The 72089-nt window shown below is 41.0% G+C and overlaps 4 protein-coding genes across 35 annotated transcripts in view; all 4 read right to left on the bottom strand.

The window, feature by feature from the left end:
* The window catches only part of LOC124134637, a 5420-nt gene extending 685 nt beyond the window's left edge, over positions 1 to 4735 (bottom strand). The window contains exons 1-3 of the mRNA XM_046499580.2: positions 4588 to 4735; positions 3755 to 3857; positions 1 to 69 (exon numbers count right to left, since the gene is read on the bottom strand). The exon at positions 1 to 69 is cut by the window's left edge and continues 685 nt beyond it. Coding sequence (XP_046355536.2) covers positions 1 to 69; positions 3755 to 3857; positions 4588 to 4627 — 212 coding nt within the window. The 5' untranslated portion in view covers positions 4628 to 4735. The remainder of the gene's footprint in view (positions 70 to 3754; positions 3858 to 4587) is intronic.
* Positions 4736 to 7661: 2926 nt separating this feature from the next.
* Positions 7662 to 14562, bottom strand: LOC124134518. Its single transcript, XM_046499364.2, has 4 exons — positions 14333 to 14562; positions 13081 to 13114; positions 11809 to 11887; positions 7662 to 10569 (listed from the first exon to the last, which is right to left on the bottom strand). Exons 2-4 carry the CDS (start codon positions 13100 to 13102, stop codon positions 8607 to 8609), a joined length of 2064 nt encoding a protein of 687 aa, XP_046355320.2. The 5' UTR covers positions 13103 to 13114; positions 14333 to 14562; the 3' UTR covers positions 7662 to 8606.
* A 1566-nt stretch (positions 14563 to 16128) lies between these two features.
* On the bottom strand, positions 16129 to 22804 carry LOC124134517. Of its 2 annotated transcripts, none has more exons than XM_046499362.2 (3): positions 22210 to 22804; positions 19425 to 19519; positions 16129 to 18506 (listed from the first exon to the last, which is right to left on the bottom strand). In XM_046499362.2, exons 1-3 carry the CDS (start codon positions 22246 to 22248, stop codon positions 16727 to 16729), a joined length of 1914 nt encoding a protein of 637 aa, XP_046355318.2. In that variant the 5' UTR covers positions 22249 to 22804; the 3' UTR covers positions 16129 to 16726. The 2 variants fall into 2 exon arrangements, with proteins under 2 accessions (XP_046355318.2, XP_046355319.2); XM_046499363.2 differs by having other exon boundaries at positions 22615 to 22804.
* Positions 22805 to 25271: 2467 nt separating this feature from the next.
* LOC124134516 (multiple epidermal growth factor-like domains protein 6) lies at positions 25272 to 64270 on the bottom strand. Of its 31 annotated transcripts, none has more exons than XM_048400348.1 (47): positions 64115 to 64270; positions 56408 to 56587; positions 55823 to 56017; positions 54899 to 54961; positions 53907 to 54053; positions 52935 to 53066; positions 52543 to 52671; positions 52274 to 52402; positions 52005 to 52133; positions 51737 to 51865; positions 51468 to 51596; positions 51199 to 51327; positions 50930 to 51058; positions 50577 to 50705; positions 50097 to 50225; positions 49828 to 49956; positions 49559 to 49687; positions 49290 to 49418; positions 49021 to 49149; positions 48668 to 48796; positions 48188 to 48316; positions 47919 to 48047; positions 47481 to 47609; positions 47146 to 47277; positions 46830 to 46964; positions 46572 to 46703; positions 44298 to 44426; positions 42029 to 42143; positions 41667 to 41698; positions 40417 to 40643; positions 39794 to 39848; positions 39350 to 39492; positions 38580 to 38667; positions 38287 to 38357; positions 38126 to 38162; positions 37567 to 37664; positions 37176 to 37295; positions 36107 to 36258; positions 34850 to 34985; positions 34261 to 34404; positions 33895 to 33988; positions 33181 to 33254; positions 32083 to 32217; positions 31337 to 31462; positions 30529 to 30677; positions 27838 to 27973; positions 25272 to 26990 (listed from the first exon to the last, which is right to left on the bottom strand). In XM_048400348.1, exons 1-47 carry the CDS (start codon positions 64179 to 64181, stop codon positions 26925 to 26927), a joined length of 5703 nt encoding a protein of 1900 aa, XP_048256305.1. In that variant the 5' UTR covers positions 64182 to 64270; the 3' UTR covers positions 25272 to 26924. The 31 variants fall into 31 exon arrangements, with proteins under 31 accessions (XP_048256305.1, XP_048256306.1, XP_048256310.1 ...); XM_048400349.1 differs by having other exon boundaries at positions 39350 to 39489; XM_048400353.1 differs by lacking the exon at positions 47919 to 48047.
* Positions 64271 to 72089: the final 7819 nt, after the last annotated feature.

Here is a 72089-nt window from a genome sequence, read left to right as displayed (position 1 = left end):
GAAATACAGTCATCTTCACTCATGACCGGAGCCCTTCTAGGGATACCGAGCGTGCGGCGTCGACGATACCTGGAATTACAGAAACGTCATTTGGTGGATAAAATACAAATGAGTTTTTATTATGTCGAATGACATTGTCAGTTATGACAAAAATCTGTGGCGTTTTCAGTTAAGACATATGTCAACAAGAGATTTAACAAACAAATGGCTGTCAGATAGCTGGAATATAGCTGAGTTTGGCGTTAAACAATACACACAAAAAAAGAAGTACATACTAATGTAAAAATGCTAAACACGACACGAATACATGAATTTCCATGTGTGCCCTTATATTCGGGAATTCGTGTGGGGGTAGGACGTGCACGTGCAATGCCAAAAAATATTATGTCAAGTCTATAACGAAAGAATGGCGACATAGCTATCTGTTAAATGTTCTTGCATACTGCACCCATTTCTATTTAAAGTAGTTAGTAATAATTGTACAAACCTTATTATGTTAAAATGTTGTTAAGAATTGATCACCAACACCCCCTGATTGTCGTAAGGAGCCGATTAATTTGCGTTTCGGGTAGTTACTATTGTTTGCACAACTGTATATACCTGGTCATCATATTTCCATTGTAAAATGTTCAAGTCATCAATCGTTAGGGGGCACGGTAATGTCTGAGACCTGCATCACTTGGGGCTTTACTCCCAAGTCAAGCTGACACGCTGTGATACAACTGGCCATGGAATGCTCCCAACTCACTAACTCATCAATCACTATTTATTCATTCTTTTGCTAAACGGTGTTTTTGTCAGATTCGGGTTGTCAGCATTGTGCTATTTTGTAAAACCTATAACAAAGATATTCATATACTGTCTTTTTTAACAATGGATCAGAAAGAAATCTATTTAAGAAATGGAAATACGATAAGCGCACATGCTACCAGTGTGGCAATATATTTCCTCATCATGTATATATAAATGACGAGGTGTGAGGATGTGAGTGTGTGTGTGTGTGAGTGTGTGTGTGTGTGTGTGTGTGTGTGTGTGAGAGAGAGAGAGAGAGAGAGAGAGAGAGAGAGAGAGAGAGAGAGAGAGAGAGAGAGAGAGTGTGTGTGTGTGTGTGTGTGTGTGTTTATAACATATAAATGACTATATGTTTATAACAAATCAATCTTATATCTTAAATCTTATTATTACATTGCTAGCTGGCTGATTACTCTGACCCCCGCGGTGTTGAGGACTACACTTATTACTACTGCTGGTATACCTCACCTACTTACAGGCATCCCTGATATACACGTATATAATATACATATAAAATATGGCTCGTCTTCACGGCGGCGTATTGACTTCGACTTCGATTTATATGAGTTTTTGTTTTATTTAAAAAATTTACATTTTACATTTGTACCATTACTCTCAGGTTACATTTATATGCATAAATATGAATGGCTAAAATTTTGAATTAAAAAAGGCTAATATTCTTAATTACCATCAAAAACCTGTATTCGGTGAAAACGCTTAACCTCTAACCAAAGGAGAAACATTGTGTGTTACACTTCAAATTATATTAGCCGCACCCGTTTCCTGACGTACAAAATATAACAAAAGTTCCTGTGACATTGAATAAGATTTAATGCAAAGTAATGTTTTTTACAAAATCTGAAACAATTTTGGTTTGAAATAGATAAAAGACTCCTCAGTGTTCAAATGGTTTAATTTGCTATACTGACTTCAGAAAATGCGTGATTTCATAAAAAAAAAAGATGAACATACCAAAATGTCAATTTACAAATCAATAGCGTGTGTGTCCACCTCTGGTTGCGATGCAAGTATCACATCTTCGTCTCATGGAATGGACCACGCATCGCACAAAGTCCTGTGGGATATCTGTCCATATCTGCTGGAACATGTTTCGAAGTTCCTGGAGTGTCTGTGGAAAACGTGGTTGACGTCGAAGGCGCCGATCCATCTCATCCCACATGTGCTCGATTGGTGAGAGATCAGGGGAGCGAGCCGGCCAGGGGATGACATTCACGTTGTTTTGTTGAGGAGAACAAGTCGAGCAATATGTGGCCAGGCGTTGGCATGTTGAAAGGTAATGCCATGGCCATGACGACGCAAAAACGATACAACAGGGCCGATGATCTCGTCGCGGTAGCGCTGTCCATTGAGGTTTCCCTCTACCACTATCAAACGGGTCTTCCGTCTTGCTGTAATCCCACCCGATACCATAACGCTGCCGCCCCCGAACCGATCTTCTTTATGACACAATGATTGACGTAACGTTCACCTCGACGTCGGTACAGTCGAATCCTTCCATCGCTGTGGCTGAGGTGAAAACGAGACTCTTCAGTTAATAGAACTTGTCCCCACTACATGGCCGTCCAGCGTAGACGCTGTCTGCACCACTGTAGACGTGCTTGACGGTGGTTTCCTGTCAAAATGGGACGTCTGGCGGGTCTTCTGGCGACAATCCCTGCACATCTGAGTCGGCGACGTACGGTTTGTGGAGATATTCGTCGAAGGCCAGGGATGCTTCTTGCAGTCACTGTTACTGGCTGGAATCGATTTCGTAGGTGTGTTGTTCGAATCCAGTTGTCTTGTCGATTATTGGTGACTCGTGGCCTGCCACTCCGAGGATGGTCTCTGACTGCATTCGTCTGTTGCCAACGTTGCCATAAACACAAAATGGTGTTTCTGTGGAGGTTAAATTGTCTTGCAACATCACGTTGACTAGATCCTGCTTTAAGCATACCAAAGGCTCGCAGACGCTCATTTTCGGAAAGGCGTGGCATTTCGTAATGTTGAATAATTGCGTAATTTTGTTGTTTCTCTGAGTGGCTGTTGTCAGCACGATGCTAAACAATGCATATGGAATCCTGTTAACGCTCATGTTTTTATACCCATACTCTATGGGGCTTGCATAAAAGTTAACTTTTGCATGGAATGCATGCTTTTCTGTAGCAGTTGCGTATTTGTGACTTGATTCCATACATGTACTACAATATTGAAAACCAAACTTTACTTGTTTGAAAAATACACTAAAATATTGGTGTCACAGGAACTTTTGTTGTTGAGTATATATTCTTGTTATTATTTTTAGAATTATAATAACGGAGCTGCTGCTGGCATAGAGCTTTTTTTTTGCCTTTTTTTAATTATTCCACTTTTTTTATCGTACAGCATTTCATACATATTAATGTTCATACAGCGAATCTTAAAACAACAACAGAATCATACATCATGGGGGCATATGAACTCAGATAATTCAGTATTTGAGTTGATATAGTTACAAAAATAGTTTGTTGCAACTGGACCAAAACTTCACAAACTTGTTGTAGTTACAGTTAGAGTAAGCTATCGCTTTAGTTATAAAGTAGTAATTTGCCAACTCTCCCTGGATCAACTCGAAAGACATTTTTTTCTTTTTAAGATAAAATTTGAATATAGTATCCTTAATGACAAGGCATATAGCATTTAATGGATCATTTCCTTTAAATGGAAAGCCCAGTAAAACGTTTTCTTTGGTGAAATTGATATAAATTTCCGCCTTATTATTTATCCATCTTTCAAGTTCGGCCCAGAGAGAGTTAGCATTTTCACAATTCCATAGTACATGAGACTGCTGGCATAGGGCTGGTAACGCGTTAAAGATGGCTAAACACAAAATTAATGTATTTTTTGTGTAAATACGACACTTCTTCAGGACAAAGAAGCGCGCAAAGTGTGATTGTTGTTGTTTCCGAAGAGTAGTGTAACGCACCTTTTGCTGATGATAAACTGCAGGACAAGAAGACCAATGTAGCTGAGAAACAGTGCCATGACTGTGACCATCAGATACGTCAGATACCAAAGGTGTTGTATGTCTGAAATATAATAGTTTGGGTTTAGGTAGTTTAAGCAGTAATCAAAAGGCGATTCGGCCGTGCCGTATATTATATTATACAGAACGCATCATCAAGCACTTTTAAATCTTGTAATATCGTTATTCATATTCATATGATCAAAAATGGATATTTTTAGTTTGTGCTCTTTGTATCCGGGGTAGAATAGGTCTTTAGCAACCAATGCATGCTGTAAAAGGCGACTATGCTTGTCGTAAGGGGCGACTAACGGGATCGGTTGGTCAGGCTCCCTGACTTGGTTGATGCATGTCGTCGTATCCAAATTTCGTGGAACGAGGCTCATGATGTCAATCACTGGATTGTCTGGTCCAGACTCGTTTATTTACAGACCGCCGTCATATAGCTGGAATACTGCTGAGTGCGCCGTTAAACAAAAAAACCAAATAAAAACCAAAAAAATGAAATGTCAAATTTGTATCTTATGTTTATGTATAGCTCCTTTCAACGACAGAAACGAGCCGAAGGATTTGAACCAGTTATACGCTGTATCGATACCAAATACTCTGTTTCACAAAGAGTAAGTCGAAGTATGTGAGTTGACACTAAGCACTAAATTCTCTTTGTGAAACGGGGCCCTGGCCACTGTGACAGATATATCGCACATGCGGAATGTCACTTATGGCATAGTATTAGTATTGACATTACTGTTGTATGATACACAGACAACATCATGAAATGCATATACACATACCTTCTCCTTTTCCAAACCTAAAGAAGTCCTGATCTCCCATTTCATGGATGTATCCTCACGCACTGTCTGACTCAATGTTGTTCACATTCCATTTCAATTTGTCAAAAGAGGAAAATGAAACATGAATTATTGGTGACGCGAGAAATGTTTTAAACATCACCCTTGTTCGGAAAGAGTTGGTTAACAGGCGGTAATACAGGCGAATAGGACACTTTATACAGTATAAAGCCAGTTTTGAAAAGTGGATTAATAGCGTAAAAACGGGTTGAACAAAAGAAGCCGTGATTGCTACCGAACACAATGGGTTACTATATATATACCCTTTGTCATGTGGGAGTCTGACATTAAGGAGAAACGTGTGGCGATACAGTTTAAATAAACTAAATAATGACTCTTTATCGACAAACTTCTTTTAGTACCAAAACTGATTTTCTTTAACAAAATCTCCTTTTCTTCGATGACTAATAGAAAATACTGTTTCAATCAATATAGTGATTGTTTCTAGTATCTAGTTTCCAGTATATCATGGCGGTTTTGTTTGTTTGTTTATTTTTTTTTTGCTTGACGCCGCACTCAGCAATATTCCGGCTACATGACGGCGGTCTGTAAATAATCGAGTCTGGACCAGACAATCCAGTGACTGACTTGATACGCATCGATCCATCCCATTGGGAAGCGATGACATGCATCAACCAAGTCAGCGAGCCTGACCACCTGATCCTGTTAGTCGCCTCTTACGACAAGCATGGGTTCCTGAAGACCTATTCTAGCCCGGATCTTCACAGGTTATACGGCGGTATTTGATAGGGTAAGTGTATATATAAGAGGGAGTAACTGAGTTCACCAAGATAACTGTAATAATCCGATTGTGCACAGTTTTGTTCAAAGGTTTTTGGATCCATGTTACAACATGCTAGGTCAAAGTAAAACTTTCAAAATGGTTTTATGTCAGACATGTGGAGAACACTTCCAAATGTGACGCATCGGTGACAACAATGGTATCTGATACAATTCCATTTTTTTACCGTATTATTTCAGGTAAACAATTGACTTGCCTTTTTATGTGTTTGTGACGGATGGGGGGGAGTATACGTTCACATTTTAGCGAACACCTGTTATAATCATTATTTGAGACTGATGAATAAAAACGATAAAAACCCGTTCCACAGTAATAAGAAATATCGGCAAAAACAGTCCATTGTACGATTTCGACTATATCATAAGCATGTGTTTATAAATCATTATCAAACCAGTTGTTCGCGAAAAGGTGAGCGTATCCTGCCCCGCCGGTGCCACCCGTCACAAACACATGCAAAGGCAAGACAACTCTTCACGGTAGCATATGGTACAAGTTAAAATAAGGAATTGTATCGGACATTAACACACGTTAAGGATATACCAGGAGTCGTACAATGAACTCTTTTGGTCGATGTTTGTTGTGATTGTGGAAATGTTTTTTACGCTTTGATTGAAAGCGAAGTGTGCAAACAATGTAATTTTATATTCATTATGTCTATATGACGTCACGTGAAACTTAGCTGTGTCGGCGGCATTACTATACACTTTATATATATGAAGCCCATTTCTGGTGTCCCCCGCCGTGATATTGTTGGAATATTGCGAAAAGCGTCGTAAAACCCAACTCACTCACTCACTTTATATTTGAGCCGCTATGTACGTATGTCAGAGATGTTGCTGAAGAATCTATTGTAATTCGTTGATCCACGATGTCGCTAGTGCCCCTCCACATAAGTGTGTGAGTGAGGGAGTGTGGTTTTACGCCGGTTTTAGCAATATTCCAGCAATATCACGGCGGGGGACACCAGAAATGGGCTTCACACATTGTACCCCTGTCGGGAATCGAACCCGGGTCTTCGGCGTGACGCTTTAACCACTAGGCTACCCGATGGATGTCCGTTTTCACTTTGGTCGTTCACGGTGCAAACTCAGATGTTGGAGCTACAACTCGCGGTACACGTTTTTTCTTTTCAATTCTAGTATTAGCTGAACCATGGAGAAGTATCATACGAAAGTATTATAATGACAAGTACGGTAAACTTCTCTTATAACGAACACGCTTATAACGAACTCACCCATATAACGAACTTATTTTTTAGACCCGGCCATTTGTTGCATATATGCTGTATGTATGCTTATAACGAACTACGGTTATTACGAACTAAAATTAGTGGTCCCTTTGAGTTCGTTATAATCGTAGTTTACTGTACTACATTTGACACCATGAATATTTTGCATCCCTCCACGATCCGAAAGTCGAGTTTCACAACCTCACGTATTATTTTAGCCTTAAATATTTCCTTGTTTTTGTTAGAGTTATTGATTCAGTTGCTGTCACATCAGTTGCGAATGTGATTCTTGTGTGTGGATATTTCAGCACAAATACACCAGCCTAATGTTTTCTGGAGGAGGAACATGTCAGCCAAATACAGCCAGCATTAACATTGCTCGGTCACCCATGCATCATCCATTAATTGTAACTTTATATGGTCACAGAGGCCTTAATCTCCATATGGTCTGAAGTATTGACTTTTATGCCATTAATTAATCTCAAACGAAAATCAATAGTACAGTATTACATTAGCACAATATCTCATACCAGAAGAATTTGACGATTCGAAATGGAACTACGGCGCGTGTAGACCAGTCGTCGAAGGTACCGCTATTTGTTGTGAGAGAGTTGCGTCCCTTAGGCACGCCAGAAACCTATTTTCGTAGGTTACCGGTGCTTGTGGGTTTCCCCAAAGTGGTAGACACCTTAGACCTGCATCACTTCGGGCTTTTCTCCCACATTAAGCTGACACGCCGTGAAGTAACTGAAATACTGTTCAGACTAGTGTTGAACCCACTTACTCACTCATTATAAAACTAGATGGTCACATATCAGAGATAGTACTTTAATGCATGCCTTTTCCTCGACGTTATATTTCTTTGTTCCGGTTTCAAATAACAACGCCTCTTTAAACATTATGAAACTGGATGTTCCTTTTTAGAGGCTGCTACAATAGTGGGTGAATACCAATTACCCTGCATACTGTAAATTACAAACAGCACTGTGAAGTAAATATATTTTATTAAAATCTTAGAAACAATAGAATTTCAAGACATTTGACTAACGTTAACGTTACAAATGTACATGACCAAAACATCAATACTGCATTACATGAAGACATATTGTCCCCACGGATATAATGTCCCAATCTAAGTCGTTTCCCGGGCAATAAACTGCCCAAACACATGTTATAACTATACCCGAATGCAGCCTTTCCACGGGTATATTTTTCATTATATGATGCATCCATCTGTCCAGACACTACGCTGACATATGCAGCACTAGTGCATATACTGAATATACACCGACCTGGCCATTACACGTACAAATAGTGCATATCACGGATATACATGTATAGCGATGCAGTCATTACATGGACAGATATTGCATATACAATCAGTATAGACCGATCAAGTCATTCTGAGGGCATATTTTGCACTAGTGCATATAATAAATATCCACCTTTCCAGTCATTGCATGGACATATATTGCACGAGTGCATATCATGTATACCCATCGATTCAGTCATTATCCGGGCATATATTGCACTAGTGCATATCATGTGTATCCATCGATCCATTCATTATCCGGGCATATATTGCACTAGTGCATGTCATGTGTATCCATCGACCAAGTCATTATCCGGGCATATATTGCACTAGTGCATATCATGTGTATCCATCGATCAAGTCATTATCCGGGCATATATTGCACTAGTGCATATCATGTGTATCCATCGATCCAGTCATTATCCGGGCATATATTGCACTAGTGCATATCATGTGTATCCATCGATTCTGTCATCATCCGGGCATATATTGCACTAGTGCATATCATGTGTATCCATCGATTCAGTCATTATCCGGCATATATTGCACTAGTGCATATCATGTGTATCCATCGATTCAGTCATTATCCGGTACATGTCTACGTTGCCCTTTAGTTGCAGCTACAATTGACAAAGATCACCTAACTTGTAACTGCCTCCCCTACTAACGGACAAAAGCTTCGCCTTGGGCTTCACATCCTTTGACTTATCATTTTTTCCTTCGCAGTTCGCACGTCTCAGATTTGGTTGCATCTGTTTCTTAATCGTGTCTGATTCTGTCGCGTTTATCTCTTCTCTTGCCAATGGTGCTTTGATATCGGACGATTTCACTGAAACTGTGTCCCCAGCTGTTGATTTTAGTACCTCGGGCACTGGTATTTTTGTTTCTAGGATGTCCTTGGACACGACTTTTAATTCGGGTTCCTTTTCAAGTGCAACAGCAGACAAACTATCTTTGGGTGTGGCTTTGCTTGGAACACCAAGGCTAGGTGTATCACTGGCTATGCCTTGCAACATATCACTTTTCTTTGACATTTCTTTATCTGAGTTTTGAATATTGAGAACAAGTTTAGCAACATCCACTTCAGGTTGTTCCATAGATGGGACTTTAGCAATAGGTGGTCCTATTTGGAGTACATCTTGGGTTAAGAGCTCTACGGTCGCATCTTCTCCTATTTTGTCATTTGGTTTCATCAGATTGATTGCTTTAGGCTGTTCTTCAGTTAATGCAGACCGTGACAGATCTGCTGCCAGTTCATTTGAGGGTAGCGTTATGTCTTCAGAGAAATACGCAAACAAGTTTGCATTCTGATGAGACCTTCCTTCAACCGTCAAAGAACGTGGACTCAGTCGTTTCAAAGAAGACTGATTAGAACCTGACGGTGTTGGCTGCGTGATGTTTTTTTCAGTGTTGTTGGTCGTTGACAAATTTGACGAGCAGGGTGCAAAGGCAGAAGAGGCTTTAAGAATATTGCTTCTCTGGTAACCTACTTGTTGATTTTTAGGTGCATCAGTATGCTTGTCTGTAATATATTTTAATGCATATGCCTGTTGTGGGGATTCGATACCACTGCTGCTACAATCTTGACCGAGTTTGAGAATCTTTGGTGAATCCTCCTTTGCCACGTGTGGTTTGTTTATGTTACCATCCATTTTATTTCCGCTGGTGACTGGCTTCTTCGCTTTTTGTTTCTTGTGATGTTTTTTCTTCTTTGCAGATGGTGATCCTTTAGGCCGTGCAGGATTGCCAAGAGATTCATTAGCGCTGGCCACTAACTCTTCTGGACGATCAGGTATCGCGCATTTCAACCTCTTTTCACCTATCTCCTGATGTTGACTGTTATTATCTGATTTGACAGCTGGTTTCATTCCAGCCATTTGGATTGGTGGTAGTGGACGCCCTGCCATCTGAGATAACTTCGCCATTGGAAGAGTATTTTTCTTGTAATCTTTACCGGGGTTATAGGTTTCCTTCGTTTTAGATAGATTCTTTGGTACACGCTCAGCGGAGTTTGATTGATGATGATTTGCTGCACTTATTGCTAAGTTCGATACGGGACAGTGTGTTAGTGACTGTGTTTGCATTCTTCTCAGCGCGTTTTCAGGAAGAGATGCCCTTTCTGCTTCTGTTAATTTCAATTGTGAAGGATGAATTGGTGGAAGAGGCCTTGATTTATTGGGATCACGTTTAGGATTCTTCAGATATATTGCTTCGTAGTCGCTTCTGCGACCTCTGTTAGGCTTGGAATAGTTGGCAATGTCATCATCTGTGCCAGTTTCGGGGTTAAAGTCTCGTAATGTAGCATGGAATGTTGACTTACTTTTCTGACGACAACCACCCATGTTCACCGCCGGTTGCTGATTTACAAAACACGATTTACTCCCGCTCCTCATAGAGTTGCCCGATGCTGCTGATTCGCGTTTGTTTGCGCATGGAGCAGGTTTCGCAGATGCGCCAGATGCGCATAACGAAGGGTCTGGCTCGTTGGATCGTATTTCAGGGTTGTCTTCGGCATCTGCTGTGATCTGTCCAAAGACTGTGGCAATGTCCATGCTTCCAAGAAACGTATACCTTCTCTTCTTTCTGTGTATAAAACAAGCAAAAAGCAATTATTTAGATAATATGGCTACCTAGAAGATGCAGAAAGTGGTATTTAGGAAATAACATGACATAGCAATTTTCATTGATATGATGATTTCTATTTAATTGTATTTAAGTAAATATCTACACATCAAGGCAAAGATATATGTAATGGCTGCAAACGCCCTTTGTTATAACAGGCATATTTCCCCCCTCCCCCCTCTCTCTCTCCGCTGCTCTCTCCCTCCCTCTCTCTCTCACTCTACGCCGCTCCCTCCCTCTCTCTCCGCCGCTCCCTCCCTCTCTTTCTCTCCTACTCACTCCCTCCTTCTCTCACTCTCCGCCGTTCCCTCCCTCCTTCTCTCTTTCCCTCCCTCCCTCTCTCTCTCCGCCGCTCCCTCCCTACCTCTCTCCCCTGCTCTCTCCCTCCATCTCACTCTCCGCCGCTCCCTCCCTCTCTCTCCCCTGCTCTCTCCCTCCATCTCACTCTCCGCCGCTCCCTCCCTCTCCCTCCGCCGCTCCCTCCCTCTCCCTCTCCCTCCGCCGCTCCCTCCTTCCCTCTCTCCCTCCGCTGCTCCCTCCCTCCCTTTCCCCCTCCGCCGCTCCCTCCATGCCTCTCTCTCTCCGCCGCTCCCTCCCTCACTCTCTCTCCCCTGCTCTCTGCCTCACTCTCTCTCTCCGCCGCTCCCTCCCTCCCTTTCTCTCTCCCTCCGCCGCTCCCTCTCTCTCCCCTGCTCTCTCCCCCCTGCTCTCTCCGCCGCTCCCTCCCTCCTCTCTCTCTCCCTCCACCGCTCCCTCTCTCTCTCCGCCGCTCCCTCCCTCCCTCTCTCTCTCTCCGCCGCTCCCTCCCTCTCTCTCTCCGCCGCTCCCTCCCTCCCTCTCTCTCCCCTGCTCTCTTCCTCCCTCTCTCTCCGTCGCTCCCTCCCTCCCTCTCTCTCCCTCCGCCGCTCCATCCCTCCCTCTCTCTCCGCTGCTCACTCCCTCCCTCTCTCTCCCCTGCTCTCTTCCTCCCTCTCTCTCTCCGCCGCTCCCTCCCTCCCTTTCTCTCTACCTCCGCCGCGCCCTCCCTCTCTCTCTCTCCCTCCGCCGCTCCCTCCCTCCATCTCTCTTCCCTGCTCTCTCCCTCCCTCTCATTCTCCGCCGCTCCCTCGCTCTCTCTCTCTTTCCACCCGCCGCTTTCTCTCTCCCCTCTCTCTCTCACTCTCCGCCGCTGAGATGAAAGAATTAATGTTGGAGAGATACCTTCGTATACAGATGAAGACGACGATGGGGAGAAGGATAACAGCAGAAATCCCAAATATCCACACACCAGGATGTGTAACTGGAAAAGGGAAATGAAACGTACACAAACATAATGTTTTTTAAATATTCCGGTTTGTGTGTCCGGTATCGCAGCTTGCCTTATTCTGTGGCCAAAACATGACCTGCACTCAGTAATAACACATCCATTCAATGTAATGTGATATGCCACACTGTTCTGTCCAGTCCACACATGACATACACACTTACATGTATCACGGCATGTGTGGAATGTTGTTCATGCTATCAACGTGGAATGTCTGACAATACTCCATCCTTTCGTGATGTTTGATATTGTTGACTGCGTTGTGAACCAGACTTTGCAATAAGTTTAAACTACAGAAAACCTATTTTATGCATAGGAGGCTTTAATGGATTCTATGTCAGTTGTTAACCACAAGTATATACATAAGTATTTTTATAATAAAATGACATGTTTTTGATCAGAAAAATAACCACTTAATATAGAAAAAACTTTATTTGGATATAATAGAAAATTAGTGAGATTTGCATTTTAGGGTACTGCTTTTGATTCCTAGAAGAGAGTGTGTTATGGATTCTTTGTCAGTTGTTAACCACAAGTATATACATAAGTATTTTTTAACAAAATGACATGTTTTTTTATCAGAAAATAACCACTGAATATAGAAAAAGCTTTATTTGAAAATATAAGGTGAATCAGAGTGAGTGGGTGAGATGGGTTTAACGCCGCTTTTAACATTATTCTAGTTATATCACGGCGTGTCAGCTGAATGTGGGTGGAAAGCCCGAAGTGATGCAGGTCTCAGACGTTTACCACTTCAGTGAAACCCACGAGCACGGGTATGGTGCTGACAAACCTAGAAACATAATCGTGGCGAACCGGGATTGGAACCCACAATCATAGGTTTCTGGCGTGCCCAAGGGACGCAACTCTGCACAGCGAATCGCGGCGCTTTAGACGACTGGGCCACCCGTGCCCCCAGGTGAATCAGAAGATCAGATAATAGATATAAGTGGCCTTAGATATAAACATGTCATTCACATGCTCAAGTGCTTATGCCACACGTTCTGTACACTATAAATGATACGTTAATTAGCACACGATAGGAAGCGCGTAGACCATATACAGTGTACATGTGACACATGACTGCGTCCTCTTGAGTCATACATGTGAGACCATAGTCCACAGATAGTTGCAACATACAGTAACTGTACATGGAAATTCCAGATTACCTGGGTCGTAGTTGTCCATCATAGGCGTACTGAACTGAAATAGAAACCAGTTCGACGTCAAAGCCTTTTAAAGCATACAAAGCAACATGATACTTCAATACTTCAGGAGAGTGAGTTAGTATGGCTTTACGCCGCTTTTAGCAATATTCCAGCAATATCACGGCGTGGGACACCAGAAATGGGCTTCACACATTGTACCCATGTCGGGAATCGAACCCGGGTCTTCGGCGTGCCGAGCGAACGCTTTAACCACTAGGCTACCCGACCGCCCACTTCAAGAGAGAGAGAGAGTGAGAGAGAGAGAGAGAGAGAGAGAGAGAGAGAGAGAGAGAGAGAGAGAGAGAGAGAGAGAGAGAAATATTTCGTACAAATGTATATATTAACCATAGTGAATTAAGGTAACTATCACTTCACGCGGACGAATGTATTGTTTCCGTCATCTGGATGCCGTGTCTAGTGTGACGTCATTACGATCTTACGTCACAATAAGATTCGCATGAAAAACATTCCGCCTCTCTCTCTCTAAATATGTTCTTGTTTCATATTATTTTGTGTAGTATCTGACAAATTCAAGTACAGTACATGGCCGTCATAAAGCTTATTCATCTTTATTAAGGAACTACTTATAACAAGCCTAAAGAAATACAAAGGCACCACCAAGTAACATTTCTTCACCATGGTATACTGGTAAATGGTACATGCAGTTTTATCAATATATAAATCAATACCGAAAACACTCATGTAGTGTATTACAACTCTTAAAAAGAAATATCATTCTCAATACATTCTATCGTTCCTGACTATTAAAATATATTTACTATCCATTTTTGCAAATGTTCTTAACCACAGCCAGTGCGCGTTACGTACATATAGAGGATAAATAGTGTATGTATGTAAATAATTACCCATTGAAAATGTTGTATGACAACAATGATTAATTCTATGATACATAGACTTCTCACTGTGCTTATCATTGTATTGTATTCCAATGTATCTCTATCAGGCGGGAGAACAATGTTGTATTCTAGAGATTGGCATCTGTATTCATGATCGTTACATTGTGCTTATGTGTTATAAAACGGATGTATCCAATATGAAAGTGACTGAGCGATTATTGCTCGCCGTGAATAGCTATTCGCGGCGGGCAATAAGAAAGTAATTCTTTGTACTTGTATAACATAAATGGAAGTAGTCTTGATCGAATTGTCATTGAATATTTCACTTAAAGTGTATCAAAAGGATAATTTCATACCTGATATCCCGCTTCTTGCCAAACGCCGAGCAGGGTTCCAGGGTCAAAAGGAGGACACCCGCCCACTTAGCTTAATCACATATTAACACCACGGTTCATAAGGAATATGACTGTAATGGTAATAACTACCAACAAAACATGGCGCAACCAGTGTTCATTGCCATATGGGGAGAACGTCACATCAGGGAAATGTGTCTGATGCACCTCTGATTAATAATGTGCGAACAGGAAATGGTTTGATTCATATGAAAATACAAAAACGACCCGGAAATATTTTAGACCTAAAATGCATTTTAAAAGTAATCAGAGAGGCTGTTTTTCATGTACAAATATTACGGTTTATATTATACCAAGAAGGAATTGGAAATAGCTTTTAATATGAATACGACCCTGGGGGAAAAGCCTACAAAGAAACCTAATAAATAAAAAGGTTTAATAGGAGGCTCCCATTAGAAGCTTTAGTACGTTTCAACTTCTTGGTTATTCACAATCTGCATTGATTGACATTTGGAGAAGTTTTATGCATGTTTTTTTGTTATCGTTTGTTTGTTGTTTGACGCCGTACTCAGCAATATTCCAGCTATATGACGGCGGTCTGTAAATAATCGAATCTGTGACCAGACAATCAATTGATTGATATCATGATCATCGATCCAAGCAATTGGGATACGATGATATGCATTAACCAAGTCAGCCAGCCCGACCCCCCGACCCCGTTAGTCGCCTCTTGCGACAAGCATAGTCACCTGTTACGACAAGGATGTAGGTTGCTGAAGACCCATTCGAACTCGGATCTTCACGAGTATATTGCGCATGTATTGTTATAGTATAGAGTTATATTAGAGGTTGTCAGTTGGTTTGGTTGGTTTGTTGTTTAAGGCCGCACTCAGCAATATTCCAGTAATATGACGGCGGTCTGTAAATAATCGAGTCTGGAACAGACAATCCAGTGATTAATATCATGTGCATCAACCCACGCAATTGGGATTGATGACCGTGCATCAACCAAGTCAGCGAGCCTGACCACCCGATCCCGTTAGTCGCCTTTTACGACAAGCATAGTCGCCTTTTACGGCAAGCATGGGTTGCTGAAGACCTAGTCTACCCCGGAATCTTCACGGGTCTGAGAGAGAGAGGTTGTCAGTGCAGGTATGGATATAGTATTTACGTTGAATTACGTCTGTTCAGTACAGACACAGACACAGACATCAGCCCAAGCCTTTAAACGTTTTGGATACACGGTTTCAGAAATACATATTTTTTAACAAATGGTGCAATATAAGAAATAACATTTTCCATGCGTTTATACATGTTACATGTGTCTATGTATGTAAATGTAACACATAAAACCGATAATAACACAACACCTCTAAGTATGGCTAGTTTAACTGGAGTTTAACTGGAGTTTAACTGGAGTTTTCTAATAGGCAATTCACTATGGAACCAACTGTATATTACATGTGGATCTGAATGTTGTGTACCTCTCTAAATACAGGGACTATGAACAGGAAATGCGTATATGCATTTAATCTCACAAGGTAACAATGATAATGTTTATATTGTGTTACAGTTGATAGACAGCGATTTGGTCACTTGACACAGAAGTATTGGCTTACTAATTCTTTTTAAAGTTGATTTCTCTTACGGATATATTGAAATAATTAAGATCTATATGATTTTCATTTCCAATATGAAAAGTATAACTTTTTCCTTTGTGAAACAAACTAAACAAAACATCTGTTCAACAACGAAATTAGATTTTATTCTATAAGATGAACCGTTATGTACAAAGCAATGAAGAAATATCATCATGTCATTGCATATGGTTTTATTTTTTTTCTAAAAATGTTTTTTTGCAAGTGAAATGAGCATATATGTTGAAAGTTCCTGTAATATATAATATCATGAAATTTATATTTATCATTCTTTAAGATGTAAATAAATCCACCTATATTTGTAACACAAAAGCCATTAAAACTTTCGTAACATGTTTTATCAACACCATGCATAGTGTCCCAGTTAGACTGGTAAACATACCAAGACAACTTTACTGATTCAGTGCTTCATCCGTATTCATATATTATTCTTTCACATTCTGAAGAAACCTCAAGAACGTAACTGTCCGTGAATATCCGGATTAGAATTGATAGTTTGAGAGTCAATAACTGGATTGTTTGGTCCAGATTCGAATATTTACAGACCCCCGTCAATACAGCAAACAAGCGAGAACATAACTATGAAATTTAACTAATGACAGTTTCGTGATAGCCTGTCTTGTCCTCCCGTTTGCGACCATCAAAAGTCAAAGCCAAGGTCAAAGTCACGATGAAGACCAACAAAATTCCAGAATTGTGCTTTATGCATCGAAACAATGACATACACCAAGCTTGGTTTTTATGAATACCTCTTGTCGGGCTTTGGTTTGGGAGGTACGGGGGGTTTCACTGATTGCGTTCTTGCTGTTGATGTGTCAAGTAATGGTTCCTGGTAGTGTTCATTTTCTGCTTTGATTTCCTTTCCTTTGACAGGTACTGGTGGCTTTCTATGTGTGTCAGCTACAGTCATACCTTCGTTAACGTACTGGACAGCTTGCTCATTCAGTGGTGTGTCATCAGGTTTCACAATGGCTGATTCATCATCAGGTAGAATTTCAGCTGATCCTTTGAAGGATGTCTGTCTCTTGTATCCCGAAACGTTGTAGGGATGGGATTCAATAGCTGTCAGGTAACCAGAAAATCGCAACGGCTCAGCTTTCCAAGGCACCTCATGCTGTGAGCCGATACGTTCATGAGGAGCCATTCCCATGCCATATGAGATGGGTGTTCCCTGCTCACACAGTGAGATTGTATTTCCGGGACCAGGCTCATCTTCTTCTATAAATGAAGCATATAGGTTTGCCTGTGCATCCTTAATCTTTTTTTCAAATGACATTTCGATTCCCCTCTCATAGAAAGGATTAACAAAGTCATTATCATCAAGTCCTTCAGTTCTGAACGCAACGTTTTGTTGGTTAGGTTTTGATCCATGACGACTACGTCTAGATCGTGGCATATCATCTATACAGTCATAAAGGTGGTCCTCTATTATGGAATCATAATAATGATTCATTATAGTGTCAGCTTCATCTAATCGGTCATCGCATATTTCATCATATGCAACCGTAGTTTCTTCGAGCGAGATTGCACCTCCAACCTCCGCACCCGATAAGTTGCTTTTTGCAATCTCAAAGTCATCCTTGTCTGTGAGTCTTGGTACAGACGGGGGAGGCGCAGTAGGTCTACTATTCTTGAAGGACTTGCGGATTGCTATAGTCTGACATTCACGTTCCATAGGACACTTCTCTGATGACACCAGTGGTACAGCAAACGGTGGTGTTGGTTTTGTGGTAACCGCGTCCCTCTTCATTTGGTCTTTTCCAATGACCGCCTGTAGTTCTTCTATCCTTGCCTTTTGCATTTGTGAGGCATTCTCTGGAAGCCTCCTGCCTATTCGTGTCAGCCTTGGTTGTGTAGCTGGGAGAGGTGGCGGCCCCAAAGTAGGGCTCGTATCGTTGACAATAGATGCTGACAAGGAATTAATAGCAATACCATGTAGCGACGGAAATACATCACCCTCAAGACTGTCATCAAATCCATTTGGTGTTCCTGACAATAACGTTGTTTCTGTGGACGCGTTGGTGCCCTCTACTGTTTGTTGTTCGCTTGAGGAACTGCTTTTCATTCTAGGAACAGGGATCGGGCGTTTTGGCATGTCTTCACTTGCATCTATCCTTTCGCGATCACATCCATCGCCGGTTGAATCAGGTTTGGAGTACATAGGGTTTTCTAGTAAGTTCGTTGTGGTAGTTACCAATTCAGTAACATGCTGTGTGATCTCCTCATCTATCTCTGTCTGTTGTTCTTTGCTCTTCATAACATCAATCTGACTTTCATCTTCACGCGAATATCTAGCCTCGCGTAATAGTAACCTATTCTTGTCTTTCACACCGTCACGGTTGTTAATATCACCCCGCACTTGGTCATCCTTGTCCAACATCAGCCTGTCTCCAACTTCATCATCGTCATTGTGTATTGAGTGTTCAAGACCATCTTGATCCCTACATGCTGTTCCGTAATCCTTGAGTTGCACCATGTAATTTCGTGCAGGCTTTTTAAAACAGGATCGACATACCATTCTGTAAATACAAAGATTCAGTGTGTTTAGATTCGCTTTCCACAAAACTTTTGAACTTTGATCTTTAAGATAATCCGTCAGATGACCTTTAAGAACTTGACACTACGCTTACAACCCACTCTCATGATAGGGAAGGGAGCCTGGTAAACGTATCTCGGTTTCGATTCCTTATACATAGTTCTACAATCTGAACAAGACATAAACAAGAAACATGCATATTGAACACTGCAGTAAACACGATTCGTATATTTTCTATTACTTCCCTAATTTATTTTGACTACAAGCTAACGAAAGAAGGATATATTTCATCAACGAGTCACACAATTCGAAATGGTGATGAAGTTTCACTTTACGAGGAACTGGCCATTTGATATTCGGAGGTGGGTGGGGGGGGGGGGGGGGGGGGGTTGGGGGTTGGGGGGGGTGGGGGGGATGGGGATGGGGATGGAGGGGGGGGGATTTGGTTGGTTGGTTGGTTTTGGTTGGTTGTTTATCGCCGCACTCAGCAGTATTCCAGCTATATGACGGCGGTCTGTAAATAATCGAGTCTGGACCTGACAATCCCTTGATTGACATCATGCGCATCGATCCACGCAATAGGGACCATTGACATGCATCAACCAAGTCAGCGAGCCTGACCACCCGATCCCGTTAGTCGCCTTTTACGATAAGCATAGTCGCTTTTTACGGCAAGCATGGGTTGCTGGAGACCTATTCTACCCCGGATCTTCACGGGCAGGGGATTAGGTGGTGGGATTTTGTATCGCGATTAGATTCAAAACTATGAGCCTGAATATTCTGAAGCATAATTATATTTTCTTTTCTGTTAAATCCCAGCCGCCTCTCAAACCCACCCTCCCCTCCCCTCCCCTCCCCTCCCCTCCCCTCCCAAAAATCGAATGGTCGGTTCCTAGTTTACCTTAAACAACCATAGATGAGGATTATCAGCACTGCGGCCACGATCACTGGCCATACAGAAAGATTTGCAATCAGGAGACTCCTATTAATCTCCATCTGAAATGAAACCTTTGGTGATTAAATGGTACCGTTAGCAGAGTCATCACCTGGGCAGGGCAATATACACATCAACATTAAACTGTGTATGTGTGAGGGACTTCGGTTTAGCGCAACTTTGAGCCGTTTCCAGTCACAGCACACTCTTATAATGACACAGATTGATTCAGGTCCTAGATGGTCAGACTTTAGGGACTCACGAGCATGGGTACAAACCACACTTCATTAACAGGCCGAATCTGGGATTCGAGCCAACGATAACTAATGTCTGTGTTTTATATTTGCGGCCAATTAAAGCTAGATAACGAATGCTTTTATCGGGATTTAACACTGATGTCTGCTTATCATTGACCAATCAATCGCGAGTTAAAATGGTGTCCTGTTAAAATTGTGTCAAACACAATGGTAAATGAGGAAATCTTCTATCGAGAGTTAAGTCAAACAATGATAGATTAAGAAAGTTCTGTGGAGAGTTAAGTCATGTCTAGTTGTCAGGGGTCAAACACTGATAGATTAAGAAAGTTCTATCGAAAGTTAAGTCAAACAATGATAGATTGAGAAAACTCTATGGTAGTTAAGTAATGTCTAGTTATCAGGGGTCAAACACTGATAGATTAAGAAAGATCTGTGGAGAGTTAAGTAATGTCTAGTTATCAGGGGTCAAACACTGATAGATTAAGAAAGTTCTATAGAGAGTTAAGTCATGTCTAGTTGTCAGGGGTCAAACACTGATAGATTAAGAACGTTCTGTGGAGAGTTAAGTCATGTCTAGTTATGAGGGGTCAAACACTGATAGATTAAGAAAGTTCTGTGGAGAGTTAAGTCATGTCTAGTTGTCAGGGGTCAAACACTGATAGATTAAGAAAGTTCTATCGAAAGTTAAGTCAAACAATGATAGATTGAGAAAACTCTATGGTAGTTAAGTAATGTCTAGTTATCAGGGGTCAAACACTGATAGATTAAGAAAGATCTGTGGAGAGTTAAGTAATGTCTAGTTATCAGGGGTCAAACACTGATAGATTAAGAAAGTTCTATAGAGAGTTAAGTCATGTCTAGTTGTCAGGGGTCAAACACTGATAGATTAAGAAAGTTCTGTGGAGAGTTAAGTAATGTCTAGTTATCAGGGGTCAAACACTGATAGATTAAGAAAGATCTGTTGAGAGTTAAGTAATGTCTAGTTATCAGGGGTCAAACACTGATAGATTAAGAAAGTTCTGTGGAGAGTTAAGTCATGTCTAGTTGTCAGGGGTCAAACACTGAAAGATTAAGAAAGTTCTGTGGAGAGTTTTGTCGTGTCTAGTTATCAGGGGTCAAACAATGATAGATTAAGAAAGTTCTATGTTAATTAAGTAATGACTAGTTATCAGGAGTCAAACACTGATAGATTAAGAAAGTTCTGTGTAGAGTTAAGTCATGTCGAGTTATCAGGAGTCAAACACAGATAGATTAAGAAAGTTCTATGTTAATTAAGTAATGTCTAGTAATCAGGGGTCAAACAGAGATAGATTAAGAAAGTTCTGTGTAGAGTTAAGTCATGTCGAGTTATCAGGAGTCAAACAATGATAGATTAAGAAAGTTCTATGTTAATTAAGTAATGTCTAGTAATCAGGGGTCAAACAGAGATAGATTAAGAAAGTTCTGTGTAGAGTTAAGTCATGTCGAGTTATCAGGAGTCAAACACAGATAGATTAAGAAAGTTCTGTGGAGAGTTTTGTCGTGTCTAGTTATCAGGGGTCAAACAATGATAGATTAAGAAAGTTCTATGTTAATTAAGTAATGACTAGTTATCAGGAGTCAAACACAGATAGATTAAGAAAGTTCTGTGTAGAGTTAAGTCATGTCGAGTTATCAGGAGTCAAACACTGATAGATTAAGAAAGTTCTGTGGAGAGTTAAGTAATATCTAGTTATCAGGGGTCAAACACAGATAGATTAAGAAAGTTCTGTGGAGAGTTAAGTCATGTCTAGTTATCAGGGGTGAAACACTGATAGATTAAGAAAGTTCTGTGGAGAGTAAAGTCATGTCTAGTTATAAGGAGTCAAACACTGATATATTAAGAAAGGTCTATGGTGAGTTAAGTAATGTCTAGTTATCAGGGGTCAAACAATGCTAAATAAGGATACCATCGCGAGTTAACAGTCGTGTCGTGTCTTTAACAAAATCATATACAGAGGAATTAACAACTATGAGCATTTATGAACGTTTTAAAGACGATGTTGATTATTTTGCTAAAATGTATATTAAATTGACATACCGTGTTCGTTCGTGCCTCTCGGAGATATATCTCTGTAAGACTCGATAACTGAATTCGTACAGGAAATATTTTGAGTGTTTTCCGTGACTCACAACTTCCCTTTGTGGCTGTATGCCTTCAGTAAGTTAATAAGTTTTGTTTTAAAGCCGCTTTTTGCAGTATTTCACTTATATCAAAGCGCGTCGCCTTGATGGTAAGGAACCAAGAAGTGATGGAAGTCTCGGACGTTTACCGTTTTGTTGAAACCCACAAGACGGATTTGGTACTGACAAACCAATAACCTTAATCAGGGTGGATTCGAACCCACGATATACAAATTCAAGGTTACTATAAAAACCAGCAAGAAACATACCATCTAAAACAAACCTCATTAAGAAATCCATACATAGGAAATATTCAATATGAAAAAACTATACTATCGTGATCATCCACATACCATTATTCCGGCGAATATGGTATTCGACCCAATGCTCATCGGATCCTGGCACGGTTAAGGGACGCAACCTTTTGACAGTGACTTGCGTCGTGAAAGGTGACTTTGTCTCCCGTTCACCGACGTAATTAGAACATTTACTCTCAGGCAGGAGGGATGACTTCGACTTTCCGATGGTTAACTTCCGATGGTCGAGCAATTTTCCTGCAGCATCAGCCCCTTGCGTCTACATTTCAAAGCCCCTGAGGTATAATGAGCATGCTCTTTCTACGACTTCATACGACTCAAAAGCTTTTTGATCAAAGTTACAACATTCACGGCCTCAATAAAGCTATCAAAAGCTTTCATGGTAGATTTGTGGGGGACATGTCCAAAATGACAAAAATGATGTCCGATGCAGTTCCTTACTTTGACTTGTACCATTTGTTCCCGTTTTTTTCGGGTGAACACTTGACTTGACTTTGCATCTACTTTTGACGGGTGCCAACGGAAGGGAAGAATAGGTTGACTTCTTCGCGAGGCCCTGGTATGGTCACTGTTTAATAATGATTCATAAACACATGCTCATGAGATGGTCGGAAACGTACAATCGACTCTGCTTTCAGCAGAGATTTCCTATTACTATCGAAAGGGTTTTGTCGCTTTCATATACATTAGCAAGTATTGAAGTACAAACAATACAAAGGTCATGAATAAAAAAGAATTGCAACAAAGATTATTTCCTGTATGAAAATAAACAGTTTATAGATCTTCTTTTGTGTTTACGACCTTGGGTCGACATGAACGCTCTTGTATAGACTTACTTCCTTGTAATGAAACATGTTACAATCGTGAACTCTGTAATTCGCGCGTTATTGTTTTTGTGTCATTTTCCGTTCCGCATCTATTTGAACAGTACATGTACCAGGTCCTGCATTTCATGTACACTCAAGTGGGTACTACTGATCTCGCTAGTCCGGAAACACCGACGGACATTGCCGATTAGGGACGTATACATATAGTTACATATACTTATTATGGGCATTCATTGCATGACCTGGGGCGGTCGAGTAGCCTAGTGGTTAAAGCGTTCGCTCGTCACGCCGAAGACCCGGGTTCGATTCCCGACATCGGTACAATGAGTGAAGCCCATTTCTGGTGTCCCCCGCCGTGATATTGCTGGGATATTGCAAAAAGCGGCGTAAAACCAAACTCACTTACTCATTGCATGACCTTGTTCATATTACAACTGCAGCGGTTGTTTAGTTAAGTCGACGCGATCAAGCCCTTCTCCTGTTACCTCCTGTGCAATATAATCTGACGGATGTGACAGTAAACCAAAATGTCACCCCTGGCAATTCGGCTATTGGTCAGAGTGTACATGTGCAGAACATGGGCCTGTAGCAATGTGGGCCGCGACAAATAGCATTCGAAGTATTATCATCTATCATGGCTACTACATACATGTGTATGTTTGCAATATGAAAACTTGTCCCTGTAAACATAATTGTGAAGAACCTCATTCCTGTCAATAATTGGGCCGTCAATAGGAGAATGGCTGTGCGATCCTTACCCGCGAACAGTGGAATGATGACATGTATGTTTCGTTCGTTCTGGCCTCTATGCAAGTGAGACAGGTTTTGCTTTCCTTGTATCTATAAAAGAATATACATTTCTGAAAGCGACAACTACGACTTGACTTTGTGTTTGAGGAAACAGCAACATAGGCAGTGTTAATATGCATAACATACAAGGTGACAGAGGAAGGAGGTCAAACATCACATGACTCCTAATGATCCTTAACGTCCTCAACACGAGCACTGCGTCATCTGTTACCTTAAGGCAGAACAGAAGAAAAGACCTTTATTACTCCCAAGGCTATCTGTACATAGCATGTTGAGGATTTACAGATTAGAGTAATAATGGCTGCCAAATTTCTTTGAATGTATCCATTACTTAGTCAATTTAACAATAGTTGACAAGTTTATTTATTTAACATATGATTGTTACATTGAAAAAGCTTGATAAGTTTACGCATTGTGGATGGACAGGGAAGTTTATCCGTATGCATTCAAACATAAATGAAATTCGTCAGCAATGTCCTCACTATTACATAGAGTGCTTTTCTCATCCCCTAAGAGTGTATTGTGCAATCTTCCACATACGATGGGTAATAATGACAAGATGTTCAGAACAATAACAAAGATATTCATAGTAGTTTGGGGTAAGTATGTTTCCAGTGCCATGTTATCATTTATGGCTTTGTAGAATATCGCTTTGCCTGATGAAATATTGAAATATCAGTCCCAATTGAGTTCCAATTTTGTAAAAATGTTTAACAAACATAAACCACCTTTGGCGCATATTTTAGCAGTGAAATTATTATACACAATATTAAAAACTAAGAGTGATATTTTTGTAAATTTTCCAGATAAAATTCTTGCCCAGAAAGTAATGACTCTTAACATGGCTGTAATGTACAAGGGTTTGTGACACTATGTCATGTTTCGGGTCAAATGTGTCCATAAACTTAAAATAGCAATAACGACAACTTAGCTCGTCATCGGCAGTAAATATAAAAGCGACAAAACCATTTCAATAATCATAAGACATCTACCGGAGGAACCGTTAGGAATTTCATGTAAATATGCATCACATACAGCGTTACAGATGAATGTTAAGTGAGTGAGTTGGGTTTAACGCGCTGTTAACAGTATTCCAGTTGTATCACGGCGTGTGTGGGAGGAAAGCCCTGAGTGATGCAGGTCTCAGACATTTACCATTTCGGTGAAACCCACGAGCACGGGTTTGGTGCTGATAAACCTAGAAACATAATCGGGGCGAACCGGGATTTGAACCCACAATCATAGGTTTCTGGCGTGCCCAAGGGACGCAACTCTGCACAGGGAATCGCGGCGCCTAAGACGACAGGGCCACCCGTGCCCCCGGTGAATGTTAAGAAGGAAGAGGGTTAAATATTACAAATGACCCCTGATAATCCTTACAGGTGTTCAAATTCGCCACCGTTTAACTTTGGTATGCATGACGTTCCAACCCACGCAAAAAAAAAGTGAACAAAGCAATACAATATTATCATATTTGTTTTATTTATTTAGACAAAGGCAACGAAACTGAAAAAAAAGATATACAAACGTTTTATATTACTTTGGTGGGCATCAAACTCCCTTTTACACAGAACATATCAATGAAATATAAAAAATATAATGCATGTGTGCCATTCATAATAACTGTGTGAATTCTTAAACTTTTTCTTAAGGCTATAGATGTTAATCTAAAGCCAACTATAAACACATTTTTTAGGAAAAGTGTACAATGTACAGTGTGTTGATAGCTTGATATTCATGCTCACACAAAGATGTATAAAATTCAACGTCTGCGTGAAATGTTATCTAAATAAGTTTATTTGAACGCACAATGCAACATAAGTTTGAGGATAAAAACCATCAAATAAAAGGATATAATAATATAATCTCAAAAGTGGAAGAAATTACTAAAGGTGTATCGAAGAAACAAAACAAACATAAACGTTATTGAATAAACTAAAACACAAACATATCTTATAAGTAATGATATTAATACATGACATGAGAGATTCATTTACATCATACAGTATAAATAAGCAAAAAGTAGTGGTTTAATGACTTGAGTCAAGTTTGCTGGGATGCCATTTGGCAGGGTCAAACCGCATTTAAGAAAACACGTCCTACTTCGATGTGAGTGAGTTGGTCGTGTTTCCCTGCTTTCAATAGTATGTTGGTTATATCACGGCGCCTCAGATTAGGGAGAAAGCCAAAGTGATGTATACCACTGTGGTGAAACCCATGAGCACGGATATGGTCCTGGCAAACCAAGAATCAAAGTCTAGGATTTCTGACACGCCCAATTCATTGTTTTGTTTCAGACACAAACACACAGACACGAATTATGTGAAACAGTCAATAAAAATATATATAGAATACAATTAATGGAAAACAAGAAATATTATCCCCTCAAGTCTATACATTAATAGGGGTCTGTCGGTTAGTCTAGTGGTTAAAGCGTTCGCTCGTCACGCCGAAGACCCGGGTTCGATTCCTGACGTGGGTACAATGAGTGAAGCCCATTTCTGGTGTCCCCCGCCGTGATATTGCTGGAATATTGCTAAAAGCGGCCTAAAGCCATACTCACTCACTCACTATACATTAATAGGAACTTGATTAAAAAAAATTATCATACAGAACCAGAACATAAAATGTTGATTTTCTCATTAATTATCTGTCGACCATCAAGTATTCATGGTTTATGTTTTTGTTTTTAAAAGTCTTTGATGGGTTTTCACATGCAAAAAGAAACTCTTATGCAATAACATTTACTATCCCCAGCATGTCATTGTAAATAAAAGCGACAAAACCCTTTCCACATTCATAAGAAATCTCTGCCCAAAACGATTGTACGAATCCGACTTAAGAACAACTAAATGTTCCGTATTTGAAATATGTCTGCTGTGTGTATCTCTACTCGTCATAAGTGAACCTGTATATCAGACCTAGGCATAAAAAAGGAAATTTGTCCAATCTAGAAAAGAGTAACAATACATGTTTATTACAACAAACATTACTAAAACAGAATTAAAAAAAGGCCAAAGGTTCAGCTTGAAACAAAACCATCGCTGTACATAATCACGTATGTGGCATTGACCTAGTACCATAAATGCCATCTCTCATCTCTCATGAAATATGCTATTTCCCCTTCCATGGTCCTCTCAGGTACTCCATCATAATATCATGGCAAAATCTGTATTGTTCCTGAAAAAAACGAAGTGCATTTGTTATATATTATTGTAAAAAATAAGAAATTCGAGTTTCTATATATACAAGAAAGGTTCGAGTGCTATGCCTCTGTCCATTAACAAAGTATAACATATGCCACTTCTAAATCCCCATCAAAGAAAATTATGTAAGAAAAATTATTAATTTGAAAATATTTAGACAAACTCAGAATATAACGTTTCAGCACGTGTAACGTACAGATATATACAGGTCAAAATTAATCAAAGAAGCCCCAATTCTTCCATGTGTCTATAGTTAATCTGTAATCGGGTGTTCTTTAACTTCTTTTGAGTAGTATATAACACGAACACTAGTACTCACTTGGGAGTTACAAACAACAATTGGATACAAACAGCCTAAAACAAAAACAACTCCACTCTCATTGTCTATTGTGCGATATATTTTAACGCAATATACATTGTGAGAATGGAATGGATTAGTGATCACGCCCCTTCATTGTCCTTCGTTGGAGACTGCTTTCCCTTCAACCAAAACGCAGGGAATTACATCAACGAACCCCACACGGGTGACAGAAGAATACTTCTCATCGGAAACGGATTATTTTGGCATGTATTGTCTTGCATATCAGGGATACAGTAAACTACGATTATAACGAACACGCTTATAACGAACTGACGGGTATAACGAACTTACTTTTTTGGTCCCGACTATTTGCTGTAGCTATGCTGTATATATGTTTATAACGAACTACGGTTATTACGAACTAAAATTAGTAATCCCTTTGAGTTCGTTATAACCGTAGTTTACTGTACTTCTCTTTGGGTGACCTTTACGTGACGGTTCTAGAAAATAAACCTATTACCATGGTGGGTATAACCTGCGGCCGGACATTGCGAGTGGTTCTGATGGCCCGGTCGACTGACACAAGCTGTGCAGTGAGGACATGTTCTTGTATAGAGCTGACCACAGAGAACAGCCCGCACCGAGTTGCTCCATCCCTGAAAAACAATCACAAGAACTATGTGTATTGTGAAGTACAGTGGAAGTTGTTTTGTTCGTTTGCTTTTTGTTTAACGCCGCTTTCAGCAATATTCCAGCTATATGATGGCGGTCTGTCGTGTTTGGACCAGGTAGTCAAGAGATTTACATCATGAGCATCGGTCTACAAATGTTTACCATGTTTACCTGCACTGACCCAGGACAGGGGCCGTGTTCTAACCCCATGTGTACCTGCACTGACCCAGGACACGGGCCGTGTTTTAACTCCATGTGTACCTGCACTGACCCAGGACAGGGGCCGTGTTCTAACCCCATGTGTACCTGCACTGACCCAGGACAGGGGCCGTGTTCTAACCCCATGTGTACCTGCACTGACCCAGGACAGGGCCGTGTTCTAACACTCTGTGTACCTGCACTGACCCAGGACAGGGGCCGTGTTCTAACCCCATGTTTACCTGCACTGACCCAGGACAGGGGCCGTGTTTTAACATCATGTTTACCTGCACTGACCCAGGGCAGGGGCCGCGTTCTAACACCATGTGTACCTGCACTGACCCAGGACAGGGGCCGTGTTCTAACACCCTGTTTACCTGCACTGACCCAGGACAGGGCCGTGTTTTAACTCCATGTTTACCTGCACTGACCCGGGACAGGGGCCGTGTTCTAACCCCATGTGTACCTGCACTGACCCAGGATTGGGGCCGTGTTCTAACCCCATGTGTACCTGCACTGACCCAGGACACGGGCCGTGTTCTAACCCCATGTGTACCTGAACTGACCCAGGACAGGGGCCGTGTTCTAACCCCATGTGTACCTGCACTGACCCAGGACAGGGGCCGTGTTCTAACCCCATATGTACCTGCACTGACCCAGGACAGGGGCCGTGTTCTAACCCCATGTGTACCTGCACTGACCCAGGACAGGGGCCGTGTTCTAACCCCATGTGTACCTGCACTGACCCAGGACAGGGGCCACGTTCTAACATCATGTTTACCTGCACTGACCCAGGACAGGGGCCGTGTTCTAACACCATGTTTACCTGCACTGACCCAGGACAGGGGCCGTGTTCTAACACCATGTGTACCTGCACTGACCAAGGACAGGGGCCGTGTTCTAACATCATGTTTACCTGCACTGACCCAGGACAGGGCCGTGTTCTAACCCCATGTTTACCTGCACTGACCCAGGACAGGGGCCGTGTTCTAACACCATGTTTACCTGCACTGACCCGGGACAGGGGCCGTGTTCTAACATCATGTTTACCTGCACTGACCCAGGACAGGGGCCGTGTTCTAACCCCATGTTTACCTGCACTGACCCAGGACAGGGGCCGTGTTCTAACACCATGTTTACCTGCAATGACCCAGGACAGGGGCCGTGTTCTAACACCCTGTTTACCTGCACTGACCCAGGACAGGGGCCGTGTTTTAACTCCATGTTTACCTGCACTGACCCAGGACAGGGGCCGTGTTCTAACCCCATGTGTACCTGCACTGACCCAGGATTGGGTTGTGTTCTGACATGATGTTTACCTGCACTGACCCAGGACAGGGGCCGCGTTCTAACACCATGTGTACCTGCACTGACCCAGGACAGGGCCGTGTTCTAACCCCATGTGTACCTGCACTGACCCGGGACAGGGGCCGCGTTCTAACACCATGTGTACCTGCACTGACCCAGGACAGGGGCCGTGTTCTAACCCCATGTGTACCTGCACTGACCCAGGACAGGGGCCGTGTTCTAACCCCATGTGTACCTGCACTGACCCAGGACAGGGGCCGTGTTCTAACCCCATGTGTACCTGCACTGACCCAGGACAGGGCCGCGTTCTAACCCCATGTTTACCTGCACTGACCCAGGACAGGGCCGTGTTCTAACACCATGTTTACCTGCACTGACCCAGGATTGGGTTGTGTTCTAACATCATGTTTACCTGCACTGACCCAGGACAGGGCCGTGTTTTAACACCATGTTTACCTGCACTGACCCAGGACAGGGGCCGCGTTCTAACACCATATTTACCTGCACTACCCAGGACAGGGCCGTGTTCTAACCCCATGTTTACCTGCACTGACCCAGGACAGGGGCCGCGTTCTAACACCATGTTTACCTGCACTGACCCAGGACAGGGGCCGCGTTCTAACACCCTGTTTACCTGCACTGACCCAGGACAGGGGCCGCGTTCTAACACCATGTTTACCTGCACTGACCCAGGACAGGGCCGTGTTCTAACCCCATGTTTACCTGCAGTGACCCAGGACAGGGGCCGCGTTCTAACATCATGTTTACCTGCACGGAACCAGGACCAGGGCCGCGTTCTAACCCCATGTTTACCTGCACTGACCCAGGATAGAGGCCGTGTCTAACATCATGTTTACCTGCACTGACCCAGGACAGGGCCGCGTTCTAACCCCATGTTTACCTGCACTGACCCAGGACAGGGCCGCGTTCTAACCCCATGTTTACCTGCACTGAACCAGGATAGAGGCCGTGTCTAACATCATGTTTACCTGCACTGACCCAGGACAGGGCCGCGTTCTAACACCATGTTTACCTGCACTGAACCAGGATAGGGGCCGTGCTGGAGTTCCACTGTCTGATGTAATCCAAGAGAGTAAGGAAATGAACAGAGCTGCGAGGAAGATCGGTCGATTTCCAAGAATCTGCTCGAAACAGAGTTATCTCCCTTGTTTCATTTGTACCCTGTCAGAGGAGATAAACGTTTCCTTAAAGGTTATACAGGTGCACATATATTTACATGGTCAACTTAATGGTATATTTTTGGATTTTTTTAAGAAACGAAGGCATTATCAAACTTTATTTACAGATGTTCGAAAGTGACGAGCATGAATATGAAATTTATTTTCCTACTTATTGAAAACATTTTTTTCACCTTTTTTAACAGGCTATTGTAACTGGTGGCCAGAACGGTCCGGTTCACCTTTAAAAACGCGTGGTATGCGTGGTTAGATCGACTCAAGAGGAGGCTCAAGTAGCCTGTGACTCTGCAGTAAAGATGCTTTACTATCTTGCAATCAAGCATCTTCATCTTGCAATGGGGGGCACGGGTGGCCCAGTCGTCTAAGGCGCCGCGATTCGTTGTGCAGAGTTGCATCCCTTGGACACGCCAGAAACCTATGATTGTGGGTTCGAATCCCGGTTCGCCCCAATTATGTTTCTAGGTTTGTCAGCACCATACACGTGCTCGTGGGTTTCACCGAAGTGGTAAACGTCTAAGACCTGCATCATTTCGGGCTTTCCTCCCACATTAAGCTGACACGCCGTGATATAACTGGAATACTGTTAAAAGCGGCGTTAAACCCAACTCACTCACTCACTCACTCATCTTGCAATGGCCTTACCTTCATTGAATACTTGTAAACCTCTGTTCGAAATCCAGGGTGATTTTGACGCTTGATGAACGATACAGCAAAGGGCCCATAATTGCCTGGCTTGCCCTCTTCAGCCCAATACACAGCACAGTCTCCCTGTCAATACATCATAAAGTATCATAACCATGGCTAGCATTGTTCTGGTTTCCTCCTCTGTGATTAGGAGGAGGCACATGAATATAATTTGACGTTCCCAGTGGATCTTAAATGGCGCTTATCATACCTTTACTGAGATGCGAGAAATGTAATGTATGTCGTCTTATCAGCGACAGGGGGGTTAACGTCGCATTCAAGATTATTGCACTTTTATAGCGGCGTTCATGCACGTGTGTGTGGCTACTTGTACTATTCCCGACTAATGCCGATTATATAGCGCTTGCCTAAAGAGATACCCCACTCAGACGCAGTGTACTGAATCCGAGCAGACCAGTGACAACAAGTACCGTATTTTGTTATGACGCAGCTGGGCATCGAACAACCTGCCTCCCGCTCTGCGGGTAAACCCTCTATCTACTAGACCACGGAAGCAGTCTAGTCATTTCATGATCACGCATTACTATCCTACGATTAAGATTAAATAAAGCGGCAATGCCCTTTACATAATCATAGGAAATATCGGATAAAGGTAGTCTCCATTGTACGATTCCGACTGTACCATAAGCGTTACTAAAAATTACTGACAAAATACCTATCCTATACCAACGTAAAACCCATACCGATGCATTCTCTTTATAATCATCCAGTACCACAATGCCTGAGATGCGGTAGTCGTGGATGAGGCGCCAGATGTCCACCACTGTAGATGGCATGGGTGCCTGGGTCAAGATGAAGGCACGTTGCTTCTTGTAGGACTGGACACACAAATATAGAGCAATATTTCGGAGAAACAAAACCAAGAAGAAATATTAAATCAACGTTTTTTTTATGAAATACATTTTTCTGCTTCATCGAGGATGATTTTTCTTTCTATGCAGTTACATGTATGTATGAGTCTGTTGGACGATTCAGGCTACATCATGAGCATGTGCTTATGAACCAATATCAAATAGACAGTGAAAAGGTCAGCGTATCCTGCCACACCAGTGCACATGCCACAAACACATGCAAAGGCAAGTCAAGAGTTTACCTGACCAAACGCGAGAACATAAACAAGGAAATGCATCGGTCATTTTGGTCACTGATGCGTCAAATGTGGAAGAAGGGTATAGCGAATACTTATTGTGGTATTTGGATCTACAAAAACCAATCTATTGAAACGCACAAACATGTTTCTAAGCACCAGAAGAAGACATTTGGTCCCTACTTCGGCTGATATGTAACCATGTGGTGATGTATCGACTCCTAGGTAGACCTCCGTTTTAAATAACTGTTTAATGTGTCAAGAGGTCTGTCAGTATCGTGACGCACTGTCATCAGAGGAAAGCTTGTTTGTAAGAGATCAAGGTGAGGTGAGGTGAAATTGGGTTTAACGTCGCGTCCAAAATTATTGCACATATATAGCGACGTGCATGTACGTGTATGTGTTTGTGTGGCTGCTTGTACTAGTCCGGACTGATGCCGATTTATAGTGCTAGCTCACTGAGATACCATGCCGCAGTTTAACATGAATACCCCACTCAGACACGTATACTAACTCTGAGCCGACCAGTCCTTGCTTTAACCCCTTAATGCCCCTTAAAGCGCCAGACAGGGTAACAACAAGTATCATCTTTTAACGTCGAACCCCGGACTTCCGCTCTCCGGGTGGACGCTCTACCACTAGACCACGGAGGCGGTCTTGTTTGTAAGAAATCAAATAAGTTAAACAGTATTACCGGTACGAAAACCGCATTAATGTAATCTGTTTGGCCTTCCACTTCAGTTGTCAGGAGAGGTCGATCACTGTCATCTGTGAAAGAATCATATTTCTGAGAAATATGTTGCAAATTTTTAATGCACCCAGGTAAAGTATTGTAGAGTGTTGTGCTGGGCATGATAGAATGACTTCGGTGTAGGACCACACAAGAGGATATAGTAATCCAATAAGCAGCTGTTAAAATGTTAGATGACTTTCTACTGTTGTTATAAAATTAGATCCCGAAAACATAGGTGCCCGCTCGCCAGACAAACCGGCAAACCGATATCAACGTCACATGGAGGCAATAGATAAAAGCATCACCTGTCTGGACATCTGCCAGTTAGCAGATCTCACCATCAGGACCCTCAGTGTTCAGAGAGTGAGTCATACAATTAAAATTATGTAAGCAACATTACATTGTTACATTATGTTAAAGTGTGTTAGCTTGTACTAGCCCGCACTAATGCCGGCTGAATAATGCTATCCCACTGAGATACCATGGTGTAGTTTTACATGGACACCCCACACAGACACAGTATACGGACTCCGAGCCGACCAGTCCTTGTGTTATTCCTTAATAGGCAGGGTAATAACTATGGAGGCAATATAAAAGTGATTAAACAAACAAAACCTATATACAAATATTGTTGATACATTTCGAAAGTTAAATGAACATGTAAAACAATAATACCTGGGTATAGTGACTGTCTCCTATTTTTCTGAATGTTTTCAGCATAGCGGGCTACAGTTGCAGTGACTGCAGGTCCTGGGCAGCTGTTCAGTTTCTGAAAAATAGTTATCAAGTACCCATAGCACAAGTAACCATCATAGCTTATTGTATTTCGAGTCCATTTTGGGCCACCGTGTATCACGGGCGTAGCACATATAATCTTCCCGAGACAAAGGAGTTCACTTACTATAAAAGTTCAGTTTTGCCTCAGGAAGATGAGCAGATATCGTATTAAGCAGACATGCAGCTGATATTACATGTAAATTTCTGTTCAAAGCGGCATTAAACGAATGTATCACACTTTCTTTCGTTTTCAGAACTACAAACCTCAAATCTTGCCGCCATGCCATTGTTCCCGTCAGTATCTCTCTGTTGTTGCTTGTAAACGTTGCCAAACTCTGCTGTTGTTACTGCCGGCGTCGTGTACGCCAGAGCGTCCAGCACACAGTCGTGAAGAAACACATACTGGACCTAACGGCCAGACAAATACAATTACTGATGTTAAGTACTGCAAATTCGTGTCGTCACCTGCACACCACAACAGTTAGTCGATGATCTTGGCAGTGTTTATTGTTCCTTGTTATATTTAAATATAAAATAAACGCCAGAGAATAACCAACCTCGATTATCTGACGAAACAGAATCTGTTTGGTGTAAAAGGCAAATAGAGGTTAAAAATTATGAATGGATCACGGATTGTCAGTAATGGCACCACGTGTTCGTGAAGAGTGTAAGCATGTCAAATTCCAAAGTTGCCTTAAAGTTATATTGTAGATAGAACAGTGTGATGCTTTTCTTTTTTTTGTAATCTGATCAGGCACGAGTTTATGTCAAAAGTTACAGCTAGAGTTGCGGAAGGTAAAGCTCTTGACAGATATACAACTGTGACCATTCCATCATGGAATGTAATTATTACCTTTGTTTGGACCATCTTAAGCCGCTGCGTCCTTAGTTTCCACACGCATGCGTACACATCGACGCTTCCCTGCTCTTCCGCTTCCTGTAGCAGATAGTCCAGGGAGATGAGTGTCCCTGTGCGTCCCACTCCCGCGCTGGACAGGGACAACAAAAGTGGGTCGTTACTGTGATGTCAGCGTTGTAGGGGCCCGCATTATTATTACATCAGCGTGTCAGCAAAGGTAGAATGAACACTCGGAGGCGTTTACCACAACCCACGAGCCAAGGTATAGTGCTGACAGACATATACGACCATAAAGTGGATCTTGAATTCGAATCACCGCCTGGCGTACACTGACTCGCTAAGGGGGGCAACTCAGCATATAACATCATTGCACTTGCGGGGGACACCAGGAATGGGCTTCACACATTGTACCCATGTCAGGAATCGAACCCGGGTCTTCGGCGTGACGAGCGAACGCTTTAACCACTAGGCTACCCGACCGCACCTCATTGCACTTGAAAACGAATTCACTTAGGAATTGTTAGTATCTTTACATGCATCCGCATCCGTAGTCTAGTGGGTGGAGCATCTGCCCGAGAGTGGATGGAGATGGGTTGATCCCCAGGCCCGTCATACCAAGGGACGTCAAAAGATGGTACTTGTTGCTACCCTGTCTGGCGTTCAGAATTAAGGGGATAATACACTGACTGGTCGGTCAGTATAATGTGTTTGGGTGTGATGCACTATAAAGCCGCCATTAGTCAAAGTAGAAGTCCTGGAACCAGTAGCATCACACTCATCACACGTGCAATATACGTCGCTGTATAACTGCTATAGTCTTGAACGCAACGTTAAACCCCATTTCATTTATAAAACGCTTTCAGTGAACATCCTTTCAAATATACGACTCTATGATGGCTGATGGAGATCAAGGGTAGATTGAGATAGTGTGAGTGAGTGAGTTGGGTTTAACGCCGCTTTTAACAGTATTCCAGTTATATCACGGCGTGTCAGCTTAATGTGGGAGGAAAGCCCGAAGTGATGCAGGTCTCAGACGTTTACCACTTCGGTGAAACCCACGAGCACGGGTATGGTGCTGACAAACCTAGAAACATAATTGGGGCGAACCGGGATTCGAACCCACAATCATAGGTTTCTGGCGTGCCCAAGGGACGCAACCCTGCACAGCGAATCGCGGCGCCTTAGACGACTGGGCCACCCGTGCCCCAAGTTTGAGATAGGAAACGGTCATGTTGACCAATGTTGACCTACCTGCAATGAACGACAGTTGGTCCCTTGTCAAAATCACAGAATTCTCGAACAGTGTTTCGCAACATTACAAGCGACATGGGGTACTTGGGGACGTCTTTGTCAGGCCAAACAGTGTAATGGATGTGCTTCACTTGCTTAGAAACGCCATGTTTCTGAAAGCAAAAGTACATCATCATCATAATCATCATCATCATCACTGTCATTACTATTTATTATTACCTTTTAGTAACATACAACAATTCTGTCACCCTTGTAACAATGACGCATTAAGTCATATGTATCGTCAAGGTGCAAGTGTGGAGCATTCTACGTCATATTACAGAAATACTGTTCAAAGCAGTGTTAACCAATTCAGTCATGAAAAGGGGTATTAAAGGAGTCATCAGGGAGGTGGTTTTGAACTTATCTGCGTATATGTGTAGAATAAAAGAGAAATGGTCCTCTTACAAATCCTAATGAGCGACACAGAGGAAAAAGTTAAAGATTTGTTATTGTATTTGAACATGTTTTGTTAAAAGAGGCATGATACAGTGAGAAAGCCCTTAACGGCACAAAAAAAATCGTATATGGGGTAGACGGTATTATATTATGTTCTAATTTGTTGTTTTTTGTTTAAGGCCGCACTGAGCAATATTCAAGCTATATTACAGCGGTCTGTAAATCATCGAATCTGGACCTGACAATCCAGTGACTGATATCATGAGCATAGATATAGGCAAAAAGGATAATGAAGACAGGCATCAACCAAGTTAGCGATCCTGACCACCCGATCCCGTTAGTCGCCCTTGCGACAAGCATGGGTTGCTTAAGACCAGTTCTAACCCGGATCTTCATGGGGGAGAAAAGCATGGGTTGCTGAAGACCAATAATTATTATAACCCGTATCTTCACGGGTGAGACAAGCATGGGTTGCTGCAGACCATTTCTAACCCGTTTCATGGGTGAGACAAGCATGGGTTGCTGCAGACCAATTCTAACCCGGATCTTCACGGGTGAGACAAGCAAGGGTTCCTGCAGACCAATTCTAACCTTCACGGGGGAAACGGTATTTAAGGATTGTATGACTCACTCTCTGAACACTGAGGGTCCTGATGGTGAGATCCGCTAACTGGCAGATGTCCAGACAGGTGATGCTCCAATCTCCAAACTCAGACACGCCCTTGTCAGGCCAGTACTGATGACATCTCTCCTATAACACAAAACACAGTACAGCAATACGTACAGGTCTCTACACAAACATGGCTGTTTGGGCGTTGCTGAGGCAGGGGCGTTAAAGGCTCATTACATATGTGTGTTATACCTCCTGGCAGGAAACAGTCCATTTTTCGGGAACACTAATATCATCACTGTTTGATAGTGGTTCATAAAGACATGATTATATTCGTACTTTTAGCAGAGATTCCTTATGATAATAGAAAGGATTTTGTCGATTATAGCTATCAATATGTGTTTTAGCTCACCCTTCCATCTTCCATGACGTTGGCCAGCATGACGATGGCAGGACATTGGTTCTCCCACACCATCTCCCAGAAGTCAGTCACTGTGCTGGGTAAGGGGCCTGCAAATGTATCAGTTTCATATTATTTACATAAGCAATCATTAATTAATTCCCATTCAGTAGTTTTGCACATGTTTTGAAAAGAGTGAGTGAGAGAGTTGGGTTTAACGCCGCTTTTAACAGTATTCCAGTTATATCACGGCGAGTCAGCTTAATCTGGGAGGAGAGCCCGAAGTGATGCAGGTCTCAGACGCCTAGCACTTCGGTGAAACCCACGAGCATGGGTATGGTGCTGACAAACCTAGAAACATAATCGGGGCGTTCGGGGATTGGAACCCACAATCAGGTTTCTGGCGTGGCCAAGGGACGCAACTCTGCGCAGCGAATCGCGGCGCCTTAGACGGCTAGGCCACCCGTGCCCCTTGTTGGAAAAAGATTTTAAAACATTTTTATGGATGCAACAACATGCAATGTCTGATTGATACGAGTATATACATTTCATTTCAATATTATTCACCAACCTTGAGCGGCGATGTACTGTCGCTTATTTGAAGGACCCTGTGTAGAAACGAAATGAAACTTGACACTTGGATGGATATAAATTATTAAAACATTTTCAAAGTTGAATATAAGCAACAGTGTTGCATCTATATATGTTTTACCAGTAGAGAGTAGGCCTTACGTTAATGTAGCTGGCGTTGATATACCCTCCCATGGTGCTCTTGGTTTTCAAGCATACTCGGCTGTGGTCATCTGGAACATTCAAAGAGGATTCCATGGCCTGTTACCAATTCACAACGTTTATATTTCATCTATTCCATATTAAGATCTATGCATAAAGTTTTATGATGTCCAAAACTATCCAAAAGACTGTATGTGTAAACGTACAAATAAATCTGCTCGACTGTCAAGAGCCCGCACCGGTTCGTCTCAACCCGACTGGAATATTTGAGTAGAACTTATACGTATACCTACATGGGTATATTCCCTTGAACCTGTTCTTGACATTGTTTTCTGGGATAAGCGCAACATTATGAGAGGCTGAGAGCCCTTGGGGGAACTCCTGAAATATATAATTAGAGAAATACATGTAGGTAATATAATCCCTTTAGGATTCTAGTGCGGAACAGACCCCCGGTTCCCGTGAATAATGAATATCAGAGGAGCCGACTAATGAAGACGGGGCGTTTACGTTGGGAACATGATCTTGTGCCAAGGTATCCCAACGATGTGGACGTTTGCTCATGCTATCAACCACTGGTCTGTCCACACTGGTTTATTTACAGGTCGCCGTTGTCATAATGTCAATGTCAAAGCAGTCCAATAGGAATGCGAGAACATCGGAATGGACATTATTTTCAGATAACTGAGTTGGGAATGCGAGAGCCGAGAGCCGAACGTGGAATTCACGGGTATTTCTATGATAATTACATCATGTTGATCAATTGCCTTCCAGAGCCGACAAGGAATATTAATATTGTTCATGGGGGTTCATTAAAGTCCTTAAAGCGAGTCTGTGAAAGGGTTTTTATGCCGCTTTTAGCAATTTTCAAGCACTATTATTATTGCTAGAATAATCAAAAGCTTCTTTTTTTTTTGAATCTAAGGAGTACGAGTGTGGTGCTGGCAAATCAAGGGTGATGACCACAGTCAATGCGGGATTCGAACCCATAGTAAGTTTCATAGGAAAGTCTGAGCGTATCTATGAATTTTAAAATACTAGAACACCATCAACTGAAACATACGCTGTATTCTTTGTCGAAAGTTTTTTTCTGGGATTTCTTCTGAGCAAGATAGGTTTGAAAATCCTTGACTGCGATCCGAGATGCAGAAATATAGATCTCGTTCTCTTCTATGGCCAATGCATCGTCTTGTTCAGTGGTTGCTTCTAGGATGAATAAGAGGAATTACATCCAACTACAAACCTTTGTGAAAAACATCAGATAAAATTCTAAAGGAAACTAATTGGATTGACATGTTAATATTAATTTACCGTTCATCCCATTGAAAAGATTTCGAAATTTTTACATGGATGTATATATTTTTCATCAAAACTTTTCCTATGATATTTCAATAATACTTCTTATGATATAGTCGGGATCGCCCAACGGACTTTTGACAGCGATTCTTCTGATTATGGAAAAAAAATTCTGCTTTTATTATTGATGTAGTTTCCCGAGGTTTACTACCTTTGTGTCTGTCCTTGGGGTCGTCCTCGCATCCGGCATCTGACATTTGGCCCACCTGGAGAGATTGTGCCATGAACATATGTAATAGAATTACACCACAAACAATGTCTTGATTTTAAATACTATCTGAATTTGCATTGACACTCATATATAAACACGTATATTAATGAGTTAAAGAGCTTGATTTAACGTGTCGCTGTGAACTTTATATCAGTCATATTGAGCGTGTCGGTTTGATGTAGCAAGAAAGTCCAAAATAACACAGTTGACAGTGGACAATTGACTTCCCTGTGCATGTGTTTATGACAGGTGCCAGATTACGCAGGTGGGGCAGGATAGTTCACCTTTTGCGAACACCTGGTGTCATCACTATTTGATAGTGATTCAAAAACACATTCTCATGATATTGTCGGTAAAGGTTCCTTGTGAATAAGGAAAGCGTTTTGTCGCTTTTATTCATATGCCGCTTTGGTTAAATCGTACAGCGCTAACAAGACTACGGATCATAATAAGTACGAATCACAGCTGCACACCAAACTGCCCCGCTTTCGGCCCTATGGAAGTTTGCAAATGTAACAGATGACATACTAGTAAGCACCACCATGGACATCGACTACACTCACCGTCGGATCTTCGAACATCAACGATTTCTTCAGAGTAACTCGCCTTTCTTTATGCTGAAAGAGACGTCCTCTCATTGAGACGTTCTTGCTGGACTCTCCTCCCGATGTTGTGGCCTTTGGGACGCCTTTAAGTGGAGACGGGCCGTTACGACTACTAAGACTTGTCTCCTGGGTATCGTCTTTGCCTGCTTGACGACGTGGGGCAGCGACGTCGCCGGCGTTGATAACTTCATGTAAATATAAAGCGTATACTAGATGACGCTTCCTTTATGGAATGATCGTGCAAATATTGAAGCCCTATATAGCAGAATATGTTTGTACGGAACAATGGCATTGACATGGCTTACACTATATACGACCATGTCGGCGATGAAATCATACGTCAGAGCTAAACTATACGTCAGTGACATACTGATGAAGAGAACATCTGAGAACATCTGGTTTATCTACATGCACATATATTGGGGTATCTCCAAGAATGTATGAGGCAATGCAGAAGTTTAGGCTCACATATTGATATTATGCACATTGCACCTAAGATTTTTACCACGGCTGATTTGTTTTTATCAATATGATTTTTCATGTTCCGATTCTATTTCCGATGTTATTAAAGTTATTTTTCATCCGATAAAACTAATACGAAAACCAACTTGAATAAATTGATATAACATTACACTTTCCCAAAATAGGAAAAGACGCATGCTCTCTGCATGTCTTTACATTCAACACTTATACGCCCATACGTATTGTACAACTGTTGACCCCAGTCATCTCGCCACATTTCTCTCTCTCTCTCTCTCTCTTTCTCTCTCTCTCCGCCGCTCTCTCTCTCTCTCTGTGCCGCTCTCTCCCTCTCTCTCCGCCGCTCTCCCCCCTCTCTATCTCTCTCTCCGCTCCTCTCTCCCTTTCCGCCGCTCTCCCTCTCTCCCCGCCGCTCTCTCCTCTCTCTCCGCCGCTCTCTCTCTTCGCTCCTCTCTCCCTCTCCGCCTCTCTCCCCGCCGTTCTCTGTCTCTCTCCGCCGCTCTCTCTCTCCGCCGCTCTCTCCGCCGCTCCCTCTCTCCGCCGCTCTCTCCCTCCCCGCCGCTCTTTCCCTCTCTCTCCGCCGCTCTCTCCCTCTCTCTCCTCCGCTCTCTCTCTCCCTCTCCGCCGCTCTCTCCCAACTATCTCTCTCTCTTCTGCTCTCTCTCTCTCTCCGCCGATCTCCCTTCCTCCCTATCTCTCTCTCTCTCTCTGAGAAGAAAAAGTGTTACCATGGCCATTTCTCCACCTCATGAACGGCTCCCTGAAACACGAGAAGGCACGTAATCATTTTTACAGTTACTGATCTGACCATTTCCATTACTTCTCTTTAAATTTCCGTCGACCGAAGCTGTGGACACGGTAACAATTACGATTAAATAGACACATTACACAATTTACAAAATAAATACAAGCGACAAACCCTTTCCATAATCATACGCAATATACACTGTCTCATTTAAATCCGATATATAAAATGTTAAACAATGTTGCAAAACGGATTTCGTGATTTGTCTATGGATATGATTAAAACACATGACAAGTATGAACGATCATGACATTACATCATGTTGCATGACCAAGTACACATTACCTGAGGAACAAGAAGGCCGCGGCTGCCATGACAACGATCACAAGTATGGCGAATGCAGCGACAACATGGAACATCAACTCGCTCTTGAAAAAATCAGCCTTTCGCAGCCCTATTTCTGCATGAGGAATAGGCAAATGCTTGACGAGGTCACACACAATACAGCCGATGTTGTGTCCAGGTAGAAGAATTCTTAATGGCTGGTTTGTTTCTTATTCAGAGAGAGTTGTGACGCTTACAACCCTCACAACCCTTACACACTTTACTCTCAACCCTGATATATACTGAACCGCAAAAGAAACGTCACCCCAAGTAACATTGCAGGACAATTTGTCATTTAAATATCTTTGTAATTATTGTCAAAGTTTCTAAAATTTAACATTACCTTGTCCGGAAAAATGAAATTTGATGATGAAAAAACAAAGCAGATGACAATAAAACCGATCGCCCAAACGCATCACGGCAACGGCCATGGTAACTCGATGCATATGAGTTCCGTGCAAATTGAAATGCACATAAGTTCCCCCATTTTTGGCCCTATAAAAATCCACCCAGATCGGATAACATTTTCGTTATTGAATTGTTACCACATGGCAAGAAATCGGCGACACCAAGCCCTTGGATGATTGCAAGCTTGACCCATATACAGGCTCCAGCAACGGCACCAGACCACCAACACTACAGATGACGGACCACGTAGTGGAAGACCAAGGGTCACCACCCGACGTCAGGATCGTCAGATCGTGCGACAGCATCTTCAAGATCGCTTTGTTGATACTCCGGAAAATGCTCGACAGACCATTGGGACACACCAGCGACACATAAGTGCGGACACTGTGCGTCGACGGTTGACGAGCAGACACTTCCACTGTCACAGGCCACACCGAGGACACATTCTGACACCACGTCATCGCCGGGACCGTCTTCAGTGGGCAACACAGCACCAGCATTGGCGCCACCAGCAGTGGAGAAGAGTCCCTTTCTCCGACGAAAGCCGTTACCGTATCTCAACAGCAGATGGCAGAGAGAGAGAGTGTGTGTGTCTGGCGACGCCGTGGGGAACGTTATTCGGATGCTTGTGTTGTTGAGAGAGACTCGTAGGGTGGTCCGAGCATCATGGTGTGGGGTGGAATTGGTCGGCCCTGTGGTCTTCCAGGACATCGGTCCCTGGAGCGGCAATGGTGTCACAGCAGCTCGGTACATTGATCTATTCTTGAGACCACACGCCATACCTCATTTGGCACGTCGCCGCAAACACGAGTTTCAGCATGATACCGCCCGTGCCCACACTGCGAGAGCAGCAAGAAATTTCCTCCAGCAGAATGGCATCAGAACCATGCAGTGGCCTGCCCTCAGTCCCGATTTAAATCACATTGAGCACCGGTGGGATGAGATTCAAAGACGGTTGAATGACGTCTGACCAAGGCCGACAACTTCAGCTGAACTGCGTCGGGCGTTCCTCAGAGTGTGGGCTCAAGTGCCTATGGCCTTCATCAACCGCCTCATCCCTTCCATGTATCGACGTTGCACGGCAGTCATCAATGCACATGGCGGACACACGAGATACTGACTTGCGATGCCATTTTCTCAGAGACTTGTGTTGTGTTTCACTTTAAGAACATTTGACTCTTTAATTTCAACCTTGATCATCAGTTGTGCCAAGTTTCATCTTTTTAATATGTCTCAAAGTAAGTTTACAGTTTTTGGAAGATTAAGGTTTCTAATATATATATCCATGGTGACGTTTCTTTTGCGGTTCAGTGTACGTTGTTGTTGCTATTTTAAAATACATCAACGTTGTGACATTGTCTTAAGCAATTTATTGAAAGTTAACATATCGTCATGTTGAATTACTGGTATATACATTTAAAACATACCACATGCACATTAAACAGACTTGTTCATATATGTGTCGAGAATGTAGTATTATGGATAGTAATGAAGGGGTCGGTGGGGTGGCCTAGTGGTTAAAGCGTTAGCTTGTCACGCTAGAGGCCCGGGTTCGATTCCCAACATGGCTACACTGTGTGAAGTCCATTTCTAGTCTCAATCCGTGATGTTACTGGAATCTTGCTAAAAGGGCGTAAAACCATACTCGCTTGCTCGTTCGAATGTAAAATGTATGATAAATATCAGGTGAACTAACCCTACGTATACACAAAACCATTTAAAGAGATTCGCATATATTGCAGGTCGTTAGTAACTGTCTAGTTTTCCTCCCTCCTGTATATTTGATATTGTACTCATCACGGGCAGTGATGGAATCACTCACTGTCTTGACACTGCGGACCAGTCCAGTCCACTCTGCACTTGCACCGCCCACTGACACCGTGACACGGGAACCGACAACCAAGACTGCACTGCAGGGTGCAGTTCTCCCCGTACGTACCACTTTCACATTCTGTTGCAATGAGATAATCACATTATTCTATCTTAAACTCCTTGCCAAAAGAAAGCATACAGCCATGTTTGATGGTGGCTAAAATGAAACAAACAAGAAATTATTATCGGATGGTGAGGTAGTTTGATACGGGTATCATAATTGTGATCATCTTCCCGAGGCAAGCGTGTCCACTAGTCTTTATCAACGTCTAGTTTTAACAAGACTTTGATAAAAAGGCTTGCGGGCGCCCTGGCCCCTGGACGATGAGTTGTCAGTTTCCAGTGTTTCTGTGACTTAACCGTTTTCGGCCTAGTGACGTTTTGATAACGTTTGTATCTTTTGGTCAAATCCAATAATCAAGTGTATGCTTTCTTTCGCCCGGCAGTATATCATTATTGCATTTTTGTTATTTATATATGAAAATTTGTTTACAGTGAATGTAGAAGCATGTTCTTTCATTTGCAGTATGCTTATCCCAAGTGCGGAGGAGCCTAAGACGTGCAACGGAGACTGTTATCAAATACATCTCTGATCTGTGAAATCATGCATTATGTCAACTAGTATGCATAGTACTTTCTGTGATGAAGATTTGTTGATTGAAAGTTTTTATCAGAAAAAGCATTCATTAAAAAAGCATTGGTAATATTGAGAGTTTGCGTATTTTCTAGATGAAGTGGACCCTTGAAGATCCGGGGTAGAATAGGTCTTCAGCAACCCGCGCTTGCTGTAAAAAAGCGACTATGCTTGTCGTAAGAGGCGAACAATGGGATCGGGTGGTCAGGCTTGCTGACTTGGTTGATGCATGTCATTGATCCCAATAACGTGGATCGATGCCCATGATGTTAATCACTGGATTGTCTGGTCCAGACTCGATTATTTACAGACCGCTGTCATATAGCTGGAATATTGCTGAGTACGGTGTAAAACGACAAACAAACGATAACAAAAACACAAAAACATGCATAATACTTCTCCAAATGTCAATTAATGCAGATTATGAATAACCAAGAAGTGCGGCGTTAAACAACTAACAAATAGATGGAGTGATGGTATAATTGATGAATGAATTTAAAAATAAAATACACCGAGTGAGAAGTCGAGGGACTGAAACAGATTTCCGTTTTATGAGGTATTGTTTTCATATTTAAAGTTAAAAGTAATTCCAATCGACAATAGGGGGCACGGGTGGACCAGTCGTCTAAGGCGCCGCGCTCCGTTGTGCAGAGTTGCGTCCCTTGGGCACGCCAAAAACCTTTGATTGTAGGTTCGAATCCCTGTTTGTCCCGTTTATGTTTCCGGGTTTGCCAGCACCATACCCGTGCTCGTGGGTTTCACCGAAGTGGTAAACGTCTAAGACCTGCACCACTTCGGTCTTTCCTCCAACATTAGGATGACACGCCGCGATATACTGTTTAAGGCGGCGTTAAACCCAACTCACCCACTCACTCCAATCGACAATAAATCTCCTTGGGTTTCAGAGAGGTTTCAATATGAGTTAGTGAGTGAGTTTGGTTTTTTGACACTCTTAGCAATATTCTCGCAATATCACGAGGGGGACACATGAAATGGGCTTAACACATTGTACCCATGTGGAGAATCGAACCCGGGCCTTCAGAGTGACGAATGTCAAAACCGTGTACCACTTTTGAGAAATCGATAAGCACGGGAATGGTGCTGACAAACCAAGGTTTTAAATAAAATCGCAGTAAAGTGGGTCGTCAGCCACAACCAAGGGACACAACTCTTCACAAGGAACAGAGAACCAATAATCTCAAAACAGAAAAGATGATCTTAATCCTCAAGCAAAACAATAAAATTTGAGTCATATATCTCGTTTCGAGGCTATACCGATTTCAGAACATTTCGGATCATAAATTGTACCATAAAAATTTCCATGAAAATAAATCAGCGCATTATACGTATATCCTGTACGTATCTAGTGGTCAATATAAGGGAGGCAACTTTTGGTACAGATTTTCACACAATGTTATAATTGTTTCCGTAATTAATTGAAGGAATCAATAACATGTAACATCAACGTTGCATACATTGGCATCCTGCCATAAGTGTACATTTGAGGAAGTATAACCGATTGATACCGGTTAAGAAAAAAAGAGTATAATGAATATGGTTAACAAAGCATCAAATACATGTAACGGTCACCTCTGTCGCATTTGGGTCCTTCCCATCCCGCTGTGCAATTGCATTCTCCATCAGTTGGTGTACAGGATGAGTTGAAACATCCCAGGCTGCATCTAGATCGGCAGTTGGAACCAAACTGTCCCTGGTCGCATTCTTAAAACATAATACAAAACACATCGAGAAGATTTTCCCTTTGCCATGTTTCAATGTCAGAGACATTCTACTGAATATAGACTCTATTGTTAGCTAATCTCAGAGGAAGTAGAAACGAAAACTTACCTTTCTCACACTTCCCGCCTCTCCATCCAGCTGAACAGCTTGACAAGCACCGACCATCAGTGCTGGAACAGTTCTTCTCAAGACAATGTGGGCACATCCTGTTACAGCTGTCTCCATAGAATCCCAGAGGGCACTCTGAAATACAACTTTCATTAACAAACAAGACAATGATTCGATTTAATTAATTGAATCAATTTATTGCAACAAAGTTCATGTTTCAAAAATACGATACCATCACGTAGACAGCGTATTAAATATATTGGTTACCATCATTAAATATTTTTATGACCAAACTGTTTCTGTCATGCCCTTCTACCTGTTGTGCATTTATTTCCTTTCCAACCCGGCCGACACGAACATGTCCCGTCTTCTTTGTCACACTCTCCGTTGACACATCCGTCTGAACAAGTTTCGTTGCAGTTTGACCCATAATGTATCTGAAGACACGCTGAAAAATGCATTTAAAAATGTGTTCATCATTGTGAATTACCAATTGGTTGGAACTACAAAAATAGTTTCATGAAATCGCTACTTCAGAATGTAGGTACTACTTTCAATAGCTTTTGCGACAGAAGTTTATTTTGAATTCGTTGATAAGTAAATATGATAGTCAATACATGTTACTAATATACTGTGTTTCATATCACTTACGCCAGACGCATTTGTTCCCTCTGTATCCCGGTTTGCAGCTGCACTTTCCGTTCTCCTTGTTACACTGTGTAGAACATCCGTCACTGCAGTTTGTATTACAGTAGTTACCATAGGTTCCGCCTTTACACTCTGACAAGACAAATGTTTAACAATGTAGAACATCCATCACTGCAGTTTGTATTACAGTAGTTACCATAGGTTCCGCCTTTACACTCTGACAAGACAAATGTTTAACAATGTAGAACATCCGTCACTGCAGTTTGTATTACAGTAGTTACCATAGGTTCCGTTTTTACACTCTGACAAAACAATGTTTAATAGGGTCATGTCAATAGTAAGCGATGTAAACACACCAGTCACATCACACCAGCTATTCTACTTGTATCGTGTTGAACACATCAGTATAATCTGATGAAACAAAACATGTATAGAACTTACTTTCTACACAGGTAGGTCCAGTGTAGCCGGGTTTGCAGATACACGACCCGTTGGCCGAGTTACAGGGGGCAGAACAGCCTTCGCTGCAGCTTGCATTACAGTAGTGACCATAGGTTCTGTCTTCACACTCTGTCAAGACAAATGTTTAATTGGGTCAGGTCAGAAGGAAGTCACGCATACACACTAATTACATCACACGAACTATTCTACTTGTATCTTACTGAAAACATCAGTAGTGTCTTATGACACAATACATGTATAGAACTTACTTTCTACACAGGTAGGTCCTCTGTAGCCGGGTTTGCAGATACACGACCCGTTGGCCGAGTTACAGGGGGCAGAACAGCCTTCGCTGCAGCTTTCATTACAGTAGTGGCCATAGGTTCTGTCTTTACACTCTGACAAAACAATGTCTAACAATGTAGAAAATCCTTCACTGCACTGTTCTTTACGGTAATTTCCACACCGCCCAACTTGACACACTGTGATTTGGGGACATTCGTGTAACATTCATTGTCGCTGAACAATACAACATGGAAGTGTTTTCAGGCAAAGCATCAACCGAAATACATGCCATGTCTTAAGCCACAGAATAATAGAGCAATTCATTCTACTATTGACTTATTTGCATATAAAACTGTAATTGACTGTTGAACCATACCTTACAAGCATGCACACTTACTATTAGCGTGAAACTTGAGGGTTACAGACACTAACATTACTAAAACAATACATTTCATGTCACTCACGCCGGACACATTTGTTCCCTCTGTATCCCGGTTTGCAGCTGCACTTTCCGTTCTCCTTGTTACACTGTGTAGAACATCCCTCACTGCAGTTTGCATTGCAGTAGTGACCATAGGTTCCGTCTTTACAATCTGACAAGACAAATGTTTAACAATGTAGAACATCCATCACTGCAGTTTGTATTACAGTAGTTACCATAGGTTCCGCCTTTACACTCTGACAAAACAATGTTTAATAGAGTTATGTCAATAGTAAGCGATGTAAACACACCCGTCACATCACACCAGCTATTCTTCTTGTATCTTACTGAAAACACCAGTAATATCTTATGAAACAATACATGTATAGAACTTACTTTCAAGACAGGTAGATCCAGTGAAGCCGGGTTTGCAGGTACACGACCCGTTGGCCGAGTTACAGGTGGCAGAACAGCCTTCGCTGCAGCTTGCATTACAGTAGTGACCATAGGTTCTGTCTTCACACTCTGTCAAGACAAATGTTTAATTGGGTCAGGTCAGAAGGAAGTCACGCAATCACACTAATTACATCACACGAACTGTTCTACTTGTATCTTACTGAAAACACCAGTAATGTCTTATGAAACAATACATGTATAGAACTTACTTTCAAGACAGGTAGATCCAGTAAAGCCGGATTTGCAGGTACACGACCCGTTGGCCGAGTTACAGGGGGCAGAACAGCCTTCGCTGCAGCTTTCATTACAGTAGTGACCATAGGTTCTGTCTTCACACTCTGACAAAAAAATGTTTCCTCATGGTCATGTCAATAATAAGTGATGTATACACACCCGTCACATAACACCAGCTATTCTATTTGTATAGTAATGAACACGTCAGTATAATCTGATGACACAAAAGTTGTACAGAACTTACTTTCTACACAGGTAGATCCAGTGTAGCCGGGTTTGCAGGTACACGACCCGTTGGCCGAGTTACAGGGGGCAGTACACCCTTCGCTGCAGCTTTCATGACAGTAGTGACCATAGGTTCCGTTTTTACACTCTGTCAAGACAAATGTTTAATAGAGTTATGTCAATAGTAAGCGATGTAAACACACCAGTCACATCACACCAGCTATTCTACTTGTATCGTGTTGAACACATCAGTATAATCTGATGAAACAAAACATGTATAGAACTTACTTTCTACACAGGTAGGTCCAGTGTAGCCGGGTTTGCAGATACACGATCCGTTGGCCGAGTTACAGGGGGCAGAACAGCCTTCGCTGCAGCTTTCATTACAGTAGTGACCATAGGTTCTGTCTTCACACTCTGTCAAGACAAATGTTTAATTGGGTCAGGTCAGAAGGAAGTCAGGCATACACACTAATTACATCACACGAACTATTCTACTTGTATCTTACTGAAAACATCAGTAGTGTCTTATGACACAATACATGTATAGAACTTACTTTCTACACAGGTAGGTCCTCTGTAGCCGGGTTTGCAGATACACGACCCGTTGGCCGAGTTACAGGAGGCAGAACAGCCTTCGCTGCAGCTTTCATTACAGTAGTGGCCATAGGTTCTGTCTTTACACTCTGACAAAACAATGTCTAACAATGTAGAAAATCCTTCACTGCACTGTTCTTTACGGTAATTTCCACACCGCCCAACTTGACACACTGTGATTTGGGGACATTCGTGTAACATTCATTGTCGCTGAACAATACAACATGGAAGTGTTTTCAGGCAAAGCATCAACCGAAATACATGCCATGTCTTAAGCCACAGAATAATAGAGCAATTCATTCTACTATTGACTTATTTGCATATAAAACTGTAATTGACTGTTGAACCATACCTTACAAGCATGCACACTTACTATTAGCGTGAAACTTGAGGGTTACAGACACTAACATTACTAAAACAATACATTTCATGTCACTCACGCCGGACACATTTGTTCCCTCTGTATCCCGGTTTGCAGCTGCACTTTCCGTTCTCCTTGTTACACTGTGTAGAACATCCCTCACTGCAGTTTGCATTGCAGTAGTGACCATAGGTTCCGTCTTTACACTCTGACAAGACAAATGTTTAACAATGTAGAACATCCATCACTGCAGTTTGTATTACAGTAGTTACCATAGGTTCCGCCTTTACACTCTGACAAAACAATGTTTAATAGAGTTATGTCAATAGTAAGCGATGTAAACACACCCGTCACATCACACCAGCTATTCTACTTGTATCTTACTGAAAACACCAGTAATATCTTATGAAACAATACATGTATAGAACTTACTTTCAAGACAGGTAGATCCAGTGAAGCCGGGTTTGCAGGTACACGACCCGTTGGCCGAGTTACAGGTGGCAGAACAGCCTTCGCTGCAGCTTTCATTACAGTAGTGACCATAGGTTCTGTCTTCACACTCTGTCAAGACAAATGTTTAATTGGGTCAGGTCAGAAGGAAGTCACGCAATCACACTAATTACATCACACGAACTGTTCTACTTGTATCTTACTGAAAACACCAGTAATGTCTTATGAAACAATACATGTATAGAACTTACTTTCAAGACAGGTAGATCCAGTAAAGCCGGATTTGCAGGTACACGACCCGTTGGCCGAGTTACAGGGGGCAGAACAGCCTTCGCTGCAGCTTTCATTACAGTAGTGACCATAGGTTCTGTCTTCACACTCTGACAAAAAAATGTTTCCTCATGGTCATGTCAATAATAAGTGATGTATACACACCCGTCACATAACACCAGCTATTCTATTTGTATAGTAATGAACACGTCAGTATAATCTGATGACACAAAAGTTGTACAGAACTTACTTTCTACACAGGTAGATCCAGTGTAGCCGGGTTTGCAGGTACACGACCCGTTGGCCGAGTTACAGGGGGCAGTACACCCTTCGCTGCAGCTTTCATGACAGTAGTGACCATAGGTTCCGTTTTTACACTCTGTCAAGACAAATGTTTAATAGAGTTATGTCAATAGTAAGCGATGTAAACACACCAGTCACATCACACCAGCTATTCTACTTGTATCGTGTTGAACACATCAGTATAATCTGATGAAACAAAACATGTATAGAACTTACTTTCTACACAGGTAGGTCCAGTGTAGCCGGGTTTGCAGATACACGACCCGTTGGCCGAGTTACAGGGGGCAGAACAGCCTTCGCTGCAGCTTGCATTACAGTAGTGACCATAGGTTCTGTCTTTACACTCTGTCAAGACAAAGTTTAATAGAGTTATGTCAATAGTAAGCGATGTAAACACACCAGTCACATCACACCAGCTATTCTACTTGTATCGTGTTGAACACATCAGTATAATCTGATGAAACAAAACATGTATAGAACTTACTTTCTACACAGGTAGGTCCAGTGTAGCCGGGTTTGCAGATACACGACCCGTTGGCCGAGTTACAGGGGGCAGAACAGCCTTCGCTGCAGCTTTCATTACAGTAGTGACCATAGGTTCTGTCTTCACACTCTGTCAAGACAAATGTTTAATTGGGTCAGGTCAGAAGGAAGTCACGCAATCACACTAATTACATCACACGAACTGTTCTACTTGTATCTTACTGAAAACACCAGTAGTGCCTTATGAAACAATACATGTATAGAACTTACTTTCAAGACAGGTAGATCCAGTGAAGCCGGATTTGCAGGTACACGACCCGTTGGCCGAGTTACAGGGGGCAGAACAGCCTTCGCTGCAGCTTTCATTACAGTAGTGACCATAGGTTCTGTCTTCACACTCTGACAAAAAAATGTTTCCTCATGGTCATGTCAATAATAAGTGATGTATACACACCCGTCACATAACACCAGCTATTATATTTGTATAGTAATGAACACGTCAGTATAATCTGATGACACAAAAGTTGTACAGAACTTACTTTCTACACAGGTAGATCCAGTGTAGCCGGGTTTGCAGGTACACGACCCGTTGGCCGAGTTACAGGGGGCAGAACAGCCTTCGCTGCAGCTTTCATTACAGTAGTGACCATAGGTTCCGTTTTTACACTCTGTCAAGACAAATGTGTGATAGGGTTATGTCAATAGTGCTTCCAATTTAGCCAGGTGGACAGGTACATGATCCGATGGACCTGTTACAAGTGTCAGAGCACCGTCACTGCAGAGTGACGCTCAGTAATACTCATAGGTTCCATATATATATATATGTGTGTGTGTGTGTGTGTGTGTGTGTGTGTGTGTGTGTGTGTGTGTGTGTGTGTGTGTGTGTGTGTGTGTGTGTGTGTGTGTGACGGTTGTTTTTGCATTAACGTACCATCGTGGCAGGTCGAGCCATTATACCCCGGCCTACACCTGCATATTCCGTCCGTCTTGTTGCAGTAGGGTCCGGTACACCCACGACTGCATCTACCCTTGCAGTAGTCACCGTAGGATGCGTCTGGACATTCTGTATGTTGGTTAAGCGGACATGAACGAAAAATTCATGTGATCTTGACACTAATCTGTACCTATTACCATCATATGTTTATAATGTTTATAACGAGTTGAATTTGTAGAAGCAACACTGATTCTTTTTAACGTACATCAATGAAGCGTCATCGTGTCTTTAATGTGACAAGCGCGAGTTCAGTTGGGAATAATATAATCATAACCGTGTCATACCCATATGAATTAATATGAAATATATAATCATATAAACTATACATAAAACGTATTATACTTCCAGAATATAACATGATCAAAAGGTATGCAGTCCTGCGGACTTAGGTATTTGACATTCAAAGGGGCAAGACGTCCATATGTGTACATGCCCCAAAGTGAATAGTTCGACCTGGAAATAAATTGTTCCTTTGGGACATAAACATATTTGTTTCACATATTTGCTGTTTTGGGGAGTGTTCGAGGGCTGGAAGTTTGATTTCTAACCGACGGTGTTACCCATCACTATTACATGTAGGTTGACTGATTACATGCTTATTTTATACACATCGGTCAAAGCGTTACCTCATGCTTTCAACAATCATTGTTATTTTTCGAAAGTAGATTTGGCTGTATCCATGGAATACATACATGCCGGATTGATTGAATCGTACTTCGTAATGGTTTGTTACTTATGGTTATGTGAAGTTTTAACACCCATTCGTATGACATGTAAGTCCATTCTACAATGGAACAGGAACAGGTTCCGACTCTGACGTCACAGGTAATTTTCATTCAGATAATAACTATTTAGGTATGACATGATGTATGTTTACGTACATATGTACTGCCAAACAATAATACACACCAGTGTCACATCTTGATCCATTCCATCCGGGCAAGCAGGAGCAAGTTCCTTCTCTGATGTCACAGGTGCTGTTGACACATCCATCTCCGCACGTGTCAGTGCAGCTGGCGCCAAAGGTACCGGGGTTACATGCTGATGGAGTTGTAGCTGTTGTAGGTGTAAGATCGGACAATGGACATAACGGGTGAAAAATGGTTGACAGGTCCAGGTTGTTTTACAATAACGGGACATGTGATTTCAAAACGCGCTGCAGTAATAATCAGTCTCCAAAAATTGCCGAAACAGATTGCATTTGGTGTAATTATTGTTTGTTTGTTTGTTTGTTTGTTTGTTGTTTAACGCCACTCAGCAATATTCCAGCTATATGACGGCGGTCTGTAAATAATCGAGTCTGGACCTGACAATCCAGTGATTGACATCATGAGCATCGATCTCCGCAGTTTGGATACGATGACATGCATCAAACAAGTCATCGAGGCTGACCACCCGATCCTGTTAGTCGCCTCTAACGACAAGCAAAGTCGCATTTTACGGCAAGCATGGGTTGCTGAAGACCTATTCTAACCGGGCCTTTACGGGTGGCACTGGGTGTTAAAGACCAACTAGTGATGCGCATTATATGAATGGATCACTGAAAACAAGTGATGACACTCGGTACCGAGTTCGCCACTCATATTTTGTTATTTAAAATATAAGTAGATTAGAAAACTCCACGTAAGGGTCATATGGGATGGCACCACACAACATGTTGACCATATAATTTCTGGAATAACTTAAATAGGCCTTTTATGATGCAACCTTGATTGAAAGGTTAAGCGATAGACGCAATAAGCTGGAGCGGATGGTATGTTACAGGATATGAAGGTGGAAATTCACGATCGGAAAATCGAATCCATCCGTTTTGAAACCAATATCTTGTATACGTTACCCCTGAGGTACATGAGGAATATCACTGATCTTTTTTATGATATGTTTTGTTAATCGGTGATTACCTGGCTTGTTGGTGATGTTTTCTTCTTTTTGATTCCACTCTGTGCATTCCAGACCTTTTGCAGCTGAAACAGCGTTATCATACTTCAATGATATTGTGATTTATACATGTACATCAATTTGTAATGGGTCTGACTTCTACTCAGAGATGATGATATACTTATGATATACCTATGAAATATTCCCATATACATTGTGTTGATGACTATCTTGAAGTTGCATGTCATAGGAAATAATAATTTCCAGTCCTGCGTTCTCTAGCCTTTGGTGAATGTAGAAACGTTGTACAAGAACCCCAGAAATACAGATAAAGGTTCAGTTAGAGAAACGTACAATTTTATAGTCTTTGAAAGATATTTAGAAGTGATGCACATAATTTTTTTTTTACATCCATAAAGTTGACATCCATAAATTCTCTTCCTTACAACTTTATAGATAACAACTTCTGGCGACGTTTCGATGTAGATTCTTACACCGTTTACTCCAACTTGATAACGATGTATGAATCTACATGGAAACGTCGCTATAAGCAAAAAAACAGAAGTTGTTATCCATAAAGTTGTACGTTTTTACTTTTTTTTTTGCCAACTTCTAGAATGCCAATCAAAAGTTAGATAAAGGTTCAGCTATCAATGTTCATAAAACACTCCTCTTAAAGCCGGAGGGGCGGTCGGGTAGCCTAGTGGTTAAAGCGTTCGCTCATCACGCCGAAGACCCGGGTTCGATTCCCGACATGGGTACAATGAGTGAAGCCCATTTCTGGTGTCCCCGGCCGTGATATCGCTGGAATATTGCTAAAAGCGGCGTAAAACATACTCACTCACTCACTCACTTAAAGCCGGAAAGTCCTTTTCGATTCATATGAGGCTGTATATAATGCCATGAGTGATGTAGTTTGGCTAAAATCGCCACCAACTCTGTCTTACCGTTACCCGACGTGTTATACAGCTGGACATCACACAGTCGGTTCACACCCAACAGTTGGAGGCTCGTCGATGTTAGCAGTGGACAAGTAAAGTTGACGGCAGTGAGAGTGACGTTAGTTTTTTTCTTCTTTATTTTGCTCGTTTCACAAGAACAGTTCTTGTGTAGGTTCGTCCCACCCACCGTCACAGTTATATCTGAAACAGGAACCACTTACAAATTTTCTTTCAAACGGTCAGATGTTTTAATGACAGCTAATTGATAAGAAACGTATTTTGGGTGAGTTTATGCACTGTAATATAAAAACGTATTTGTCGTAATGAGCAAGTTCAAGATTACATACAACATAGTATAATATGATAATATATAGGGCAAGCGTCACATATTAACTCCTTAGTATGTCGTTATAGGCATATCGGCTATCAAACATGACAAAGAAAATTCAAATTTACCCGTTTTGATGACACAAGATATGTTAATAAATAACAATAATCCCCATTATAAATTACAATTGGTAATTTAAAGTTATTTGTTTTGAGACTTTGTCCCAGGTATCTTAATGCAAGTCACTGCATACATCTACTTACCTCGTGGCTCGACAACAATCCTGATAACGTTAAATGAACGGTCCGCAAACGTAATATTCAAGTTGCCGTTGATCTTCACACAGGTTTTAGGCTTCTCATCAAATATTTTTTTAACATTCTTTTTTATAGGTTTGCCTGTTTCATCGAGCACTTTCGAGTTTTCGGCCAGGCTAAGGTTCGCTGTAATATAGAGAAATAGGGAAAAAATCTCACTGTAAACTTAATTCCTATGTCGAATTTTGAAATGAATGTTAATATAAAAGCGACAAAATCCTTTCCACATTCAACAGAAATCTGTTCAAAGCAGCGTCGATTGTACGATTCCACTGATGGCACCCGTCACAAACACTTGCAAGGACAAGTCAACTGTTCACCTGAAAGAGCACGGTAACATATGGTACAAGTCAAAATTGATAATTGCATCGGACATCATTTTGATCACTGATGTGTCAAATTTGGAAATGTCCCCCATATGTCTACCATAAAACGGTTTGAAACGCTTGTCATACAGTCTTGTGGCGGTTTCACTGATCTCTAATATGTTCTAGCTCAGGTGGGTAAATCAGTGGAAGGGAATTGGCTATTTGACCATAAGTGAACAGTTTATTATTATCTGATCAACGATACACATGAAGCTGAAGTTAAATTCATTTGTTTTGATCTAGCCAATCTAAAAATAATTTATGACTCGTATGCATGAAGAAAATGATCAGGTGGATGGGGAGCACAATTGGTGCCCATGGGAATGCTTACATCCTGCGTAAATGTCCTATCCCCAAAATTCGCATAGATGCATGGTAGCTCTGAGGAAGCCAAGCATTTCACAATATCAGTAAACTTTCAATACTGACACTGTCTTGAACCTTTGAAGACAGAGATGTGACTATCCAAGGTCACCACTATAAGAGTATAAAGTTTGAAAAATCATATGATTGGATACAAGTGAAATTGGTGCTTTTCTGAGATTGCAAAACAATTGGCACATTTCTCCCTCAGTTAACATACTGGCCCTTATACATACAAACTGTTCAGGGTGCACAATTCACCCGTCGGACTTAGGACTTTTCAAACACCCCTCCTCCCTCCCCCATCCCTCAACTATTAATTGGTGAAGTTTAAAAGCCCCAAGGCAAACCCTCAGGCCTTGGTGATGAACAGAATCTAATGATTTTATATTGCTTTTACAAACTCCACCATAAGCGATGAAGCTGTAATCATGTTTTGAACGGATCAGTGCTCTGTACAGTTGGAGGTTTTGTTCTGATCTCTTCCCCTCTTTGAATTGGAGACAGCTTTCCAGCCCTACTGCCTTGTGGGACACCATGATCCTGATTATATAATTAGACAGGGTAGAACCGACGCGGACTTCAAATCGGCCTGGCAATCCAAAATAATTTAAATCTTTTAAAATACCGTGTTTCTAGATCGAAACAGAGCGAAATACTATAGGTGGTGGATACCAGATTTAGATCCCTCACTTTTAATGTTCTGAATCATGGTCCATACCTTAGAGATAGGCGTATGTGAATGTATCTTGGAGACATAATTGTGCTTTTATTTTTTTTAAATGTACGTCGTGTTTTAGCGTTTACAATTTTTAATTTATCGAATTGTGGACCGTAGGATGGCAACGGAAAAATGCCCAGCCTTCTTCCGTGGTGCCTTCCAGTTTGTTTGCAAGAATATTTAAACTATGGTTCACGGATGTGTGGACTTGCAGAGGACTGTTTGAAATACATTCATCCGCTATTTTGTTCAGTTCATCAGATAAACATTTTATGGGGTCTGAAACATTAATAAAAAAAAATAAGGCTTAAGTTGGTTTGCACAAAGAGTTTCATACAAAGGCCAGTTAGCTTTATTTAAGTTCCATCGTGATGATGGAGTAACACCAGATGGGGTAACAGACTTTAACATGGTAGGGAAATGGTCACTTCCACAGAGGTCGTCGTGACCTAACCACTCAAATTCATTTAGAAAAGCTGAATTTGCAATTCATAAATCATTGTACGTATATGCATGAAGAACCTCCAGTGGCCTGGTAAGAAGTATAGCCTCTGAATGGTATTTTTCAAGGATGTGTGCTGAAGACTGAAATATTATTGTAATAATTAGATATCGTTATATTTATTCCGTAGTCCTCTGCAATTCCATTGAAGTATTTCACTTGAGCTGCTCATGGCGGCTCAACTGGGGATCTGGGACGGGAGGAACGTCCACTCCCATGGACTAGCTGTGTTAGAGTGACATCCATCTCCAGAGGCTTATATGGATTTATGAACCCCAACAGAGGTCGGAAAAGGCACTTCCGTGTGCTGGAGTGCCTTGGTCCTTCGAATTTTCTATTTTAGTTCAGTGGCTTCTTTGCACTTTAGTAGTTTAAAAAAGTATTCGAATTTGTACTTCACTAAAAAAGAGTTATCCCAAATATAACAATGTTACATTTGACCACTTTCTGAAAGCCGTTGTGTATTCATATATACACCAATATATTATGAAAGATATAAAAGTATTTCATAATTTATGTGTTAATAGGGAGACACTCCAGGTGCAGATGTGCATGTATATGGTAAATATTATGTTCAGATTTTGTTTTGTCTATAGTTAAAGTTTAGATTTTGTTTTGTGATTTGTCTGGATGATTACAAACTAGCAAAGTCATTTCGAGGCTTCTTTTGCTATTTGACGAAACGAACGTCTTCTGTTTATGCTTAGTCTAGTGTGCCAACCTTTTTACGCATGCAATTTGTTGAACGTGAGTTGTATGTCATACACTTGCCGGACATGCTGGACAAGTTGTATGTTTGCAGCCTATGGAAATTAGTATCAGAATCACGTGATAATTACACGTCGATTTGTAAGCAAAGATGGCGACACAGTCTCGCTTCGGTAATTATTAAATCATGTGTTTCTTTCATGTGTGTATAAGTTTGAATCTCCATTTTAATGTCATTGTGATTATCCTTCGTACATGCATATAAAGTAGCAGATAGCCAAAATGTGTTATATTTTATACCAAATGTGTTGGACCATTCAATTAGTAAGGTATCATCATTGTGACTTCTCATGCATTCAACCATAACCTATCTTGACAGATAAGCTACAGATAAGCTACGTATTTGCGTAAAATCCCCCCCCCCCCCAAAAAAAAAAAAAAATAAAAAAAAATAATAAATAAATATATATATATATATTAAATAAAATAAAATTAAAATAATTAAATAAATAAAATATATAATAAGAATAAATACAAATAAAAAAAAGAAAAGGAAAAAGATATGTTTAAAACACAATTTACCTGCGTACAGAAACGCATGCATTAAATGAAAAACTAAAATGTATAAAAACACCAAGCGTAAATACCAAATGCCCAATTAAGCTTTTTCAGCATAATAATATGCTAATATAATAATAATATTCGTTACCCAATTAAACATGTAATAACCCAGTTAAAAATAGAAACCTTTGAGTAAAAACTCATTTGCTCAAAAAGTTATCTGGAGCTCTGCTTGGTTAAACCGTATGACAAATGGCACGTATGACAAATGAAGATCCCACCGACACATGTCAACATCCAATAAATTAAAGGACCCTTGCAATATAGGTTCGTTGAGCAACGCTGTAGCAAATGATCATTATTGACATTGTCATCGGTTTACGTCTCTCCGTTACTCTGTTCACAGTGTGATATGAGCAGACTTTGTGACTGTAATGAGATTCTATGATTACATTTCCAAAACACGAAATACATCACGTACACAAATAATCTTTACAGCTTTGGATTCTGCAGGGAATATGTGTGTTATGTTATATGTTAAGTACATTAAACAACTTCTGAAAATTATATAAAACCTTAATATAGCCATTTTCGACATTCTTCTAATTCCCCGTTCTCAGCGTTATTATTTTCTACAAAAGGGATAGTTATAAAAATATTGCAGGTTTGCCATTTATCAGTCATTCTGATATGTCTCCAATAAACTCATTTTCGCTTCAGAAAAAAATCCATTTCATTGAATTTTTGTCATTTTGACAGTAAATATATTCATTGAAGAAATTTTGTCACATTTTTACTTTATATATAAATTACACATTTGTAAGGAATATTAAACGTTTGTTTTAAACTTGTTTATGATCGTTTGACTGATGGACATTGATACCACAAGAGTCACCAGATGCATCTTTAATCAAAAGATTTTCTCCTTTTTAAATAATCTGATCACTTATTTGACGAAATTCCTCCATTCACAAGATATTTTAAACTTACTGTATTTCTATATGTGTGAAAAAAATAGTAAAATACCAGTGCAAATCTACCAAAAATCTAAAACTCCTACAATAATTTCTTCTAAGAAGGGTGTTTTTGTTTGTAAAGTAAATGCATGACACTGGTGTGAAACGATAATGAACCACGGTCTAATGAAATGCATACAAGTCTCATTAAAAAAAAAAAATGTTCTTCGTTAAGAATGGTTTTATTTTATTAATAGTAAAAGGTGAATGACTATGTAACAAAAATCACCCCGTAAAATGATTTTCTGTAATTTCGAAAAAGCGTGACATTATGTTCTTTTAATCGTTTTTTCTGTACTATTAATGGAAATGAGGTTAAATATATCTATTAACTTGATTTGTTTACAGTAACAATTTCATCGTTTCTTATCATATGTGATAGATCCAAAATATATATGGTTTCAATGTCGATATTTATGTGGGATAAGTTTGACAGCATTTGAACAAAAAAGTACGATAACTTGAGTTGTGCCCCGTTTTCTTTCTCCGCATCGAATGTTTAACGCTATACAAACCATGCAATTCTAATTGATAGGTCTTTATGTACTTTTATACTTATTATATTATCTAAGGTCGTATTTGTCTCTCTCAAAGTTTACATAAAGCCGCCATATAAAACCTTTCGTCGTATTCTGTGTGCTTCCTTGGTAACAAACTGGACTTAGACTCAAATAATGTGTAGCATTCGTTTCCGGAGCATAACTCGGAAAACGTTTAATCTTTTATTATGAAACTTTGCATATGTATCAAAAACTTGCTGAGCTGGGGCCTTTTAATTTTAGGTATTTAACAAAAATATCTTTTATGCTTCTTTCTTTTTTACTCAGTGCATAGTGTCTGCAATGGGGGCAACTTTTCTCAGAAACCACTACAGTTACATGAATGAAAATATGCAGAGTTAAAGACCTTCCTCCATGCTTTTCAACATGAAGTTCATATTATTCACCAAATTTAAATGTGCCCCGTGGCGGGGTATAGTCATAACGTCGTTTTCGTGTTTATTTACAACAAACTATTTTACACCATGAGGTTATTCAATCAACATTCAATACTCTATATCTCTGTTAAATTGCAAAATCAGAAATTGGCCAAGTGCCGCGCGACATGCAATTACCACACAACCACTCGACAGCCAGTTTTCCAGGGGGCTTTGAAACATCGAAAATCATCAGTCGTTGGTGTATAGCAGAAATAGTAGTGATTCAACACTGTGTTCTCTAGTGTCTTCATTTTAGCTATTCATTGCTATTAGGACACAGCTGACTCCAATATAATGTAATTTCACCTCATATCAACTCCACTCCTTTACTTGACATGACTTGAAATGGGGTTTAAGTCGCGTTCAAGATTTGTGGACTAATAATGCAATGTGCATGCACGTGTAAGTGTATTTGTGGCTGCTGGTACTAGTCCGGACTTATACCGGTTTTTATTGTGTTAGCCCACTGAGATACCATGCCGCAGTACATGGATATCCTAACCAGATACATTATACCGACTCCGAGCCGAACAGTGAATGAGTGAGTGGGTTAAAATTAAAAAGACACGTCGGCGGTGTCTCCAACAGATACTGATAAATACCATTCACAAAGGCCAGTAAAACTTTAGCAGTAGACTAAAATTAACACTATTAAATAATAAAACATTCAAATCAACATATTCAACGTTAATCCTCTTTATATGATTAAAACACGGGCTATAGACCATCAGCAACCAAAGCTAGACCACCTTACTTGTGACTATAGGGACCGCGCAGTCCTTGTTGTATCTCCTTAAAACTGAGCACCAGGTAGGGTTACAACAAGTACAATCCGTTAACGTCTATTGGTATCCCTATCCGGGCAGACGCTCTATCCACTACACCACGAGGCGTCCTTATGAATCGCAAGATGGAAAGGGATGTACTTACACCGCACTATTCAGTCGGATATTACACTCAAGCATTCAACTGGGAGTTGAAGAGTTCAGATCCATAAAGTGTCCGTTTTCCAACAACTCGATGACATACGTCAACCCTTGAGTAGAATATACTTGAACTGAACTAGATGGGTGTAGCACAAACAAATATGACGCTTTGGAACAGCCATACTCCTTCTGAAGGTGATCGCCAAGAAGAGCTTTTCTTGGTAACGTGGACAGAATTTCAACCTTTTAAGATCTGGTTCTACTAAACGTGGAAACACACACTTGTAGTTTTGTTTGTCTTCCTAATACAGACGATGTCAATTCCTTTGCCCTTAAGAAATACATAAAAGGAAAATGGGGTCATTGGTATGGTTTTACAATCATTTGTGTCTCTTATGTGTAGTTTTTTTTAGGAATGGGCCTTTGCATGAAACTGATATTCGAGTGTGAATTCTCCTGAGGCTGTGACGTTTTATGGCCACTCATATTCGAATGAACGATTTGAATACCTCAGGGAGCGCTTACATTAAGCTAGGCATGGTAGTATTAGCTATACATTTTTCGCGAACACCTGATGTCATCACTGATTTGCAGTGTTCCATTCATAAATTTTTCCTCACTATTTTGCCTTTTGACGTCCCGTGAAATCTATTCAGGCAGATATTGAAGAGTAAGTTAAAAGTAACTAGAGACACATGTACACAATAAGCGAGGCAGCGAGTTTGGTTTAAACGGAACGCATTGTCCTTGAGTTCAGTAAAACACCATCGTGTCAGATTTGGAGTAGGAAAGGAGTAAAGCCCGAAATGATGCAGGTCTAAGACGTTTACCACTTTGGGAAACCCACTAGCACGGGTATGATAAACCTTGATAAATAATCAAGGCGAACTAGGATTCGAACACACGATTTCCGATACGTTTAAGGGACCCAACTATACACTGCAAATTGCGGCGCGTTAGACGACTGGGCCACCCGTGTCCATGGTAAACAATGAGATACATAATATACTTTGCACATATGACAGAAACACAAATGAAAGTTGTGATCACAATCACAGAGTAAAACAGATACATCCTACAACATGAAAGGTCCCGGATGTACACATGCACACACGCACACACACACACACACACACACACACACACACACACACACACACACACACACACACACACACACACACACACACACACACACACACACACACACACACACACACAAGAAGTAGGGAAACGGAGACAAACAGACACACACACGCGTACACGCTGAAACATTAGAGGGCTAATGCTCCACACATGCTCTTGAACATGTATTTCCAAAGACCAGATTTCGTATGTAGAGCTCTGTGTGAATTTGAGAAAAATGTCCGAGTAACAAGGGTATGAACTACCTTCTCGACTGATGTACCTCATTAGGCTTTTGGGGAAGAGTTAGTTTTGGAAGACTTGAATCAAACTAGCAGGGGCTACCAATTAGCCTGAGCCTAGTTCCCTTTAACTGGTACTCACATTCAACATCAGGTAATCCTATAATTGTAATCCAAGAAAGAATGACACAAATGACCCATACATCCATTGCCTGATGTCCTCACTCCATGTGACAGTGGTTGTTGGGATGCGCCCCTCTTAATAACTTGTACAGTAACGGATATAGAGCCTAGATGTAATATCTTCCTTGTTCTAAAATGAGACTTTTTTTCTTCGCATATGCCGAGGCTCCAAACACACTATCCCGTAACATGCCGCTTTTAATAACTAACTTCACTGTTGAGGAAAGCAAACTGCGTCACAGATACAATTTGCTTCTCCATGTCATTTCAACATATTGTCAAGGAGAGAGATTTTCACTGAAATATTGAGTTACCATTAAAGTGAAAACAGCAGATCTTCAACTGTACAGCGATTTTATATGTTTGCTAATTTTCGTTTGTTTTACATGTCGATGTTTATATATACATTAGTTGTGGTATATATATATATATATATACTGTTTTCAATTGTGTTGGTAGAGATGAGAAAAATGTTGCAATAATATACTATACATTATACCAAAGATAATACATACATTACGTGGATTTATAAAATAGAGCTGCTTGTACAATATTTGCCACATTCTTCTTCAACGTTACATTTTTTTCAAGCTGAAATTCGTTGTTGATATATCATCTCGTGTATGTTACCATGGATATGCGCCATTCAAAACCAATATATTTGACGTATTGTTTAATTTGTTTAGTTCGTGTATATATAGTCTGTCTTACAGACCCTGATACAAATATATATCAAATACAGCCCATGCAAGTCTATAATGTTTGGCAAGTCTAGATCACTGCAGTATCAGGAATGAAGAGAGTCACTGGGCTCCTTTTTATTATATTTTTATTAAGATAACTAAACAACTGTTTTTTTATGTACGATATGTTCATTTCAGAGACTAGATTTTAGTCTAGTGTATATAATGTAAAGCTCCTTTAACTGAGCAATATATTCCATAGTATAACGTCTTTATTGAATCACGAATAAACACTGATTTGTATTAATTTTGTTTTCTCTTGTTCTCTTTTAAATACTTTAGTGATATATCCCTTTAGAGGGATGCTCAAATACTCTAGTGAATACTATTTCTTCCGTGTGGGAATGTACGTTATACTTGGCTCGTCAGCCTTTAGCTTCATAATGTTTCACACAAGTGGTATGTTTGCATTTGTTGTGTGTACATGTATATGGAAGCGTGCGCGTAGGATGAAAAACACATGCGATTCATCAGTCTACAACAACTTAAATCGGTCAAAGTTTGTATTTTCTGTACAACATCATATTCTTGAACACCGCCTGTGCACATCCAAGCTGTTATGCACAATCGTTCTTGGTAGAAAGCCAATTCAATTTGTTTCGACTATTACTTTCTATTATTCTTTATTTATGAATTATTATTTAGGTCAACTTAATTGATCATGTCAGTTACTGATTTCACACTCCATGTTTAGGTGTAAACCAGCCAGTGCACTCTTGTGTATCATAAAATGTTTCGCCCACACGATCTAACATTATAACATTTCGGGGCCTTAACAATCAGCTAAATCACAACATATGATGCCTAAAATATTTTATTTCCGTTCTATTGCCTCTACTGTCTTAACAGAGATTTTATAGACTTTTAAATGTTATATCTAGGACAAATTTCCACAAACAGGACGATAATGCAGAATGTAACAGCCACAGATGTTCCAGGTTACTTACTGTAATCAGAAAAGAAGACTGTTAATAAAAAAGATATACGATATACATCAGTCTTACAATTATTTTTTGCCACAAGAAAAAGTTAGACACTGAGTATTGGACGGTAGCATTAGGAGGCTGAGGGGGAGCCGTTGTCGACGAAAGTATCAAGACGTTCATAACTAGGTTATTTGAACGGCACTTGCCTTGTAGAATGTTACTATACTTCGACGATTTCTGTGGCCAGTGACGGACATAATTCAGTATCCTTACTGAAGCGTCATATATCACCAAATATAAATATGATCACCTTATAGACGCCTTTGATATTTTAGGGCAACTTTAAACAATAGGTCAACCGAAACATGGTTTAGGCATTGTTAAACAAATTTCTAAGGAAAAATAACTGATGTAAAAAACAAACTGTTTATCAACCAGTAACTATTTTAAGTTGTCTGGGAAAATAGTTTACGTGCATACATTAACACAATTTCTCGATATATCATCCAGCTTATATCATCATTTCAAGCAGAATACACTCGCATGTAGTTAATTGAACCTGACTACACAAGAGATCCTGTATATAAATTGGATATATGTTTTTGGAAACTGTTGGCAGCCATTGACGATTTGCAATGTCTTAAACGGCATTGTTTTCACACTTGTTCAAACGTTTATGGAGGAAAGCAGTAAAGCAAAATGTATGTGCATGTTATGGCATTCTTAACACGCCACTTCAACGTCCACTGCAGCACCTTCTTCGCGAAGTTATTGTCCCTTTTTTGCAACAGATCCATCGATAGCAACGCTTGTGTTGGTGCCATACCTTACAGCCTTGGAATTTGAGAAACTGGAGACGAGTGTGGTTAAGCGATGAATCACGATTTCTTCTTCACCGGCGAGATAGAAGACAACGTGTTTATCGTCGTCGAAATGAGCGTTTTGCCCCAAATTGTGTACGTGAATTCGACAATTTCGGTGGTGGTAGTGTCATGGTTTGGGGAGCCATATCCTACACCACGAGATCTGACTTGGTTGTGGTTCAGGGAAATTTGACAGCAAATCGCTACATGAATCAAATTCTTCAACCTCACCTTCTTTCAATCATTGACCGCCAGAGGGAGCTGTTGACAATGAACAATTGTCAATGCCTTTCGACAACATGTGACTATGGAGCTCCAAAATTTCACATTTGTATCTATGATATTAAATTAAATATATCGAATTTATTAGGTCCAATAAATTTACTAAAAATCTACGTGTGCGTTTCTTTTTTTTTGGGAAGAGTGTAATTGTTTATATCTTTATATATGTTTATATCTTTTTATACTAATAGAAAACTTGAATTACACTGTTGACATTTTTGTTCAAAAATGTTAATAACGTCTAGAGGGTCGGGCTCTGGTATAAAATGCTAGAACATGGTATATGTTGAATGGTTTCTCAAAGTCGTGAAAAACATATACAGTATTATCAAATCAATGACAAGTCAGTGGGGTGTTCGCCAAGGAGACAACCTGTCACCTCTGCTTTTCTAAATATTTTTGATTGATTTGGAATCCCAACTGAAGGAATGCAGTGGTGTTGACATACAAAGTAGTGATAATTTTAATGTGATCCTGTGTGTCCAATTTCTGTTTCTCCTATGTTCAAGTGATATACATGTAGACCCAATATCATTTAAAAATTCAATAAATAAGTCGTATTGTGGCAAATGGAAACTTGACGTTAACAGTATCTAAAACTGAAATTGTTATATTTGGAAGAAGTGCAGTAAAGAAAACAAAATTGTTAGTTTCATCTGGTGATGTCAAAAAGCTGGAAATAGTTGCTGTAATAATTTCCTTGGAACAAAATTTCTTTAAAATAGAAAAACTAGTTTAAAAAAAGTTTAACTGAGATCGCATACAACGCAATGTTTAGCTTGCTTAAAAAAGCGAGAAATATTAACCTACCATTAGATTTTTTTTAAGGCATTTCTCGTTACAGTTACTCCCATTTTGTTGTAGGGATACGAAGTCATTGGCTACGAAACGCTAGATGTCATTGAAAGAATCCACTTGAAATTTCGAAAACATGCTCCTGGCCTTAGGTCATCAACGCCAAGCTGTTAAGTATATGGTGAAGTTGGAAGGGTCCCACTTATATACACATTTATAAAAGAAATATCAGCTTCTGGGCATAAACAAAATAATTCCTGTGTATCCCTTAAATTGTCACAAGTTGTATATGAAGTCCTGAAAGTCCATAGCCGTTAATTGTCGGTACAAACTCACAAAAGTGTCAGTTTCTTTGATTCCTTCTTAGTATATCAAGCAACAATCCCTTCCCAATCCATCCGTTATAAACTTATGTAACTTTGAGCCTAGTATAATAAACAGTTAACGACAATGTGTCATATCTAAAAACAATACACACGCGGTTTGTCCCTGCATCACAAAGTGCCTTCATCTTTACCAAAATAAAAGCGACAGAGTCCTATCCATAGTTATTTTTAATCAGAGTTGATCTTACGATTCCGACTCTATAATGAGCAGGTGTTTATGTATCACTATCAAATAGTATTGATACCAGGTGTATGCGAAAAGGTGCCCCACCAGAGGCACCTGTCACAAACACATTCATTTGTACCTAAAACGTTGTGAAATGTCCACTCCAAAGGCTGGAGCTGCTGGAATATTGCTCAACATAAGGGGAAAGTTGACTATTGCAAAGTTGATTTCATCAATGTCCTGTTCGGTGGTTGTGTATTGGTGTACCAGTAGTTATTGACGTACCCGTTTACACAAAAACATCAAATGCAATTTACTTCCAAGTTTCCCTACACATAAAACAATTTCAACATATTTTTATTTTTTACTTCAGAAAGTCCAAGTTGATAATGCACCGATCACCTTATAATCTGATCACCTCAAATGTTCAATCTATTCTTCGTGGTATTTACTGATAGGCACTGCTGATATATTAAAACACTAGCTTAGTCTGATTTACATGAAGTACAAAGCGAGTTTGTTTATGAAAAAGATAGCCCAAGTCTTAATGATATTTTCTCTTGCCACAGCATATTCATGCACAAAGGCCATGTCCAGCCTATATCGACATCGGTGGAATAAAATACCAGCATTGTTACAGACACGTGCACATGTTGTTTTGGGCGGTTCCTGGTCTAAGACCACTGACGGTCGATAATTCAAAGATACTGATATTTGCCACAACCGAAATGTTGGAGATGTTTAGTCGCAGTAATACTCTCTACACGGAACGAACATTGATTGTTCCAGTTCGTGGCCGCAGGTGTACACTGGCGCGATTAAGTTATCAAATATTTGCTGTTTCGGGTGTGTTGGGGCTTTAGGTTTTATCTCTTACAGCCATATTTCAAAGTTGATGTTTCTTCTGACAACCGATCAGGGGGCACGGGTGGCCCAGTCGTCTAAGGCGCCGCGATTCGCTGTGCAGAGTTGCGTCCCTTAGGCACGCCAGAAACCTATGATTGTGGGTTCGAATCCCGGTTCGCCACGATTATGTTTCTAGGTTTGTCAGCACCATACCCGTGCTCGTGGGTTTCACCGAAGTGGTAAACGTCTGAGACCTGCATCACTTCGGGCTTTCCTCCCACATTAAGCTGACGCGCCGCGATATAACTGGAATACTGTTAAAAGCGGCGTTAAACCCAACTCACTCACTCACTCACTCTGACAACCGATCATACCATTCATATTTCACGTTCCCCTACTTTTTGTGGAGAGTATATGAAACAGGCAACAGTGTTGTCATGCGCAGTAGCTAGGGTAGTGAACATATTATATACGTTGTTGCTTCGGGCAAAATGATATTATAGTTTCCGGTTTAACAATGGACCTGCTTTGACGCATTATACCTCAAGTGACACTTTTCAACTTCCCTTTATGCACGCCTCGCATATGATCTATTTTCGAGGTCTAGAATATCAACCGAAAGATAATTTGATGAGGTTTTAAAGCAGACAATTGAAACCACGCCCGGAAACAGACACAGGACACAAGTGACACCGAGGCTCTGTATGCTGGTGCATTGTTTCAAAACTGTCCGACATAGATAGACATGCATACTAGATAACTGTATGTGTGTGTATGCGTGTGTGTATGTGTGTTTGTGTGTATGCGTGTGTGTATGTGTGTATGCGTGTGTGTATGAGTGTTTGTGCGCGCGCATGTGTAAATGCATATGTGTGAGTCTATGTGTGTTTGTGCGCGTGTGTGTATATGCGTGTGTGTGCGTGTGTTTGTGATGGCGGCGTTTGTGTGTGTCTGTGCTTGTCTTGGTATTTTCTGTATCTACGGACGCTGACCTTACGCAAGTACTTCTGTCTGAAACTTATATTTCATCAAGGCCCCATACGCCTATCTTACCCGTGAAGATCCGGGTTAGAGTGAGTGAATATGGTTTTACGCCGCTTTTAGCAATATTCCAGCAATATCACGGCGGGGGACACCAGAAATGGGCTTCACACATTGTACCCATGTAACCCGGATCTTCGACGTGACGAGCGAACGCTTTAACCACTAGGCTACCCGACCGCCCCGATCCGGGTTAGAATTGGTCTTCATCAACCCATGCTTGTCGTAAGAGGCGACTAACGGGATCGGTTGGTCAGGCTTGCTGACTTGGTTGATGCATGTCATCGTATCCCAATTGAGTAGATCGATGCTACTGACATCAATCACTGGACTCGATTATTTACGGACCGCCGTCATATAGCTGGAATATCGCTACGTGCGACGTTAAAGAATAAACAAATAAACATATGTCTATCTGAACGTAAATATGAGTTTTGTGGACAGAAATGTATTTTACATGTCACATGTTAATAATAGACTGCTCAAGCGAACTTATTTATACAGTCTTGTCCCTCATCACTGACAGAACTCCGCAATTGATATATAATCAAAAATACATCCGAGGGGCCATAATGGAGGTGATCTACAGGAAGGTTGATGGCAGGAAGCTGTATATCAGTAGCAAACCATACATAGTTTCACAGTTAGGTTTTCATATCAATAGCTTAACGCTGAATTCGGAAATATTTAATAATGGCTATATGACTCTCGAAACTTGAAAATAAGATGCGTCCGTGAGTATTTTACCCACACCAAGCCATTTGCATAGCCTGAACACAATATGTTACATTCGCCCCGTTCAACAAAGCAAATCTTAACGCTACCACTGTTGCAACTCCCATACTTTAAATTTGACTTAGATCAGCTGCAAAACTAAGACCGCTTTGTGGGACGGGGTCCTGGTCTCCGACCTGACATGTATCGTCACTTTTTACAAATATTTTTATGTTGGTTTACTGTTTATACATTCACAAATTCCCTTTGACAATAACTTTTCCCTGTCTTGTACTTTAACAAGGAAGGAAGGGTGGAGTTTTTGTTTGATTGTTTGTTTGTTAAACGCCGCAATCAGTAATATTCCAGCTATATGACAGCGGCCTGTAAATAATTGATTCTGGACAGACATTCCAGAAATCGATATTGTGAGCAACGATCCATACCGTAGGGTATAATAAAACGCCCCTTCACTTTATACTGACAAATCAGACGCACACATTCACTTAAAAAATGTAGAAACATAATTTATTTTATAAATATGTTTCAGGAATACTTACACAACATCATAACTTAACGTCCTCCTTAGATGTTCATTAAAAGTACAGAACAGCTATGCAATGGAAATATTTGAAAAATACGTATATGTCATTACAAAAGTACAAAACAGCTTTATGCCAAGGCAATATTTGAAAACATACAATTTGTTTGCTGTTGTAAGTCGTAGGTAGAAAGTTTCAAACTGTATGAGTGAGTGAGTGAGTATGGTTTTACGCCGCTTTTAGCAATATTCCAGCAATATCACTGCGGGGGACACCAGAAATGGGCTTCACACATTGTACCCATGTCGGGAATCGAACCCGGGTCTTCGGCGTGACGAGCGAACGCTTTAACCACTAGGCTACCCGACCGCGCCTCAAACTGTATGAAGGTGACCTTTCAATATTCGAGTCTGGACCAGATAAACCAGTGACACAATGCAGTGAAAGTCGCTTTGAAATAATAAAAGAAGCTGGAATCCAAATTTAATGCTGTCTTCTTAAGGTATTCGCATGTGAACAATCAGTTCAAATATGAGATAGTGAGTTGGATTTAACGCCCCTTTGAACAGTATTCCGGTTATATCACGGCGTGTCAGCTTCATGTGGGAGGAAAGCCTGAAGTGATGCAGG

The sequence above is a fragment of the Haliotis rufescens genome, unplaced genomic scaffold, assembly GCF_023055435.1.
Source record: "Haliotis rufescens isolate VD_foot unplaced genomic scaffold, xgHalRufe1.0.p SCAF_2, whole genome shotgun sequence".
In the NCBI taxonomy this organism is placed as follows: Eukaryota; Metazoa; Mollusca; class Gastropoda; order Lepetellida; family Haliotidae; genus Haliotis; species Haliotis rufescens.
The sequence above is the reverse complement of the archived record's forward strand: the minus strand, read 5'-3'. Positions and strand labels throughout refer to the sequence as shown.

What these genes read in the sequence shown, in the direction of transcription:
- LOC124134517 (XM_046499362.2), bottom strand. Translation starts at nt 22,248, where the DNA reads ATGAGCATTGGGTCGAATACCATATTCGCCGGAATAATG. An exon ending in CCATATTCGCCGGAATAATG is followed by an intron (nt 19,520 to 22,209) that starts GTATGTGGATGA and finishes GTTTCATTTCAG; the next exon opens with ATGGAGATTAATAGGAGTCT. An exon ending in CTCATCTATGGTTGTTTAAG is followed by an intron (nt 18,507 to 19,424) that starts GTAAACTAGGAA and finishes TTGTATTTACAG; the next exon opens with AATGGTATGTCGATCCTGTT.
- LOC124134516 (XM_048400348.1), bottom strand. Translation starts at nt 64,181, where the DNA reads ATGGATGTATGGGTCATTTGTGTCATTCTTTCTTGGATTACAATTATA. An exon ending in GTATAACACGTCGGGTAACG is followed by an intron (nt 54,962 to 55,822) that starts GTAAGACAGAGT and finishes ACGCTGTTTCAG; the next exon opens with CTGCAAAAGGTCTGGAATGC. An exon ending in AAACATCACCAACAAGCCAG is followed by an intron (nt 54,054 to 54,898) that starts GTAATCACCGAT and finishes CACCTACAACAG; the next exon opens with CTACAACTCCATCAGCATGT.
- LOC124134518 (XM_046499364.2), bottom strand. Translation starts at nt 13,102, where the DNA reads ATGATGGACAACTACGACCCAG. An exon ending in GATGGACAACTACGACCCAG is followed by an intron (nt 11,888 to 13,080) that starts GTAATCTGGAAT and finishes TCCCTTTTCCAG; the next exon opens with TTACACATCCTGGTGTGTGG. An exon ending in GTCTTCATCTGTATACGAAG is followed by an intron (nt 10,570 to 11,808) that starts GTATCTCTCCAA and finishes TTTTATACACAG; the next exon opens with AAAGAAGAGAAGGTATACGT.